This window comes from Schistocerca cancellata, chromosome 7, assembly GCF_023864275.1.
Source record: "Schistocerca cancellata isolate TAMUIC-IGC-003103 chromosome 7, iqSchCanc2.1, whole genome shotgun sequence".
Taxonomy (NCBI): Eukaryota; Metazoa; Arthropoda; class Insecta; order Orthoptera; family Acrididae; genus Schistocerca; species Schistocerca cancellata.
Genome location: NC_064632.1, coordinates 533,771,123 through 533,843,211, shown reverse-complemented (window position 1 = coordinate 533,843,211; position 72,089 = coordinate 533,771,123).

Here is a 72,089-nt window from a genome sequence, read left to right as displayed (position 1 = left end):
TTTCATCGTCAATGCGATGGTCGAAGGGTTACAGTAAACCTGCTGTGGTGCATCGGAGTCTAGCACTGTCCCCCCAGGGAAGACCTGAAGTACATACTCTTCAAAACGGTACTCCTGTAGACAGAAATCGGCATTGTGAATTTTGTATTGAATCCCGATGCAATTTCTGTGATTCAACGTCAATTTGATGGTCCAAAGGTTACAGTAAACCTGCTGTGGTGCATCGGAGTCTAACAGTGGGCCCCCAGGGAAGAGCCAAAAAACAGACTCCCCGAAACGTTACTCTCATCAATATAAATCGGCATTGCGAATTTTGTATTGAATCAAGATGCAATTTCTGTGTTTCATCGTCAATGTCATGGTTGAAGGAAAACAGTAACCCTGCTGTGGTGCATCGGAGTCTAACACTGAGCCTCCAGGGAAGAGCCAAAGAACAGACTCCCCGAAACGTTACTCTCGTCAATATAAGTCTGCATTGCAAATTTTGTATTGAATGCAGATGCAATTTCTGTGTTTCATCGTCAATGTGATGGTCGAAGGGTTACAGTAAACCTGCTGTGGTGCATCGGAGTCTAACACTGGGCCCCCAGGGAAGAGCCAAAGTACATACTCTTCAAAACGGTACTCCTGTGGACAGAAACTGGCATTGTGAAATTTGTATTGAATCCCTAAGCAAATTTCTGTGTTTCATCGTCAATTTGATGGTCCAAGGGTTACAGTAAACCTGCTGTGTTGCATCGGACTCTAACACTGCCCTTCCAGGAAAGAGCCAAAGAACAGACTTCCCGAAACGTTACTCTCGTCAGTATAAACCGGCATTGTGAATTTTGTATTGAATCAAGATGCAATTTCTGTGTTTCATCGTCAATGTGTTGGTCGAAGAGATAGAGTAAACCTGCTGTGGTGCATCGGAGACTAACACTGGGCCCCCAGGGAAGAGACAAAGTACATAAATCTTCGAAACGGTACTTCTATGGACAGAAATCGGCATTACGTATTTTTTATTGAATCCGGATGCAATTTCTGTGTTCCATCGTCAATGTGATGGTCGAAGGGTTACAGTAAACCTGCAGTGATGCATCGGAATCCAACTCTGGGCCCCCAGGGAAGAGCCAAAGTACATACTCTTCGAAACCTTACTCCTGTGGACAGAAACCGGCGTTGCGAATTTTGTATTGAATCCGGATGCAATTTCTGTGTTTCATCGTCGGCGTGATGGTCGAAGGGATACAGTACACCTTCTGTGGTGCATCGGAGTCAAACACTGAGCCACCAGGGGAGAGCCAAAGTACATACTCTTCGAAACGGTACTCATGTGGACCGAAATCGGCATTGTGAATTTTGTATTGAATCCGGATGCAATTTCTGTGTTTCATTGTCAATGTGATAGTCGAAGGGATACAGTATACCTGCTGTGGTGCATCGGAGTCTAACACTTGGACCCAGGGAGAGCCAAAGTATATACTCTTTTCAACGGTACTCCTGTGGACAAAAATCGACATTGTGCATTTCGTATTGATTCCCAATGCAATTTCCGTGTTTCATCGTCAATGTCGTGGTCGAAGGGTAACAGTAAACCTGCTGTAGTGCATCGGAGTCTAACAGTGAGCCCCAGGGAAGAGCCAAAAAACAGACTCCCCGAAACGTTACTCTCGTCAATATAAATCGGCATTGCAAATTTTGTATTGAATCCGGAAGCAATTTCTGTGTTTCGTCGTCAATGTGATGATCGAAGGGTAACAGTAATCCTGCTGTGGTGCATCGGTGTCTAAATCCGGGACCCCAGGGAAGAACCAAAATACATACTCTTCGAAACGGTACTCCTGTGGACAGAAATCGGCATTCTGAAGAATTTTCTATTGATTCCCGATGCAATTTCTGTGTTTCATCGTCAATGTGATGGTCAAAGGGTTAGAGTAAACCTGCTGTGGTGCATCGGAGTCTAACACTAGGCCCCCAGGGAAGAGACAAAGTACATAATCTTCGAAACGGTACTTCTGTGGACAGAATTCGGCATTACGTATTTTTTATTGAATCCGGATGCAATTTCTGTGTTCCATCGTCAATGTGATGGTCGAAGGGTTACAGTAAACCTGCAGTGATGCATCGTAATCCAACTCTGGGCCCCCAGGGAAGAGCCAAAGTACATACTCTTCGAAACGGTACTCCTGTGGACCGAAATCGGCATTGTGAATTTTGTATTGAATCCGGATGCAATTTCTGTGTTTCATTGTCAATGTGATAGTCGAATGGATACAGTAAACCTGCTGTGGTGCATCGGAGTCTAACACTGGGACCCAGGGAGAGCCAAAGTAGATACTCTTTTCAACGGTACACCTGTGGACAGAAATCGACATTGTGAATTTCGTATTGATTCCCAATGCAATTTCCGTGTTTCATCGTCAATTCGATGGTCGAAGGGATACAGTAAACCTGCTGTGGTGCATCGCAGTCTAACACTGACCCCCAGGGAAGAGCCAAAAGACAAACTCTCGGAAATGTTACTTTCGTCAATATAAATCAGCATTGCGAATTTTGTATTGAATTCAGATGCAATTTCTGTGTTTCATCGTCAATGTGATGGTCGAAGGGTTACAGTAAACCTGCTGTGGTGCATCGAAGTCTAACACTGACCCCCACGGAAGAGCCAAAAGACAGACTCCCGGAAATGTTACTCCCGTCAATATCAATCGGCATTGCGAATTTTGTATTGAATCCGCATGCCATTACTGTGTTTCATTGTCAATGTGATTGTCGAAGGGTAACAGTAAACCTGCTGTACAGCATCGGTGTCTAACACTGGGCCCCCATGGAAGAGCCAGAATACATACTCTTCGAAACGATACTCCTGTTGACAGAAATCGGCATTGTGAATTTTGTATTTACTCCGGATGTAATTTCTGCGTTTCATCGTCAATGTGATGGTCGAAGGGATACTGTAAACCTGCTGTGGTGCATCGGAGTCTAACACTGAGTCCCTAGGGAAGAGCCAAAAAACAGATTCTACGAAACTTTACTCTCGTCAATATAAATCGGCATTGCGAATTTTGTATTGAATCCGGATGCAATTGCTGTGTTTCATCGTCAATGAGATGGTCGAGGGGTAACAGTAAACCTGCTGTGGTGCATCGGAGTCTAACACTGAGCCCCAGTTAAGATCCAAAAAACAAACACCCCGAAACGTTACTCTCGTCAAAATACATCGGCATTGCGAATTTTAAACTGAAACCGGACGCAATCTCTGTGTTTCATCGTCATTGTGATGGTCGAGGGGTAACAGTAAACATGCTGTGGTGCATCGGAGTCTAACACTGGACCCCCAGGGAAGAGCCAAAGTACATACTCTTCGAAACGGTACTCCTGTGGAACGAAATCGGCACTGTGAATTTTGTATTGATTCCCGAAGCTATTTCTGTGTTCCATCGTCAATGTGATGGTCGAAGGGTTACAGTAAACCTGCTTGGTGCATCGGAGTCTAACACTTTGACCCAGGAAAGGGCCAAAGTATATACTCTTTGAAACGGTACTCCTGTGGACAGAAATCGACATTGTGAATTGTGATGATTCCCGAAGCAATTTCTGTGTTCCATCGTCAATGTGATGGTCGAAGGGTTACAGTAAACCTGCTGTGGTGCATCGAAGTCTAACATTGAGCCCCCAGGGAAGAGCCAAAGAACAGACTCCACAAAACGTTACTCTCGTCAATATAGATCAGCGTTGCGAATTATGTAATGAATCCGGGTGCAATTTCTGTGTTTCAACGTCAATCTGATGGTCGAAGGGATACTGTAAACCTGCTGTGGTGCATCGGAGTCTAACACTGAGTCCCTAGGGAAGAGCCAAAAAACAGACTCCCCGAAACTTTACTCTCGTCAATATAAATCGGCATTGCGAATTTTGTATTGAATCCGGATGCAATTGCTGTGTTTCATCGTCAATGTGATGGTCGAGGGGTAACAGTAAACCTGCTGTGGTGCATCGGAGTCTACCACTGGGCCCCCAGGGAAGAGTCAAAGTACATACTCTTCGAAACGGTACTCCTGTGGACATAATTTGGCATTGTGAATTTTGTATTGATTCCCCATGCAATTTCTGTGTTTCATCGTCAATGTGATGGCGGAAGGGTTACAGAAAACCTGCTGTTGTGCATCGGAGTCTAACACTGGACCCCAGGGAAGAGCCAAAGTACATACTCTTCGAAACGGTACTCCTGTGGACAGAAATCGGCATTACGAATTTTTAATTGAATCCGGATGCAGTTTCTGTGTTACATCGTCAATCTGATGGTCGAAGGGTTACAGTAAATCAGCTGTCGTGCATAGGAGTCTAACACTGAGCCCCCAGGGGAGATCCTAAAAACAGCCCCCAGGAAAGATCCAAAAAATAGACTCCCCGAAACTTTACTCTCGTCAATATTAATCGGCATTGCGAATTTTGTATTGAATCGGGATGCAATTTCTGTGTTTCATCGTCAAAGTGATGGTCGAAGGGTAACAGTAAACCTGCTGTGGTTCATCGGAGTCTAACACTGGGCCCACAAGGAAGAGCCAAGGTACATACTCTTCGAATCGGTACTCCTGTGGACAGAAATCGGCATTGTGAATTATTTATTGATTCCCGATGCAATTTCTGTGTTTCATCGTCAATGTGATGGTCGAAGTGTTACAGTAAACATGCTGTATTGTATGCGATTCTAACACTGAGCCCCCAGGGAAGATCCAAAAAACAAACTTCCCGAAACGTTACTCTCGTCAATATTAATCGGCATTGCGAATTTTGTATTGAATCCGCATGCAATTACTGTGTTTAATTGTCAATGTGATTGTCGAAGGGTAACAGTAAACCTGCTGTGGTGCATCGGAGTCTAACACTAGGCCCCCATGGAAGAGCCAAAATACATACTCTTCGAAACGGTACTGCTGTTGACAGAAATCAGCATTGTGAATTTTGTAATTACTCCGGATGTAATTTCTGCGTTTCATCGTCAATGTGATGGTCGAAGGGATACTGTAAACCTGCTGTGGTGCATCGGAGTCTTAACACTGAGTCTTTAGGGAAGAGCCAAAAAACAGACTCCCCGAAACTTTAATCTCGTCAATATAAATCGGCATTGCGAATTTTGTATTGAATCCGGATGCAATTGCTGTGTTTCATCGTCAATGTGATGGTCGAGGGGTAACAGTAAACCTGCTGTGGTGCATCGGAGTCTACCACTGGGCCCCCAGGGAAGAGTCAAAGTACATACTCTTCGAAACGGTACTCCTGTGGACATAATTTGGCATTGTGAATTTTGTATTGATTCCCCATGCAATTTCTGTGTTTCATCGTCAATGTGATGGCGGAAGGGTTACAGAAAACCTGCTGTTGTGCATCGGAGTCTGACACTGGACCCCAGGGAAGAGCCAAAGTACATACTCTTCGAAACGGTACTCCTGTGGACAGAAATCGGCATTACGAATTTTTAATTGAATCCGGATGCAGTTTCTGTGTTACATCGTCAATCTGATGGTCGAAGGGTTACAGTAAATCAGCTGTCGTGCATAGGAGTCTAACACTGAGCCCCCAGGGGAGATCCTAAAAACAGCCCCCAGGAAAGATCCAAAAAATAGACTCCCCGAAACTTTACTCTCGTCAATATTAATCGGCATTGCGAATTTTGTATTGAATCGGGATGCAATTTCTGTGTTTCATCGTCAAAGTGATGGTCGAAGGGTAACAGTAAACCTGCTGTGGTTCATCGGAGTCTAACACTGGGCCCACAAGGAAGAGCCAAGGTACATACTCTTCGAATCGGTACTCCTGTGGACAGAAATCGGCATTGTGAATTATTTATTGATTCCCGATGCAATTTCTGTGTTTCATCGTCAATGTGATGGTCGAAGTGTTACAGTAAACATGCTGTATTGTATGCGATTCTAACACTGAGCCCCCAGGGAAGATCCAAAAAACAAACTTCCCGAAACGTTACTCTCGTCAATATTAATCGGCATTGCGAATTTTGTATTGAATCCGCATGCAATTACTGTGTTTAATTGTCAATGTGATTGTCGAAGGGTAACAGTAAACCTGCTGTGGTGCATCGGAGTCTAACACTAGGCCCCCATGGAAGAGCCAAAATACATACTCTTCGAAACGGTACTGCTGTTGACAGAAATCAGCATTGTGAATTTTGTAATTACTCCGGATGTAATTTCTGCGTTTCATCGTCAATGTGATGGTCGAAGGGATACTGTAAACCTGCTGTGGTGCATCGGAGTCTTAACACTGAGTCCCTAGGAAAGAGCCAAAAAACAGACTCCCCGAAACTTTAATCTCGTCAATATAAATCGGCATTGCGAATTTTGTATTGAATCCGGATGCAATTGCTGTGTTTCATCGTCAATGTGATGGTCGAGGGGTAACAGTAAACCTTCTGTGGTGCATCGGAGTCTAACACTGGGCCCCCAGGGATGAGTCAAAGTACATACTCTTCGAAACGGTACTCCTGTGGACAGAATTTGGCATTGTGAATTTTGTACTGATTCCCCATGCAATTTCTGTGTTTCATCGTAAATGTGATGGCCGAAGGGTTACAGAAAACCTGCTGTTGTGCATCGGAGTCTAACACTGGACCCCCTGGGAAGAGCCAAAGTACATACTCTTCGAAACGGTACTCCTGTGGACAGAAATCGGCATTAGGAATTTTGAATTGAATCCGGATGCAGTTTCTGTGTTACATCGTCAATCTGATGGTCGAAGGGTTACAGTAAAACAGCTGTCGTGCATAGGAGTCTAACACTGAGCCCCCAGGAAAGATCCAAAAAAGAGACTCCCCGAAATTTTACTATCGTCAATATAAATCGGCATTGCGAATTTTGTATTGAATCGGGATGCAATTTCTGTGTTTCATCGTCAAAGTGATGGTCGAAGGGTAACAGTAAACCTGCTGTTGTGCATCGGAGTCTAACACTGGGCCCCCAGGGAAGAGCCATAATACATACTCTTCGAAACGGTACTCCTGTTGACAGAAATAGGCATTGTGAATTTTTTATTTAATCCGGATGTAATTTCTGTGTTTCATCGTCAATGTGATGGTCGAAGGGATACTGTAAACCTGCTGTGGTGCATCGGAGTCTAACACCGAGTCCGTAGGGAAGAGCAGAAGACAGACTACCCCAAACGTTACTCTCATCAATATAAATCGGCATTGCGAATTTTGTATTGAATCTGGATGCAATTGCTGTGTTTCATCGTCAATGTGATGGTCGAGGGGTAACAGTAAACATGCTGTGGTGCATCGGAGTCTAACACTGGACCCCAGGGAAGAGTCAAAGTTCATACTCTTCGAAACAGTACTCCTGTGGACAGATTTCGGCATTGTGAATTTTGTATTGATTCTCGATGTAATTTCTGTGTTTCATCGTCAATGTGATGGCCGAAGGGTTACAGGACACCTGCTGTTGTGCATCGGAGTCTAACACTGGACCCCCAGGGAAGAGCCAAAGTACATACTCTTCGAAACGGTACTCCTGTGGACAGAAATCGGCATTACGAATTTTGTATTGAATCCGGAGGCAATTTCTGTGTTACATCGTCAATTTGATGGTCGAAGGGTTACAGTAATACAGCTGTCTTGCATAGGAGTCTAACACTGAGCCCCCAGGGAAGAGCCAAAGTACATACTATCCGAAACGGTACTCCTGTGGAGCGAAATCATCATTGTGAATTTTGTATTGATTCCCGAAGCTATTTCTGTGTTCTATCGTCAATCTGATGGTCAAAGGGTTACATTAAACCTGCTTGGTGCATCGGACTCTAACACTAGGACCCAGGGAAGGCCAAAGTATATACACTTTGAAACGGTACTCCTGTGGACAGAAAGCGACATTGTGAATTTTGTATTGATTCCAGAAGCAATTTCTGAGTTCCATCGTCAATGTGATGGTCGAAGGGTTACAGTAAACCTAATGTGGTGCATCGGAGTCTAACACTGAGCCCCCAGAGAAGAGGCAAAGAACAGACTCCCCAGAACGTTACTCTCTTCAATAAAGATCAGCGTTGCGAATTTTGTATTGAATCCGGATGCAATTGCTGTGTTTCATCGCCAATGTGATGGTCGAGGGGTAACAGTAAACATGCTGTGGAGCATCGGAGTCTAACACTGGGCCCCAGGGAAGAGTCAAAGTACATACGCTTCGAAACGGAACTCCTGTGGACAGATTTCGGCATTGTGAATTTTGTATTGATTCCCGATGCAATTTCTGTGTTCCATCGTCAATGTGATGGCCGAAGGGTTACAGTAATACAGCTGTCGTGCATAGGAGTCTAACACTGAGCCCCCAGGGAAGAGCCAAAGTACATACTCATCGAAACGGTACTCCTGTGGACCGAAATCGGCATTGTGAAATTTGTATTGATTCCTGGAGATATTTCTGTGTTCCATCGTCAATGTGATGGTCGAAGTGTTACAGTAAAAAAGCTGTCGTGCATCGCAGTCTAACACTGAGCCCCCAGGGAAGATCCAAAAAACAGACTCCCCGAATCGTTACTCTCGTCAATATAGACGGCATTGCGAATTTTGTATTGAATCTGGATGCAATTTCTGTGTTTCATTGTCAATGTGATGGTCGAAGGGTTACATTAAACCTGGTGTGGTGCATCGCAGTCTAACACTGGGACCCAGGAAAGGGCCAAAGTATATACTCTTTGAAACGTTACTCCTGTGGACAGAAATCGACATTGTGAATTTTGTATTGATTCCCGAAGCAATTTCTGTGTTCCATCGTCAATGTGATGGTCGAAGGGTTACAGTAAACCTGCTGTGGTGCATCGGAGTCGAACATTGAGACCCCAGGGAAGATCCAAAAAACAAACTTCCCAAAACGTTACTCTCGTCAATATAAATTGGCATTGCGAATTTTGTATTGAATCCGCATGAAATTACTGTATTTCATTGTCAATGTGATTGTCAAAGGGTAACAGTAAACCTGCTGTGGTGCATCGGAGTCTAACACTGGGCCCCCATGGAAGAGCCAAAATACATACTCTTCGAAACGGTACTCCTGTTGACAGAAATCGGCATTGAGAAAATTGTATTGAATCTGGATGCAAATTCTGTGTGACATCGCCAATGTGATGGTCGAAGGGTTACATTAAACCTGGTGTGGTGCATCGCAGTCTAACACTGGGACCCAGGAAAGGGCAAAAGTATATACTCTTTGAAACGGTACTCCTGTTGACAGAAATCGGCATTGTGAATTTTGTATTTACTCCGGATGTAATTTCTGCGTTTCATCGTCAATGTGATGGTCGAAGGGATACTGTAAACCTGCTGTGGTGCATCGGAGTCTAACACTGAGTCCCTAGGGAAGAGCCAAAAAACAGACTCCCCGAAACATTACTCTCGTCAATATAAATCGGCATTGCGAATTTTGTATTGAATCCGGATGCAATTGCTGTGTTTCATCGTCAATGTGATGGTCGAGGGGTAACAGTAAACCTGCTGTGGTGCATCGGAGTCTAACACTGGGCCCCCAGGGAAGAGTCAAAGTACATACTCTTCGAAACGGTACTCCTGTGGACAGAATTTGGCATTGTGAATTTTGTATTGATTCCCCATGCAATTTCTGTGTTTCATCGTCAATGTGATGGCGGAAGGGTTACAGAAAACCTGCTGTTGTGCATCGGAGTCTAACACTGGAACCCCAGGGAAGAGCCAAAGTACATACTCTTCGAAACGGTACTCCTGTGGACAGAAATCGGCATTACGAATTTTGAATTGAATCCGGATGCAGTTTCTGTGTTACATCGTCAATCTGATGGTCGAAGGGTTACAGTAAAACAGCTGTCGTGCATAGGAGTCTAACACTGAGCCCCCAGGGAAGATCCAAAGAACAGACTCCCCGAAACTTTACTCTCGTGAATATAAATCGGCATTGCGAATTTTGTATTGAATCGGGATGCAATTTCTGTGTTTCATCGTCAAAGTGATGGTCGAAGGGTAACAGTAAACCTGCTGTGGTGCATCGGAGTCTAACACTGGGCCACCAGGGAAGAGCCATAATACATACTCTTCGAAACGGTACTCCTGTTGACAGAAATCGGCATTGTGAATTTTTTATTTAATCCGGATTTAATTTCTGTGTTCATCGTCAATGTGATGGTCGAAGGGATACTGTAAACCTGCTGTGGTGCATCGGAGTCTAACACTGAGTCCCTAGGGAAGAGCAAAAGACAGACTCCCCGAAACGTTACTCTCGTCAATATAAATCGGCATTGCGAATTTTGTATTGAATCTGGATGCAAGTGCTGTGTTTCATCGTCAATGTGATGGTCGAGGGGTAACAGTAAACATGCTGTGGTGCATCGGAGTCTAACACTGAGCCCCCAGGGAAGAGTCAAAGTACATACTCTTCGAAACGGTACTCCTGTGGACAGATTTCGGCATTGTGAATTTTGTATTGATTCCCGATGCAATTTCTGTGTTTCTTCGTCAATGTGATGGCCGAAGGGTTACAGGACACCTGCTGTTGTGCATCGGAGTCTAACACTGGACCCCCAGGGAAGAGCCAAAGTACATACTCTTCGAAACGGTACTCCTGTGGGCAGAAATCGGCATTACGAATTTTGTATTGAATCCGGAGGCAATTTCAGTGTTACATCGTCAATGTGATGGTCGAAGGGTTACATTAATACAGCTGTCTGGCATAGAAGTCTAACACTGAGCCCCCAGGGAAGAGCCAAAGTACATACTCTCCGAAACGGTACTCCTGTGGAACGAAATTGGCATTGTGAATTTTGTATTGATTCCCGAAGCTATTTCTGTGTTCCATCGTCAATCTGATGGTCAAAGGGTTACATTAAACCTGCTTGGTGCATCGGACTCTAACACTAGGACCCAGGGAAGGGCCAAAGTATATACACTTTGAAACGGTACTCCTGTGGACGGAAATCGACATTGTGAATTTTGTATTGATTCCAGAAGCAATTTCTGTGTTCCATCGTCAATGTGATGGTCGAAGGGTTACAGTAAACCGGCTTGGTGCATCGGAGTCTAACACTTGGCCCCCTGCGAAGAGCCAAAAAAAGTCTCACTGAAACGTTACTCTCGGCAATATAAATCTGCATTGCGAATATTGTATTGAATCCGGATGCAATTTCTGTGTTTCATAGTCAAAGTGATGAACGAAGGATAACATTAAACCTGCTGTGGTTCATCGGAGTCTCACACTGGGCCCCCAGGGAAGAGCCAAGGTACATACTCATCGAAACGGTACTCCTGTGGACCGAAATCGCCATTGTGGATTTTGTATTGATTCCCGAAGCAATTTCTGTGTTCCATCGTCAATGTGATGGTCGAAGGGTTACAGTAAACCTACTTGGTGCATCGGAGTCTACAACTGGGCCCCCAGGGTAGAGCCAAAATAAGACTCACCGAAACGTTACTCTCGTCAATATAAATCGGCATTGCCAAAATGGTATTGAATCCGGATGCAATTTCTGTGTTTCATAGTCAAAGTGATGGTCGAAGGGTAAGAGTAAACCTGCTGTGGTTCATCGTAGTCTAACACTGGGCCCCCAGGAAAGAGCCAAGGTACACACTCTTCGAATCGGTACTCCTGTGGACAGAAATCGAAATTGTGAATTTCGTATTCAATCCGGATGCAATTTCTGTGTTTCATCATCAATGTGATGGTCGAAGCGTTACAGTAAACATGCTGTGGTGCATCGGATTGTAAGACAGAGCCCCCAGGGAAGATCCAACATACAGACTCCACGACACGTTACTCTCGTCTATATAAATCGGCATTGCGAATCTCTGTTCTGATTCCCGATGCAATTTCTGTGTTTCATCGTCAATGTGATGGTCGAAGGGTTACAGTAAACCGGCTGTGGCGCATCGGAGTCTAACACTGGGCCTCCAGGGAAGAACCAAATTACATACTCTTCGAAACGGTACTCTTGTGGACAGAAATCGTCATTGTGAATTTTGTATTGATTCCCGATGCAATTTCTGTGTTTCATCGTCAAAGTGATGGTCAAAGTGTTACTGTAAACCAGTTGTGGTGCATCGAAATCTAACACTGGGCCCCCAGGGAAGAGCCAAAATACATACTCTTCGAAACGGTACTCCTGTGGAGAGAAACCAGCATTGTGAATTTTGTATTGAATCCCGATGCAAATTCTGTGTTTCATCATCAATTTGATGGTCCAAGGGTTGCAGTAAACCTGCTGTGGCGCATCGGAGTCTAACACTGGGCCCCCAGAGGAGACCCAAAATACATACTCTTCGAATCGGTACTCCTGTGGACAGAAATCGGCATTGTGAATTTTGTATTGATTCCCGATGCAATTTCTGTGGTTCATCGTCAATGTGATGGTCGAAGGGTTACTGTAAACCTCCTGTGGTGCATCGGAGTCTAACACTTTGCCCCCAGAGAAGAGCCAAAAAATAGTCTCCCCGAAACGTTACTCTTGTCAATATAAATCGGCATTGTGAATTGTGTATTGAATCTGGATGTAATTTCTGTGTTTCATCGTAAATGTGATGGTCGAAGGGTTACAGTAAACCTGCTGTGGTGCATCGGAGTCTAATTCTGAGCCCACAGGGAACACCCAAATAACAGACTACCCGACACGTTACTCCCGTCAATATAAATCGGCATTGCGAATCTCTGTACTGATTCCCGATGCAATTTCTGTGTTTCATCGTCAATGTGATGGTCGAAGGGTTACAGTAAACCGGCTGTGGCGCATCGGAGTCTAACACTGGGCCCCCAGGGAAGAGTCAAAGTACATACGCTTTGAAACGGTACTCCTGTGGACAGATTTCGGCATTGTGAATTTTGTATTGATTCCCGATGCAATTTCAGTGTTTCGTCGTCAATGTGATGGCCGAAGGGTTACAGTAATGCAGCTGTCGTGCATAGGAGTCTAACACTGAGCCCCCAGGGAAGAGCCAAAGTACATACTCATCGAAACGGTACTCCTGTGGACCGAAATCGGCACTGTGAATTTTGTATTGATTCCTGAAGCTATTTCTGTGTTCCATCATCAATGTGATGGTCGAAGGGTTACAGTAAACCTGCTTGGTGCATCGGAGTCTAACACTGGGCCCCCAGGGAAGAGCCAAAATAAGACTCACCGAAACGTTACTCTCGTCAATATAAATCGGCATTGCGAATATTGTATTGAATCCGGATGCAATTTCTGTGTTTCATAGTCAAAGTGATGGTCGAAGGGTAACAGTAAACCTGCTGTGGTTCATCGCAGTCTAACACTGGGCCCCCAGGGAAGAGCCAAAGTACACACTCTTCGAATCGGTACTCCTGTGGACATAAATCGGAGTTGTGAATTATGTATTGAATCCGGATGCAATTTCTGTGTTTCATCGTCAATTTGATGGTCGAAGGGATACAGTAACCCTACTGTGGTGCATCGGAGTCCATCCCTGAGCCACCAGGGAAGAGCCAAAGAATATACTCCCCGAAACGTTACTCTCCTCAATATAAATCGGCATTGCGAATTTTGTTTTGAATCCGCATGCAATTACTGTATTTCATTAACAATGTCATTGTCGAAGGGTAACAGTAAACCTGATGTGGTGCATCGGAGTCTAACTCTGGGCCCCCAGGGAAGAGCCAAAATGCATACTCTTCGAAACGGTACTCATGTTGACGGAATTGGCGTTGTTAATTTTGTATTGATTCCTGACGCAATTTCTGTGCTTCATCGTCTATGTGATTGTCGAAGGGATACAGTAATTCTGCTTGAGCATCTGAGTCGATCACTGAGCCCCCAGGGAAAAGCCAAAGTACATACTCTTCGAAACGATACTCCTGTGGACCGAAATCAGCTTTGTGAATTTTGTATTGAATCCGGATGCAATTTCTGTGTTTCATCGTCAATTTGATGGTTGCAGGGATACAGTAAACCTGCTGTGGTGCATCGGAGACTAACACTGAGCCCCCAGGGAAGGTAAAAATAATTGACTCCCCGAAACGTTACTCTCGTCAATATGGATCGCCATTGCGAATGTTGTATTCAATCCCTGGGCCCCCAGGGAAGAGCCAAAGAACAGACTCTACGAAACGTTACTCTCGTCAATATAAATCGGCATTGTGAATTTTGTATTGAATCAAGATGCAATTTCTGTGTTTCATCGTCAATTTGATGGTCCAAGGGTTACAGTAAACCTGCTGTGGTGCATCGGAGTCTAACACTGGGCCCCCAGGGAAGAGCCAATGTACATACTCTTCGAAACGGTACTCCTGTGGACAGATTTCGGCATTGTGAATTTTGTATTGATTCCCGATGCAATTTCTGTGTTTCTTCGTCAATGTGATGGCCGAAGGGTTACAGGACACCTGCTGTTGTGCATCGGAGTCTAACACTGGACCCCCAGGGAAGAGCCAAAGTACATACTCTTCGAAACGGTACTCCTGTGGGCAGAAATCGGCATTACGAATTTTGTATTGAATCCGGAGGCAATTTCAGTGTTACATCGTCAATGTGATGGTCGAAGGGTTACATTAATACAGCTGTCTGGCATAGAAGTCTAACACTGAGCCCCCAGGGAAGAGCCAAAGTACATACTCTCCGAAACGGTACTCCTGTGGAACGAAATTGGCATTGTGAATTTTGTATTGATTCCCGAAGCTATTTCTGTGTTCCATCGTCAATCTGATGGTCAAAGGGTTACATTAAACCTGCTTGGTGCATCGGACTCTAACACTAGGACCCAGGGAAGGGCCAAAGTATATACACTTTGAAACGGTACTCCTGTGGACGGAAATCGACATTGTGAATTTTGTATTGATTCCAGAAGCAATTTCTGTGTTCCATCGTCAATGTGATGGTCGAAGGGTTACAGTAAACCGGCTTGGTGCATCGGAGTCTAACACTTGGCCCCCCGCGAAGAGCCAAAAAAAGTCTCACTGAAACGTTACTCTCGGCAATATAAATCTGCATTGCGAATATTGTATTGAATCCGGATGCAATTTCTGTGTTTCATAGTCAAAGTGATGAACGAAGGATAACATTAAACCTGCTGTGGTTCATCGGAGTCTCACACTGGGCCCCCAGGGAAGAGCCAAGGTACATACTCTTCGAATCGGTACTCCTGTGGACATAAATCGGCATTGTGAATTTTGTATTGAATCTGGATGCAATTACTGTGTTTCATCGTCAATGTGATGGTCGAGGGGTAACAGTAAACATGCTGTGGTGCATCGGAGTCTAACACTGGGCCCCAGGGAAGAGCCAAAGTACATACTCATCGAAACGGTACTCCTGTGGACCGAAATCGGCATTGTGGATTTTGTATTGATTCCTGGAGCTATTTCTGTGTTCCATCGTCAATGTGATGGTCGAAGGGTTACAGTAAATCTTCTTGGTGCATCGGAGTCTAACACTGGGACCCAGGGAAGGGCCAAAGTATATACTCTTTGAAACGGTACTCCTGTGGACAGGAATCGACATTGTGAATTTTGTATTGATTCCCGAAGCAATTTCTGTGTTCCATCGTCAATGTGATGGTCGAAGGGTTACAGTAAACCTACTTGGTGCATCGGAGTCTAACACTGGGCCCCCAGGGTAGAGCCAAAATAAGACTAACCGAAACGTTACTCTCGTCAATATAAATCGGCATTGCCAAAATGGTATTGAATCCGGATGCAATTTCTGTGTTTCATAGTCAAAGTGATGGTCGAAGGGTAAGAGTAAAAATGCTGTGGTTCATCGTAGTCTAACACTGGGCCCCCAGGAAAGAGCCAAGGTACACACTCTTCGAATCGGTACTCCTGTGGACAGAAATCGAAATTGTGAATTTCGTATTCAATCCGGATGCAATTTCTGTGTTTCATCATCAATGTGATGGTCGAAGCGTTACAGTAAACATGCTGTGGTGCATCGGATTGTAAGACAGAGCCCCCAGGGAAGATCCAACATACAGACTCCACGACACGTTACTCTCGTCTATATAAATCGGCATTGCGAATCTCTGTTCTGATTCCCGATGCAATTTCTGTGTTTCATCGTCAATGTGATGGTCGAAGGGTTACAGTAAACCGGCTGTGGCGCATCGGAGTCTAACACTGGGCCTCCAGGGAAGAACCAAATTACATACTCTTCGAAACGGTACTCTTGTGGACAGAAATCGTCATTGTGAATTTTGTATTGATTCCCGATGCAATTTCTGTGTTTCATCGTCAAAGTGATTGTCAAAGTGTTACTGTAAACCAGTTGTGGTGCATCGAAATCTAACACTGGGCCCCCAGGGAAGAGCCAAAATACATACTCTTCGAAACGGTACTCCTGTGGAGAGAAACCAGCATTGTGAATTTTGTATTGAATCCCGATGCAATTTCTGTGTTTCATCATCAATTTGATGGTCCAAGGGTTGCAGTAAACCTGCTGTGGCGCATCGGAGTCTAACACTGGGCCCCCAGAGGAGACCCAAAATACATACTCTTCGAATCGGTACTCCTGTGGACAGAAATCGGCATTGTGAATTTTGTATTGATTCCCGATGCAATTTCTGTGGTTCATCGTCAATGTGATGGTCGAAGGGTTACTGTAAACCTCCTGTGGTGCATCGGAGTCTAACACTTTGCCCCCAGAGAAGAGCCAAAAAATAGCCTCCCCGAAACGTTACTCTTGTCAATATAAATCGGCATTGTGAATTGTGTATTGAATCTGGATGTAATTTCTGTGTTTCATCGTAAATGTGATGGTCGAAGGGTTACAGTAAACCTGCTGTGGTGCATCGGAGTCTAATTCTGAGCCCACAGGGAACAGCCAAATAACAGACTACCCGACACGTTACTCCCGTCAATATAAATCGGCATTGCGAATCTCTGTACTGATTCCCGATGCAATTTCTGTGTTTCATCGTCAATGTGATGGTCGAAGGGTTACAGTAAACCGGCTGTGGCGCATCGGAGTCTAACACTGGGCCCCCAGGGAAGAGTCAAAGTACATACGCTTTGAAACGGTACTCCTGTGGACAGATTTCGGCATTGTGAATTTTGTATTGATTCCCGATGCAATTTCAGTGTTTCGTCGTCAATGTGATGGCCGAAGGGTTACAGTAATGCAGCTGTCGTGCATAGGAGTCTAACACTGAGCCCCCAGGGAAGAGCCAAAGTACATACTCATCGAAACGGTACTCCTGTGGACCGAAATCGGCATTGTGAATTTTGTATTGATTCCTGAAGCTATTTCTGTGTTCCATCATCAATGTGATGGTCGAAGGGTTACAGTAAACCTGCTTGGTGCATCGGAGTCTAACACTGGGCCCCCAGGGAAGAGCCAAAATAAGACTCACCGAAACGTTACTCTCGTCAATATAAATCGGCATTGCGAATATTGTATTGAATCCGGATGCAATTTCTGTGTTTCATAGTCAAAGTGATGGTCGAAGGGTAACAGTAAACCTGCTGTGGTTCATCGCAGTCTAACACTGGGCCCCCAGGGAAGAGCCAAAGTACACACTCTTCGAATCGGTACTCCTGTGGACATAAATCGGAGTTGTGAATTATGTATTGAATCCGGATGCAATTTCTGTGTTTCATCGTCAATTTGATGGTCGAAGGGATACAGTAACCCTACTGTGGTGCATCGGAGTCCATCCCTGTGCCACCAGGGAAGAGCCAAAGAATATACTCCCCGAAACGTTACTCTCCTCAATATAAATCGGCATTGCGAATTTTGTTTTGAATCCGCATGCAATTACTGTATTTCATTAACAATGTCATTGTCGAAGGGTAACAGTAAACCTGCTGTGGTGCATCGGAGACTAACACTGAGCCCCCAGGGAAGGTAAAAATAATTGACTCCCCGAAACGTTACTCTCGTCAATATAGATCGCCATTGCGAATGTTGTATTCAATCCCTGGGCCCCCAGGGAAGAGCCAAAGAACAGACTCTACGAAATGTTACTCTCGTCAATATAAATCGGCATTGTGAATTTTGTATTGAATCAAGATGCAATTTCTGTGTTTCATCGTCAATTTGATGGTCCAAGGGTTACAGTAAACCTGCTGTGGTGCATCGGAGTCTAACACTGGGCCCCCAGGGAAGAGCCAAAGTACATACTCTTCGAAACGGTACTCCTGTTGACAGAAATCGGCATTGTTAATTTTGTATTGAATCCGGACGCAATATCTGTATTTCATCGTCAATGTGATGGTCGAAGGGATACAATAAACCTGCTTGGTTCATCGGTGTCTAACACTGAGCCCCCAGGGAAGAGCCAAAATACATACTCTTCAAACCGGTACTCCTGTGGAGAGAAACCGACCTTGGGAACGTTGTATTGAATCCCGATGCAATTTAGTGTTTCATCATCAATTTGATGGTCCAAGGGATACAGTAAACCTGCTGTGGTGCATCGGAGTCTAACACTGGGCCCCAAAGGAGAGACAAGAAACAGACTCTACGAAACGTTACTCTCGTCAATATAAATCGGCATTGCGGATTTTGTATTGAATCCCGATGCAATTTCTGTGTTTCATCGTCAATGTGATGGTCGAAGGGTTACAGTAAACCTTCTGTGGTGCATCGGAGTCTACCATTGTCCCCCAGGGAAGACCCAAAGTACATACTCTTCAAAACGGTACTCCTGTAGACAGAAACCGGCATTGTGAATTTTGTATTGAATCCCGATGCAATTTCTGTGATTCATCGTCAATTTGATGGTCCAAGCGTTACAGTAAACCTGCTGTGGTGCATCGGAGTCTAACACTGGGCCCCAAAGGAGAGACAAGAAACAGACTCTACGAAACGTTACTCCCGTCAATATAAATCTGCATTGCAAATTTTGTATTGATTCCGGATGCAATTTCTGTGTTTCATCGTCAGTGTGATGGTCGAAGGGATACAGTAAACCTCCTGTGGTGCATCCGAGTCAAACACTGGGCCCCAGGGAAGAGCCAAGATACATACTCTCCAAATCGGTACTCCTGTGGACAGAAATCGGCATTGTGAATTTTGTATTTATTCCCGATGCAATTTCTGTGTTTCATCATCAATTTGTTGGTCCAAGGGTTACAGTAAACCTGCTGTGGTGCATCGGACTCTAACACTGGGCCCCCAGGGAAGAACCAAATTTTATACTCTTCGAAACGGTACTCCTGTGGACAGAAATCGGCATTGTGAAATTTAAATTGAATCCCGATGCAATTTCTGTATTTCTTCGTCAATTTGATGGTCCATGGGTTACAGTAAACCTGCTGTGGTACATCGGAGTCTAACACTGGTCCCCCAGGGAACAGCCAAAAAACAGACTACCTGAAACTTTACTCTCTTCAATATAAATCGGCATTGTGGATTTTGTATTGAATCCCGATGCAATATCTGAGTTTCATCGTCAATGTGATGGTCGAAGGGTTACAGTAAACCAGCTGTGGTGCTTCGGAGTCTAACACTGGGCCCCCAGGGAAGAGCCAAAGTACATACACTTCGAAACGGTACTCCTGTTGACAGAAATCGGCATTGTGAATTTTGTATTTAATCCCGATCCAATATCTCTGTTTCATCGTCAATTTGATGGTCCAACGGTTACTGTAAACCTGCTGTGGTGCATCGGAGTCTAACACTGAGCCCCCATGGAAGAGCCAAAAAACAGACTCCCCGAAACGTTACACTTGTCAATATAAATCGGCATTACGAATTTTGTATTCAATCCGGATGCAATTTCTGTGTTTCATCGTCAAACTGATGGTCGAAGGATTACTGTAAACCTGATGTGGTGCATCGGAGTTTAACACTGGGCCCCCAGGGAAGTGCCAAGGTACATACTCTTCGAAACGGTACTCCTGTGGACACAAATCGGCTTTGTGAATTTTGTATTGAATCAAATGCAATTTCCGTGTTTCATCGTCAATGTGATGGTCCAAGTATTACAGTAAACCTGCTGTGGTGCATCGGAGTCTAACACCAGGTCCCCAGGGAAGAGCCGAAGTACATTATCTTCGAAACGGTACTCCTGTGGACAGAAATAGGCATTGTGAATTTTGTATTGAATCCCGATGCAGTATCTGTATTTCATCGTCAATCTGATGGTCTAAGGGTTACAGTAAACCTGCTGTGGTGCATCGGAGTCTAACACTGGGACCCAGGGAAGAGCCAAAAAACAGACTCTCCGAAACGTTTATCTCGTCAATATATATCGGCATTGTGAATTTTGTATTGAATCCCGATGCAATTTCAGGGTTTCATCATGAATTTGATATTCCAAGGGTTACAGTAAACCTGCTGTGGTGCATCGGAGTCTAACACTGGCCCCCAGGATAGAGCCAAAAGACAGACTCCCCGAAACGTTACTCTCGTCAGTATAAATCGGCATTGCGGATTTTGTATTGAATCCCGATGCAATTTCTATGTTTCATCGTCAATGTGACGGTCGAAGGGTTTCAGTAAACCTGCTGTGGTGCATCGGAGTCTAGCACTGCACCCCCAGGGAACAGCCAAAGTACATACTCTTGGGAACGGTACTCCTGTGGACTGAAATCGGCATTGTGAGTTTTGTATTGAATCCCGATGCAATTTCTGTGTTTCATCGTCAATTTGATGGTCCAAGGGTTAGAGTAAACCTGCTGTGGTGCATCGGTGTCTAACACTGGGCCCCAAGGGAAGAGCCATAGGACAGACTCACCGAAACGTTACTATCGTCAATTTAAATCGGCATTGTGAGTTTTGTATTGAATCCCGATGCAATTTCTGTGTTTCATCGTCAATTTCATGGTCCTAGGGTTACAGTAAACTTGCTGTGGTGAATCGGAGACTAACACTGGGCCTCCAGGGAAGAGCTAAAAAACAGACTCTCCGAAACGTTACTCTCGTCAATATAAATCGCCATTGTGAATTTTGTATTGAATCATGATGCAATTTCTGTGTTTCATCGTCAATGTGATGGTCGAAGGGTTACAGTAAACCAGCTGTGGTGCATCGGAGTCTAACACTGGGCCCCCAGGGAAGAGCCAAAGTACATACTCTTCGAAACGGTACACTGGTGGAAACAAATCGTCATTTTGAATTTTGTATTGATTCCCGATTCAATTTCTGTGTTTCATCATCAAAGTGATGGTCGAAGGATTACTGTAAACCTGCTGTGGTGCATCGGAGTCTAACACCGGGCCCCCAGGGAAGAGCCAAGGTACATACTATTCGAAACGGTACTCCTGTGGACAGAAATCGACATAGTGTATTTTGTATTAAAACCGGATGCAATTTCAGTGTTTCCTCGGCAATTTGTTGGTCCAAGGGATACAGTAAACCTCCTGTGTTGCATCGGAGTCTAACACTGTTCCCCCAGGGAACAGCCAAAAAACCGACTCTACGAAACGTTACTCTCGTCAATATAAAATGGCATTGCAGATTTTGTATTGAATCCCGATGCAATTTCTGTGTTTCATCGTCAATTTGATGGTCTAACGGTTACAGTAAACCTGCTGTGGTGCATCGGAGTCTAACACTGAGCCCCCAGGGAAGAGCCTAAAGACAGACTCCCCGAAACGTTACACTCGTCAATATAAATCGGCATTGCGTAATTTGAATTGAAGCCGGATGCAATTTCTGTGTTTCATCGTCAATGTGATGCTCGAGGGGTAACAGTAAACCTGCTGTGGTGCATAGGAGTCTAACACTGGGCCCCCAGGGAAGAGCCAAGATACATACTCTTCGAAACGGTACTCCTGTTGACAGAAATCGGCATTGTGAATTTTGTATTGAATCCGGATGCCATTTCCGTGTTTCATCGTCAATGTGATGGTCGAAGCGATACAGTAAACTTGCTGTGGTGCATCGGAGTCTAGCACTGACCCCCAGGGAGAAGCCAAAAAACAGACTCCCCGAAACGTTACTCTCGTCAATATAAATCGGCATTGCTAATTTTGTATTGAATCCGGATGCAATTTCGGTGTTTCATCGTCAATGTGATGGTCGAAGGGTTACAGTAAACCTGCTGCCATGCATCGGAGTCTAACCGTGAACCCCCAAGGATGAGAAAAAGAACAGGCTCCCTGAAACGTAACTCTCGTCAATATAAATCGGCATTGCGAATTTTGTATTGAATCCGGATGCAATTTTTGTGTTGCATCGTCAATGTGATTGTTAAAGAGTAACAGTAAAACTGCTGGGGTGCATCGGAGTCTAACAGTGAGCCCCCAGGGAGTACCCAAAAAACAAACTCCCCGAAACGTAACTCTCGTCAATATAAATCGGCATTGCGAATTTTGTATTCAATCCGGATGCAATTTCTGTGTTTCATCGTCAGTGTGATGGTCGAAGAGTTACAGTAAACCTGCTGTGATCTGTGGTCCATCGGAGTCTGACACTGGGCCCCCAGGGAAGAGCCAAAGTACATACTCTAAGAAACGGTACTCCTATTGACAGAAATCGGCATTGTGAATTTTGTATTGAATCCCGATGCAATTTCTGTGTTTCATCATCAATTTGAAGGTCCAAGGGTTACAGTAAACCTGCTGTGGTGCATCGGAGTCTAACACTGGCCCCCAGGAAAGTGCCAAATAACAGACTCCCCGAAACGTTACACTCGTCAATGTAAATCGGGATTGTGAATTTTGTATTGAATCAAGATGCAATTTCCGTGTTTCATCGTCAATGTGATGGTCGAAGGGATACAGTAAACCTGCTGTGGTGCATCGGAGTCTAATACTGAGCCCCCAGGGAAGAGCCAAAATACATACTCTTCTAAACGGTACTCCTGTGGACAGAAATCGGCATTGTGAATTTTGGATTGAATCCCAATGCAATTTCTGTGTTTCATCGTCAATTTTATGGTCCAAGGGTAACAGTAAACCTGCTGTGGTGCATCGGAGTCTAACTCTGAGCCCCAGGGAAGAGCCAAGATACATACTTTTCGAAACGGTACTCCTGTTGACAGAACTCGGCATTGTGAATTTTGTATTGAATCAAATGCAATTTCCGTGTTTCATCGTCAAAGTGATGGTCGAAGGATTACAGTAAACCTGCTGTGGTGCATCGGAGTCTAACACTGTGCCCCCAGGGAAGAGCCATGGTACATACTCTTTGAAACGGTACTGCTGTGGACAGATATCAGCATTGTGTATTTTGTATTGAATCCGGATGCAATTTGAGTGTTTTATCGGCAATTTGTTGGTCCAAGGGTTACAGTAAACCTCCTGTGTTGCATCGGAGTCTTACACTGTTCCCCCAGGGAACAGCCAAAGAACAGGCTCCCCGATACTTTACTCTCGTCAATATAAATCGGCATTGCGGATTTTGTATTGAATCCCGATGCAATTTCTGTGTTTCATCGTCAATGCGATGGTCGAAGGGTTACAGTAATCCTGCTGTGGTGCATCGGAGTCTAACACTGGGCCCCCAGGGAAGAGCCAAAGTACATACTCTTCGAAACGGTACTCCTGTGGACAGAAATCGGCATTGTGAATTTTGTATTGAATCCCGATGCAATTTCTCTGTTTCATCGTCAATTTGAAGGTCTAACGGTTACAGTAAACCTGCTGTGGTGCATCGGAGTCTAACACTGAGCCCCCAGGGAAGAGCCAAAAAATAGACTCCCCGAAACGTTAATCTCGTCAATATAAATCGGCATTGCGTATTTTGTATTGAATCCGGATGCAATTTCTGTTTTTCATCGTCAATGTGATGGTCGAAGAGTAACAGTAAACCTGCTGTGGTGCATCGGAGTCTAACACTGGGCCCCCAGGGAACAGCCAAAGAACATCCTCTTCGAAACGGTACGCCTGTGGACAGAAATCGGCATTGTGAATTTTGTATTGAATCCCGATGCAATCTCTCTGTTTCATTGTCATTTTGATGGACCAAGGGTTACAGTAAACCTGCTGTGGTGCATCCGAGTCTAACACTGAGCCCCCAGGGATGAGCCAAAAAACAGGCTCCCCGAAACCTAACTCTCGTCAATATAGATCGGCATTGCGAATTTTGTATTGAATCCGAATGCAATTTCAGGGTTTGATCGTCAATGTGGTGGTCGAAGGGTAACAGTAAACCTGCTGTGGTGCATCGGTATCTAACACTGGGCCCCCAGGCAAGAGCCAAGTTACATACTCTTCGAAACGGAACTCCAGTTGACAGAAATCGGCATTGTGAATTTTGTATTGAATCCGGATGCAATTTTTGTGTTGCATCGTCAATGTGATTGTAAAATGGTAACAGTAAACCTGCTGGGGTGCATCGGAGTCCAACACTGAGCCCCCAGGGAATAGCCAAAAAACAGACTCCACGACACGTTACTCTCGTCAAAATAAATCGGCATTGGGAATTTTGTATTGAATCCGGATGCAATTTTCGTGTTTCATCGTCAATGTGATGGTCGAAGGGATACAGTAAACTTGCTGTGGTGCATCGGAGTCTAGCACTGACCCCCAGGGATGAGCCAAAAAACAGACTCCCCGAAACGTTACTCTCGTCAATATAAATCGGCATTGCGAATTTTTTATTGAATCCGGATGCAAGTTCTGTGTTTCATCGTTAGTGAGATGGTCGAAGAGTTACAGTAAACCTGCTGTGGGCTGTGGTGCATCGGAGTCTGACACTGGGCCCCCAGGGAAGAGCCAAAGTACATACTCTAAGAAACGGTACTCCTATTGACAGAAATCGGCATTGTGAATTTTGTATTGAATCCCGATGCAATTTCTGTGTTTCATCATCAATTTGAAGGTCCAAGAGTTACAGTAAACCTGCTGTGGTGCATCGCAGTCTAACACTGGCCCCCAGGAAAGAGCCAAATAACAGACTCCCCGAAACGTTACACTCGTCAATATAAATCGATATTGTGAATTTTGTATTGAATCAAGATGCAATTTCCGTGTTTCATCGTCAATGTGATGGTCGAAGGGATACAGTAAACCTGCTGTGGTGCATTGGAGTCTAATACTGAGCCCCCAGGGAAGAGCCAAAATACATACTCTTCGAAACGGTACTCCTGTGGACAGAAATCGGCATTGTGAATTTTGGACTGAATCCCAATGAAATTTCTGTGTTTCATCGTCAATGTGATGGTCGAAGGGTTACAGTAAACCTGCTGTGGTGCATCGGAGTCTAACCGTGAGCCCCCAAGGATGAGCCAAAAAACAGGCTCCCTGAAACGTAACTCTCGTCAATATAAATCGGCATTGCGAATTTTGTATTGAATCCGGATTCAATTTCTGTGTTTCATCGTCAATGTGATGGTCGAAGGGTTACAGTAAACCTGCTGTGTTGCATCGGAGTCTAACCGTGAGCCCCCAAGGATGAGCCAAAAAACAGGCTCCCTGAAACGTAACTCTCGTCAATATAAATCGGCATTGCGAATTTTGTATTGAATCCGGATGCAATTTTTGTGTTGCATCGTCAATGTGATTGTTAAAGGGTAACAGTAAACCTGCTGGGGTGCATCGGAGTCTAACACTGAGCCCCCAGGGAGTACCCAAAAAACAGACTCCCCGAAACGTAACTCTCGTCAATATAAATCGGCATTGCGAATTTTGTATCCAATCCGGATACAATATCTGTGTTTCATCGTCAGTGAGATGGTCGAAGAGTTACAGTTAACCTGCTGTGGGCTGTGGTGCATCGGAGTCTGACACTGGGCCCCCAGGGAAGAGCCAAAGTACATACTCTAAGAAACGGTACTCCTATTGACAGAAATCGGCATTGTGAATTTTGTATTGAATCCCGATGCAATTTCTGTGTTTCATCATCAATTTGAAGGTCCAAGGGTTACAGTAAACCTGCTGTGGTGCATCGCAGTCTAACACTGGACCCCAGGAAACAGCCAAATAACAGACTCCCCGAAACGTTACACTCGTCAATATCATACGGGATTGTGAATTTTGTATTGAATCAAGATGCAATTTCCGTGTTTCATCGTCAATGTGTTGGTCGAAGGCATACAGTAAACCTGCTGTGGTGCATTGGAGTCTAATACTGAGCCCCTAGGGAAGAGCCAAAATACATACTCTTCGAAACGGTACTCCTGTGGACAGAAATCGGCATTGTGAATTTTGGACTGAATTCCAATGCAATTTCTGTGTTTCATCGTCAATTTTATGGTGCATCGGAGTCTAACTCTGAGCCCCAGGGAAGAGCCAAGATACATACTTTTCGAAACGGTACTCCTGTTGACAGAACTCGGCATTGTGAATTTTGTATTGAATCAAATGCAATTTCCGTGTTTCATCGTCAAAGTGATGGTCGAAGGATTACAGTAAACCTGCTGTGGTGCATCGGAGTCTAACACTGTGCCCCCAGGGAAGAGCCATGGTACATACTCTTTGAAACGGTACTGCTGTGGACAGATATCAGCATTGTGTATTTTGTATTGAATCCGGATGCAATTTGAGTGTTTTATCGGCAATTTGTTGGTCCAAGGGTTACAGTAAACCTCCTGTGTTGCATCGGAGTCTTACACTGTTCCCCCAGGGAACAGCCAAAGAACAGGCTCCCCGATACTTTACTCTCGTCAATATAAATCGGCATTGCGGATTTTGTATTGAATCCCGATGCAATTTCTGTGTTTCATCGTCAATGTGATGGTCGAAGGGTTACAGTAAACCTGCTGTGTTGCATCGGAGTCTAACCGTGAGCCCCCAAGGATGAGCCAAAAAACAGGCTCCCTGAAACGTAACTCTCGTCAATATAAATCGGCATTGCGAATTTTGTATTGAATCCGGATGCAATTTTTGTGTTGCATCGTCAATGTGATTGTTAAAGGGTAACAGTAAACCTGCTGGGGTGCATCGGAGTCTAACACTGAGCCCCCAGGGAGTACCCAAAAAACAGACTCCCCGAAACGTAACTCTCGTCAATATAAATCGGCATTGCGAATTTTGTATCCAATCCGGATACAATATCTGTGTTTCATCGTCAGTGAGATGGTCGAAGAGTTACAGTTAACCTGCTGTGGGCTGTGGTGCATCGGAGTCTGACACTGGGCCCCCAGGGAAGAGCCAAAGTACATACTCTAAGAAACGGTACTCCTATTGACAGAAATCGGCATTGTGAATTTTGTATTGAATCCCGATGCAATTTCTGTGTTTCATCATCAATTTGAAGGTCCAAGGGTTACAGTAAACCTGCTGTGGTGCATCGCAGTCTAACACTGGACCCCAGGAAAGAGCCAAATAACAGACTCCCCGAAACGTTACACTCGTCAATATAATACGGGATTGTGAATTTTGTATTGAATCAAGATGCAATTTCCGTGTTTCATCGTCAATGTGATGGTCGAAGGCATACAGTAAACCTGCTGTGGTGCATTGGAGTCTAATACTGAGCCCCTAGGGAAGAGCCAAAATACATACTCTTCGAAACGGTACTCCTGTGGACAGAAATCGGCATTGTGAATTTTGGACTGAATTCCAATGCAATTTCTGTGTTTCATCGTCAATTTTATGGTCCAAGGGTAACAGTAAACCTGCTGTGGTGCATCGGAGTCTAACACTGGGCCCCCAGGGAAGAGCCAAGATACATACTTTTCGAAACGGTACTGCTGTTGACAGAACTCGGCATTGTGAATTTTGTATTGAATCAAATGCAATTTCCTTGCTTCATCGGCAAAGTGATGGTCGAAGGATTACTGTAAACCTGCTTTGGTGCATCGGAGTCTAACGCTGGGCCCCCAGGGAAGAGCCATGATACATACTCTTTGAAACGGTACTCCTGTGGACAGAAATCGGCATTGTGAATTTTGTATTGAATCCGGATGCAATTTGAGTGTTTTATCGGCAATTTGTTGGTCCAAGGGTTACAGTAAACCTCCTGTGCTGCATCGGAGTCTAACACTGTTCCCCCAGGGGACAGCCAAAAAACAGGCTCCCCGATACTTTACTCTCGTCAATATAAATCGGCATTGCGGATTTTGTATTGAATCCCGATGCAATTTCTGTGTTTCATCGTCAATGCGATGGTCGAAGGGTTACAGTAAACCTGCTGTGGTGCATCGGAGTCTAACACTGGGCCCCCAGGGAAGAGCCAAAGTACATACTCTTCGAAACGGTACTCCTGTGGACAGATATCGGCATTGTGAATTTTGTATTGAATCCCGATGCAATTTCTCTGTTTCATCGGCAATTTGAAGGTCCAACGGTTACAGTAAACCTGCTGTGGTGCATGGGAGCCTAACACTGAGCCCCCAGGGAAGAGCCAAAAAACAGACTCCCCGAAACGTTAATCTCGGCAATATAAATCGGCATTGCGTATTTTGTATTGAATCCGGATGCAATTTCTGTTTTTCATCGTCAATGTGATGGTCGAAGAGTAACAGTAAACCTGCTGTGGTGCATCGGAGTCTAACACTGGGCCCCCAGGGAACAGCCAAAGTACATACTCTTCGAAACGGAACTCCAGTTGACAGAAATCGGCATTGTGAATTTTGTATTGAATCCGGATGCAATTTTTGTGTTGCATCGTCAATGTGATTGTAAAAGGGTAACAGTAACCCTGCTGGGGTGCATCGGAGTCCAACACTGAGCCCCCAGGGAATAGCCAAAAAACGGACTCCACGACCCGTTACTCTCGTCAAAATAAATCGGCATTGCGAATTTTGTATTGATTCCGGATGCAATTTCTGTTTCATCGTCAATGTGATGGTCGAAGTTTTATAGTAAACCTGCTGTGGTGCATCGGAATCTAAGACTGAGCCCCCAGGGAAGATCCAACAAACTGACTCCTCGACACGTTACTCTCGTCAATATGAATCGGCATTGCGAATGTTGTATTGATTCCCGATGCAATTTCTGTGTTTCATCGTCAATGTGATGGTTGAAGCGTTACAGTAAACCTGCTGTGGTGCATCGGAGACTCACACTGAGCCCCCAGGGAAGAGCCAAAGAACAGACTCCCCGAAACGTTACACTAGTCAATATAAATCGGCATTGCGAATTTTGTATTGAATCCGGATGCAATTTCAGTGTTTCATCGTCAATGTGATGGTCGAAGCCTTACTGTACACCTACTGTGGTGCATCGGAGTCTAAGACAGAGCCCCCAGGGGTGATCCAACAAAAAGTCTCCCCGACACGTTTCTCTCGTCAATATAAATCGGCATTGCAAATTTTGTATTGTATCCGGATGCAATTTCTGGGTTTCATCGTCAATGTGATACTCGATGGTAACAGTAAACCTGCTGTGGTGCATCGGAGTCTAACATTGGGCCCCCAGGGAACAGCCAAGGTATATACTCTTCGAAACGGTACTCCTGTGGACAGTAATCGGCATTGTGAATTTTGTATTGATTCCCGATTCAAATTCTGTGTCTCATCGTCAATGTGATGGTCGAAGAGTTACACTTAACCAGCTGTGGTGCATCGGAGTCTAACACTGAGCCTCCAGGGAAGAGCCAAAAAACAGACTCCCCGACACGCTACTCCTGTCAATATAAATCGCCATTGCCAACTTTTTATTGAATCCGAAAGCCATATCTGTGTTTCATCGTCAATGTGATGGTCGAAGCGTTACAATAAACCTGCTGTGGTGCATCGGAATCTAAGACTGAGCCCCCAGGGAAGATCCAACAAACAGACTCCTCGACACGTTACTCTCGTCAATATATGTCGGCATTGCGAATTTTGTATTGATTCCCGATGCAATTTCTGTGTTTCATCGTCAAAGTGATCGTCGAAGGGTTACAGTAAACCTGCTGTGGTGCATCGGAGTTTAACACTGGGCCCCCAGGGAAGAGCCAAAGTACATACTCTTCGGAACGGTACTTCTGTAAACAGAAATCGGCATTGTCAATTTAGTTTTGATTCCCGATGCAATTTCTGTGTTTCATCGTCGAAGTGATGGTCGAAGGGTTACAGTAAACCTGCTGTGGTGCATCGGAGTCTAACACTGAGACCCCCAGGGAAAAGCCAAAAAACAGACTCTCCGAAACGTTACTCTCGTCAATATAAATCGGCATTGCGAATTTTGTATTGATTCCGCATGCAATCTCTGTGTTTCATCGTCAATGTGATGGTCGAAGGGTTACAGAAAACCTGCTGTGGTGCATCGGAGTCTAACACTGAGCCTCCAGGGAAGATCCAACAAACAGACTTCACGACACGTTACTCGCGTCAATATAAATCAGCATTGCGAATTTTTATTGATTCCCGATGCAATATCTGTGTTTCATCGTCAATGTGATGGTCGAAGGGTTACAGTAAACCTGCTGTGGCGCATCGAAGTCTAATACTGGGCCCCCAGGGAAGAGCCAAAGTACATATTCTTCGAAACGGTACTGTTGTGGACAGAAATCGTTTTTGTGGATTTTATAATGAATCCCGATGCAATTTCTGTGTTTCATCGTCAATGTGATGGTCGATGGGTAACAGTAAACCTGCCGTAGTGCATCGGAGTCCAACACTGAGCCCCCAGGGAAGAGCCAAAATACAGACTCCCCGAAACGTTACTTACGTCAATATAAATCGGCATTGTGAATTTTGTAATGAATCCCGATGCAATTTCTGTGTTTCATCGTCAATGTGATGGTCGAAGGGTAACAGTAAACCTGCCGTAGTGCATCCGAGTCTAACACTGAGCCCCCAGGGAAGAGCCAAAAAACAGACTCCCCTAAACGTTACTCTCGTCAATATAAATCAGAATTGCGAATTTTGAATTCAATCCGGATGCAATTTCTGTGTTTCATCGTCATTGTGATGGTCGAAGGCATACAGTAATCCTGCTGTGGTGCATCGGAGTCTAACTCTGGGCCCCCAGGGAAGAGCCAACGAACAGACTCCCCCTCGTCAATATAAACCGGCATTGCGAATTTTGTATTGAATGCGGATGCAATATCTGTGTTTAAGCGTCATTGTGATGGTCGAAGGGATACAGTAATCCTCCTGCGGTCCATCGGAGTCTAACAGTGGGCCCCCAGGGAAGAGCCATAGTACATACTCTTCTAAACGGTACTCCTGTGGACAGAAATCAGAATTGTGAATTTTGTGTTGATTCCCGATACAATTTCTGTGTTTCATCGTGAATGTGATGGTTGATGGGAGACAGAAAACCTGCTGTGGTGCATCGTAGACTAACACTGAGCCCCCAGGGAAGAGCCAAGGTACATACTCTGCGAAACTGTACTTTTGTGGACAGAAATCGGCATTGTGAATTTTGTATTGAATCCCGATGCAATTTCTGTGTTTCATCGTCAATATGATGGTCGAGGGTTAACAGTATACCTGCCGTGGTGCATCGGAGTCCAACACTGACCCCCCAGGGAAAAGCCAAAAAACAGGCTCCCCGAAACGTTACTCGCGCCAATATAAATCGGCATTGCAAATGTTGTATTGAATTAGGATGCAATTTCTGTGTTTCATCGTCAATGTGATGGTCGAAGGGTAACAGTAAACCTGCCGTGGTGCATCGGAGTCTAACACTGAGCCCCCAGGGAAGAGCCAAATAAGAGACTCCCCGAAACGTCACTCTCGTCAGTATAAATCGGCATTGCGAAATTTGTATTGAATCCGGATTCAATATCTGTATTCCATCGTCAATGTGATAGACAAAGGTTTACAGTAAACCTTCTGAGGTGCATCAGAGTCTAACACTGGGCCCCCAGGGAACAGCCAAAGAACATACTCTTCGAAACGGTACGCCTGTGGACAGAAATCGGCATTGTGAATTTTGTATTGAATCCGTATGCAATTTCTGTGTTTCATCGTGAATGTGACGGTCGAAGGGATACAGTAAACCTGCTGTGGTGAATCGGAGTCTAACACTGAGCCCCCAGGGAAGAGCCAAAAAACGGACTCCCCGAAACGTTAATCTCGTCAATATAAATCGGCATTGCGTATTTTGTATTGAATCCGGATGCAATTTCTGTTTTTCATCGTCAATGTGATGGTCGAAGGGTAACAGTAAACCTGCTGTGGTGCATCGGAGTCTAACACTGGGCCCCCAGGGAACAGCCAAAGAACATACTCTTCGAAACGGTACGCCTGTGGACAGAAATCGGCATTGTGAATTTTCTATTGAATCCCGATGCAATCTCTCTGTTTCATTGTCAATTTGATGGACCAAGGGTTACAGTGAACCTGCTGTGGTGCATCTGAGTCTAACACTGAGCCCCCAGGGATGAGCCAAAAGACAGGCTCCCAGAAACGTAACTCTCGTCAATATAGATCGGCATTGCGAATTTTGTATTGAATCCGGATGCAATTTCAGGGTTTGATCGTCAATGTGGTGGTCGAAGGGTAACAGTAAACCTGCTGTGGTGCATCGGTATCTAACACTGGGCCCCCCGGCAAGAGCCAAGTTACATACTCTTCGAAACGGAACTTTAGTTGACAGAAATCGGCATTGTGAATTTTGTATTGAATCCGGATGCAATTTTTGTGTTGCATCGTCAATGTGATTGTAAAAGGGTAACAGTAAAGCTGCTGGGGTGCATCGGAATCCAACACTGGGCCCCCAGGGAAGAGCCAAGATACATACTCTTCGAAACGGTACTCCTGTTGACAGAAATCGGCATTGTGAATTTTGTGTTGAATCCGGATGCAATTTCCGTGTTTCCGATGCAATCTCTCTGTTTCATTGTCAATTTGATGGACCAAGGGTTACAGTAAACCTGCTGTGGTGCATCCGAGTCTAACACTGAGCCCCCAGGGATGAGCCAAAAGACAGGCTCCCAGAAACGTAACTCTCGTCAATATAGATCGGCATTGCGAATTTTGTATTGAATCCGGATGCAATATCAGGGTTTGATCGTCAATGTGGTGGTCGAAGGGTAACAGTAAACCTGCTGTGGTGCATCGGTATCTAACACTGGGCCCCCCGGCAAGAGCCAAGTTACATACTCTTCGAAACGGAACTTTAGTTGACAGAAATCGGCATTGTGAATTTTGTATTGAATCCGGATGCAATTTTTGTGTTGCATCGTCAATGTGATTGTAAAAGGGTAACAGTAAAGCTGCTGGGGTGCATCGGAATCCAACACTGGGCCCCCAGGGAAGAGCCAAGATACATACTCTTCGAAACGGTACTCCTGTTGACAGAAATCGGCATTGTGAATTTTGTGTTGAATCCGGATGCAATTTCCGTGTTTCATGGTCAATGTGATGGTCGAAGGGATACAGTAAACGTGCTGTGGTGCATCGGAGTCTAGCACTGACCCCCAGGGAAGAGCCAAAAAACAGACTCCCCGAAACGTTAATCTCGTCAATATAAATCGGCATTGCGTATTTTGTATTGAATCCGGATGCAATTTCTGTTTTTCATCGTCAATGTGATGGTCGAAGGGTAACAGTAAACCTGCTGTGGTGCATCGGAGTCTAACACTGGGCCCCCAGGGTACAGCCAAAGAACATACTCTTCGAAACGGTACGCCTGTGGACAGAAATCGGCATTGTGAATTTTGTATTGAATCCCGATGCAATTTCTCTGTTTCATCGTCAATTTGAAGGTCTAACGGTTACAGTAAACCTGCTGTGGTGCATCGGAGTCTAACACTGAGCCCCCAGGGAAGAGCCAAAAAACAGACTCCCCGAAACGTAACTCTCGTCAGTATAGATCGGCATTGCGAATTTTGTATTGAATCCGGATGCAATTTCAGGGTTTGATCGTCAATGTGGTGGTCGAAGGGTAACAGTAAACCTGCTGTGGTGCATCGGTATCTAACACTGGGCCCCCAGGCAAGAGCCAAGTTACATAATCTTCGAAACGGAACTCCAGTTGACAGAAAACGGCATTGTGAATTTTGTATTGAATCCGGATGCAATTTTTGTGTTGCATCGTCAATGTGACTGTAAACGGGTAACAGTAAACCTGCTGGGGTGAATCGGAGTCCAACACTGAGCCCCCAGGGAGTACCCAAAAAACAGACTCCCCGAAACGTTACTCTCGTCAAAATAAATCGGCATTGTGAATTTTGTATTGAATCCGGATGCTATTTCCGCGTTTCATCGTCAATGTGATGGTCGGAGGGATACAGTAAACTTGCTGTGGTGCATCGGAGTCTAGCACTGACCCCCAGGGAAGAGCCAAAAAACAGACTCCCCGAAACGTAACTCACGTCAATATAAATCGGCATTGCGAATCTTGTATTCAATCCGGATGCAATTTCTGTGTTTCATCGTCAATGTGATGGTCGAAGGGTTACTGTAAACCTGCTGTGGTGCATCGGAGTCTAACCGTGAGCCCCCAAGGATGAGCCAAAAAACAGGCTCCCTGAAACGTAACTCTCGTCAATATAAATCGCCATTGCGAATTTTGTATTGAATCCGGATGCAATTTTTGTGTTGCATCGTCAATGTGATTGTTAAGGGGTAACAGTAAACCTGCTGGGGTGCATCGGAGTCTAACACTGAGCCCCCAGGGAGTACCCAAAAAACATACTCCCCGAAACGTAACTCTCGTCAATATAAATCGGCATTGCGAATTTTGTATTCAATCCGGATGCAATTTCTGTGTTTCATCGTCAGTGAGATGGTCGAAGAGTTACAGTAAACCTGCTGTGGGCTGTGGTGCATCGGAGTCTGACACTGGGCCCCCAGGGAAGAGCCAAGATACATACTTTTCGAAACGGTACTCCTGTTGACAGAACTCGGCATTGTGAATTTTGTATTGAATCAAATGCAATTTCCGTGTTTCATCGTCGAAGTGATGGTCGAAGGATTACTGTAAACCTGCTGTGGTGCATCGGAGTCTAACACTGGGCCCCCAGGGAAGAGCCATGGTACATACTCTTTGAAACGGTATTGCTGTGGACAGAAATCAGCATTGTGTATTTTGTATTGAATCCGGATGCAATTTGAGTGTTTTATCGGCAATTTGTCGGTCCAAGGGTTACAGTAAACCTCCTGTGTTACATCGGAGTCTAACACTGTTCCCCCAGGGAACAGCCAAAAAACAGGCTCCCCGATACTTTACTCTCGTCAATATAAATCGGCATTGCGGATTTTGTATTGAATCCCGATGCAATATCTGTGTTTCATCGTCAATGCGATGGTCGAAGGGTTACAGTAAACCTGCTGTGGTGCATCGGAGTCTAACACTGGGACCCCAGGGAACAGCCAAAGAACATACTCTTCGAAACGGTACGCCTGTGGACAGAAATCGGCATTGTGAATTTTGTATTGAATCCCGCTGCTATCTCTCTGTTTCATTGTCAATTTGATGGACCAAGGGTTACAGTAAACCTGCTGTGGTGCATCCGAGTCTAACACTGAGCCCCCAGGGATGAGCCAAAAAACAGGCTCCCCGAAACGTAACTCTCGTCAATATAGATCGGCATTGCGAATTTTGTATTGAATCCGGATGCAATTTCAGGGTTTGATCGTCAATGTGGTGGTCGAAGGGTAACAGTAAACCTGCTGTGGTGCATCGGTATCTAACACTGGGCCCCCAGGCAAGAGCCAAGTTACATACTCTTCGAAACGGAACTCCAGTTGACAGAAATCGGCATTGTGAATTTTGTATTGAATCCGGATGCAATTTTTGTGTTGCATCGTCAATGTGATTGTAAAAGGGTAACAGTAAAGCTGCTGGGGTGCGTCGGAGTCCAAGACTGAGCCCCCAGGGAATAGCCAAAGCACAGACTCCACGACTCGTTACTCTCGTCAAAATAAATCGGCATTGCGAATTTTGTATTGAATCCGGATGCAATTTCTGTGTTTCATCGTCAATGTGATGGTCGAAGCGTTACAGTAAACCTGCTGTGGTGCATCGGAATCTAAGACTGAGCCCCCAGGGAAGATCCAACAAACAGACTCCTCGACACGTTACTCTCGTCAATATAAATCGGCATTGCGAATGTTGTATTGATTCCCGATGCAATTTCTGTGTTTCATCGTCAAAATAAGAGAGAATATTGAAGTAGGAATAAAACTTAACGGAATGAAAATAGATATGTTGCGATATGCAGATGATATCGCCATAATTACAGAAAGGAAAGAAGATTTAGAAGCCGCACTCAATGAAATGGAAAACACCTTAAAAGAACAGTATGGAATGAAAATAAATAAGAAAAAGACTAAAGTGATGGTGAGTGGCGCCCTGAACTACAATGAACCCATACGAATAACAATAAAGGGAGAGAAACTAGGGCAGGTTACAGAATTTAACTACTTAGGTAGCAAAATAACAGCAGATGGAAGGAGCAAAAGTGACATTAAAAACAGAATACAACTTGCCAAAATAGCATTCAATGGAAAAAGAAACTTACTGACGAGTAGAAATGTTAGTTTAGACGTAAGAAAGAGAGTCATGAAAACCTATGTGTGGAGTACAGCCCTTTACGGATGTGAAACTTGGACTTGTGGAAAAGAAGAAAAGAGAAGATTAGAGGCATTCGAAATGTGGTGCTACCGGAGAATGGAAAAAATCAGCTGGCGAGACAAGGCTACAAACGAAGATGTCCTCAGAAGAGTGAAAGAAAACAGATCTCTTTGGCGAAATATACAGAAAAGAAGAATAACCTTCATAGGTCACATTTTACGGCATAACAATTTCATTAAGAGAATATTAGAAGGAATCATTGAAGGAAGAACTCGCCGAGGACGACCTAGATTAACCTACATTCAACAAGTAATAAATGACATCGGGTGCCAGACCTATGCAGATATGAAGAAGAAAGTTGACAAAAGAACGGAATGGCGTGCTGCTGCCAACCAACCTGTGGGTTGATAACCGAAGAGAGAGATCGTCAATGTGATGGTCGAAGCGTTACTGTAAACCTGCTGTGGTGCATCGGAGACTAACACTGAGCCCCCAGGGAAGAGCCAAATAACAGACTCCCCGAAACGTTACACTAGTCAATATAAATCGGCATTGCGAATTTTGTATTGATTCCCGATGCAATTTCTGTGTTTCATCGTCAAAGTGATGGTCGAAGGGTTACAGTAAACCTGCTGTGGTGCAACGGAGTCTAACACTGGGCCCCCAGGGAAGAGCCAAAAAAAAAGCTCCCCAAAACATAACACTCGTCAATATAAATCGGCATTGCGAATTTTGTATTGAATCCGAATGCAATATCAGTGTTTCATCGTCAATGTGATGGTCGAAGCGTTACTGTAAACCTTCTGTGGTGCATCGGAGTCTAAGACAGAGCCCCCAGGGATGATCCAACAAACAGTGTCCCCGACACGTTTCTCTCGTCAATATAAATCGGCATTGCAAATTTTGTATTGTATCCGGATGCAATTTCTGGGTTTCATCGTCAATGTGATACTCGATGGTAACAGTAAACCTGCTGTGGTGCATCGAAGTCTAACATTGGGCCCCCAGGGAAGAGCCAAGGTATATACTCTTCGAAACGGTACTCCTGTGGACAGTAATCGGCATTGTGAATTTTGTATTGATTCCCCATTCAAATTCTGTGTCTCATCGTCAATGTGATGGTCGAAGTGTTACAGTTAACCAGCTGTGGTGCATCGGAGTCGAACACTGAGCCCCCAGGGAAGAGCCAAAAAACAGACTCCCCGACACATTACTCCCGTCAATATAAATCGCCATTGCGAATTTTTTATTGAATCCGAATGCCATATCTGTGTTTCATCGTCAATGTGATGGTCGAAGCGTTACAATAAACCTTCTGTGGTGCATCGGAATCTAAGACAGAGCCCCCAGGGAAGATCCAACAAACAGACTCCTCGACACGTTACTCTCGTCAATATAAGTCGGCATTGCGAATTTTGTAATGACTCCCGATGCAATTTCTGTGTTTCATCGTCAATGTGATGGTCCAAGCGTTACAGTAAACCTGCTGTGGTGCATCGGAGACTAACACTGAGCCCACAGGGAAGAGCCAAAGAGCAGACTCCCCGAAACGTTACACTAGTCAATATAAATCAGCATTGCGAATTTTGTATTGATTCCCGATGCAATTTCTGTGTTTCATCGTCAAAGTGATGGTCGAAGGGTTACAGTAAACCAGCTGTGGTGCAACGGAGTCTAACTCTGGGCCCCCAGGGAAGAGCCAAAAAAAAACTCCCCAAAACATTACACTCGTCAATATAAATCGGCATTGCGAATTTTGTATTGAATCCGAATGCAATTTCAGTGTTTCATCGTCAATGTGATGGTCGAAGCGTTACTGTAAACCTTCTGTGGTGCATCGGAGTCTAAGACAGATCCTCCAGGGATGATCCAACAAACAGTCTCCCCGACACGTTTCTCTCGTCAATATAAATCGGCATTGCAAATTTTGTATTGTATCCGGATGCAATTTCTGGGATTCATCGTCAATGTGATACTCGATGGTAACAGTAAACCTGCTGTGGTGCATCGGAGTCTAACATTGGGCCCCCAGGGAAGAGCCAAGGTATATACTCTTCGAAACGGTACTCCTGTGGACAGTAATCGGCATTGTGAATTTTGTATTGATTCCCGATTCAAATTCTGTGTCTCATCGTCAATGTAATGGTCGAAGTGTTACAGTTAACCAGCTGTGGTGCATCGGAGTCTAACACTGAGCCCCCAGGGAAGAGCCAAAAAACAGACTCCCCGACACGTTACTCCCGTCAATATAAATCACCATTGCGAATTTTTTATTGATTCCGAATGCCATATCTGTGTTTCATCGTCAATGTGATGGTCGAAGCGTTACAATAAACCTGCTGTGGTGCATCGGAATCTAAGACTGAGCCCCCAGGGAAGATCCAACAAAGAGACTCCTCGACACGTTAATCTCGTCAATATAAATCGGCATTGCGTATTTTGTATTGAATCCGGATGCAATTTCTGTTTTCCATCGTCAATGTGACGGTCGAAGGGTAACAGTAAACCTGCTGTGGTGCATCGTAGTCTAACACTGGGCCCCCAGGGAACAGCCAAAGAACATACTCTTCGAAACGGTACGCCTGTGGACAGAAATCGGCATTGTGAATTTTGTATTGAATCCCGATGCAATCTCTCTGTTTCATTGTCAATTTGATGGACCAAGGGTTACAGTAAACCTGCTGTGGTGCATCCGAGTCTAACACTGAGCCCCCAGGGATGAGCCAAAAGACAGGCTCCCAGAAACGTAACTCTCGTCAATATAGATCGGCATTGCGAATTTTGTATTGAATCCGGATGCAATTTCAGGGTTTGATCGTCAATGTGGTGGTCGAAGGGTAACAGTAAACCGGCTGTGGTGCATCGGTATCTAACACTGGGCCCCCCGGCAAGAGCCAAGTTACATACTCTACGAAACGGAACTCCAGTTGACAGAAATCGGCATTGTGAATTTTGTATTGAATCCGGATGCAATTTTTGTGTTGCATCGTCAATGTGATTGTAAAAGGGTAACAGTAAACCTGCTGGGGTGCATCGGAATCAAACACTGGGCCCCCAGGGAAGAGCCAAGATACATACTCTTCGAAACGGTACTCCTGTTGACAGAAATCGGCATTGTGAATTTTGTGTTGAATCCGGATGCAATTTCCGTGTTTCATCGTCAATGTGATGGTCGAAGGGATACAGTAAACGTGCTGTGGTGCATCGGAGTCTAGCACTGACCCCCAGGGAAGAGCCAAAAAACAGACTCCCCGAAACGTTAATCTCGTCAATATAAATCGGCATTGCGTATTTTGTATTGAATCCGGATGCAATTTCTGTTTTTCATCGTCAATGTGATGGTCGAAGGGTAACAGTAAACCTGCTGTGGTGCATCGGAGTCTAACACTGGGCCCCCAGGGAACAGCCAAAGAACATACTCTTCGAAACGGTACGCCTGTGGACAGAAATCGGCATTGTGAATTTTGTATTGAATCCCGATGCAATTTCTCTGTTTCATCGTCAATTTGAAGGTCTAACGGTTACAGTAAACCTGCTGTGGTGCATCGGAGTCTAACACTGAGCCCCCAGGGAAGAGCCAAAAAACAGATTCCCCGAAACGTAACTCTCGTCACTATAGATCGGCATTGCGAATTTTGTATTGAATCCGGATGCAATTTCAGGGTTTGATCGTCAATGTGGTGGTCGAAGGGTAACAGTAAACCTGCTGTGGTGCATCGGTATCTAACACTGGGCCCCCAGGCAAGAGCCAAGTTACATACTCTTCGAAACGGAACTCCAGTTGACAGAAATCGGCATTGTGAATTTTGTATTGAATCCGGATGCAATTTTTGTGTTGCATCGTCAATGTGATTGTAAAAGGGTAACAGTAAAGCTGCTGGGGTGCGTCGAAGTCCAAGACTGAGCCCCCAGGGAATAGCCAAAGAACAGACTCCACGACACGTTACTCTCGTCAAAATAAATCGGCATTGCGAGTTTTGTATTGAATCCGGATGCAATTTCCGTGTTTCATCGTCAATGTGATGGTTGAAGCGTTACAGTAAACCTGCTGTGGTGCATCGGAATCTAAGACTGAGCCCCCAGGGTCGATCCAACAAACAGACTCCTCGACACGTTACTCTCGTCAATATGAAATGGCATTGCGAATGTTGTATTGATTCCCGATGCAATTTCTGTGTTTCGTCGTCAATGTGATGGTCGAAGCGTTACAGTAAACCTGCTGTGGTGCATCGGAGACTAACACTGGGCCCCCAGGGAAGAGCCAAAAAAAAATGCTCCCCAAAACATTACACTCGTCAATATAAATCGGCATTGCGAATTTTGTATTGAATCCGAATGCAATTTCAGTGTTTCATCGTCAATGTGATGGTCGAAGCGTTACTGTAAACCTTCTGTGGTGCATCGGAGTCTAAGACAGAGCCCCCAGGGATGATCCAACAAACAGTCTCCCCGACACGTTTCTCTCGTCAATATAAATCGGCATTGCAAATTTTGTATTGTATCCGGATGCAATTTCTGGGTTTCATCGTCAATGTGATACTCGATGGTAACAGTAAACCTGCTGTGGTGCATCGGACTCTAACATTGGGCCCCCAGGGAAGAGCCAAGGTATATACTCTTCGAAACGTTACTCCTGTGGACAGTAATCGGCATTGTGAATTTTGTATTGATTCCCGATTCAAATTCTGTGTCTCATCGTCAATGTGATGGTCGAAGTGTTACAGTTAACCAGCTGTGGTGCATCGGAGTCTAACACTGAGCCCCCAGGGAAGAGCCAAAAAACAGACTCCCCGACACGTTACTCCCGTCAATATAAATCGCCATTGCGAATTTTTTATTGAATCCGAATGCCAAATCTGTGTTTCATCGTCAATGTGATGGTCGACGCGTTACAATAAACCTGCTGTGGTGCATCGGAATCTAAGACAGAGCCCCCAGGGAAGATCCAACAAACAGACTCCTCGACACGTTACTCTCGTCAATATAAGTCGGCATTGCGAATTTTGTATTGACTCCCGATGCAATTTCTGTGTTTCATCGTCAATGTGATGGTCGAAGCGTTACAGTTAACCTGCTGTGGTGCATCGGAGACTAACACTGAGCCCCAGGGAAGAGCCAAAAAACAGACTCCCCGAAACGTTACACTAGTCAATATAAATCGGCATTGCGAATTTTGTATTGATTCCCGATGCAATTTCTGTGTTTCATCGTCAAAGTGATGGTCGAAGGGTTACAGTAAACCTGCTGTGGTGCAACGGAGTCTAACACTGGGCCCCGAGGGAAGATCCAAAAAAAAAGCTCCCCAAAACATTACACTCGTCAATATAAATCGGCATTGCGAATTTTGTATTGAATCCGAATGCAATATCAGTGTTTCATCGTCAATGTGATGGTCGAAGCGTTACTGTAAACCTTCTGTGGTGCATCGGAGTCTAAGACAGAGCCTCCAGGGATGATCCAACAAACTGTCTCCCAGACACGTTTCTCTCGTCAATATAAATCGGCATTGCAAATTTTGTATTGTATCCGGATGCAATTTCTGGGATTCATCGTCAATGTGATACTCGATGGTAACAGTAAACCTGCTGTGGTGCATCGGAGTCTAACATTGGGCCCCCAGGGAAGAGCCAAGGTATATACTCTTCGAAACGGTACTCCTGTGGACAGTAATCGGCATTGTGAATTTTGTATTGATTCCCGATTCAAATTCTGTGTCTCATCGTCAACGTGATGGTCGAAGTGTTACAGTTAACCAGCTGTGGTGCATCGGAGTCTAACACTGAGCCCCCAGGGAAGAGCCAAAAAGCAGACTCCCCGACACGTTACTCCCGTCAATATAAATCGCCATTGCGAATTTTTTATTGAATCCGAATGCCATATCTGTGTTTCATCGTCAATGTGATGGTCGAAGCGTTACAATAAACCTGCTGTGGTGCATCGGAATCGAAGACTGAGCCCCCAGGGAAGATCCAACAAACAGACTCCTCGACACGTTACTCTCGTCAATATAAGTCGGCATTGCGAATTTTGTATTGACTCCCGATGCAATTTCTGTGTTTCATCGTCAAAGTGATGGACGAAGGGTTACAGTAAACCTGCTGTGGTGCAACGGAGTCTAACACTGGGCTCCCAGGGAAGAGCCAAAAAACAGACTCCCAGAAACAATACACTCGTCAATATAAATCGGCATTGCGAATTTTGTATTGAATCCGGATTCGATATCTGTGTTCCATCGTCAAAGTGATAGACAAAGGTTTACAGTAAACCTTCTGTGGTGCATCAGAGTCTAACACTGGACCCACAGGGAAGAGCCAAAAAACAGACTCCCCGAAACGTTACTTACGGCAATATAAATCGGCATTGCAAATTTTGTATTGAATCCGGATGCAATTTCAGTGTTTCATCGTCAATGTCATGGTCTAAGGGTTACAGTAAACCTGCTGTGGTGCATCGGAGTTTAGCACTGGGCCCCCAGGGAAGAGCCAAAGTACATACTCTTCGAAACGGTACTTCTGTAAACAGATATCGGCATTGTCAATTTAGTTTTGATTCCCGATGCAATTTCTGTGTTTCATCGTCAATGTGATTGTCGAAGCGTTACAGTAAACCCGCTGCGGTTCATCGTAGTCTAAGACTGAGCCCCCAGGGATCATCCAACAAACAGATTGCCCGACACGTTACTCTCGTCAATATAAATCGGCATTGCGAATTGTGTATTGAATCCGGATGCAATTTCTGTGTTTCATCATCAATGTGATAGGCGAAGGGTAACAGTAAACCTGCTGTGGTGCATCGGAGTCTAACACTGGGACCCCAGGGAAGAGCCAAGGTACATTCTCTTCGAAACGGTACTCCTGTGGACAGATATCGGCATTATAAATCTTGTATTGATTCCCGATGCAATTTCTGTGCTCCTTCGTCAATGTGATGGTCGAAGGGTTACAGTAAACCTGCTGTGGCGCATCGGAGTCTAACACTGGGCCCCCAGGGAAGAGCCAAAGTACATATTCTTCGAAACGGTACTGTTGTGGACAGAAATCGTCATTGTGAATTTTGTATTGATTCCCGAAGTAAGTTCTGTGTTTCATCGTCAGAGTGATGGTCGAAGGGTTACAGTAAACCTGCTGTGGTGCATCGGAGTCTAACACTGAGCCCCCAGGGAAGAGCCAAAAAACAGACTCCCCGAAACGTTACTTACGTCAATATAAATCGGCATTGTGAATTTTGTAATGAATCCCGATGCAATTTCTGTGTTTCATCGACAATGTGATGGTCGAAGGGTAACAGTAAACCTGCCGTAGTGTATCCGAGTCTAACACTGAGCCCCCAGGGAAGAGCCAAAAAACAGACTCCCCTAAACGTTATTCTCGTCAATATAATTCAGAATTGTGAATTTTGAATTCAATCCGGAGGGAATTTCTGTGTTTAATCGTCATTGTGATGGTCGAAGGCATACAGTAATCCTGCTGTGGTGCATCGGAGTCTAACTCTGGGCCCCCAGGGAAGAGCCAACGAACAGACTCCCCCTCGTCAATATAAACCGGCATTGCGAATTTTGTATTGAATGCGGATGCAATATCTGTGTTTCATCGTCATTGTGATGGTCGAAGGGATACAGTAATCCTCCTGCGGTGCATCGGAGTCTAACAGTGGGCCCCCAGGGAAGAGCCAAAGTACATACTCTTCTAAACGGTACTCCTGTGGACAGAAATCGGAATTGTGAATTTTGTGTTAATTCCCGATGCAATTTCTGTGTTTCATCGTGAATGTGATGGTTGATGGGATACAGAAAACCTGCTGTGGTGCATCGTAGACTAACACTGAGCCCCCAGGGACGAGCCAAGGTACATACTCTGCGAAACTGTACTTTTGTGGACAGATATCGGCATTGTGAATTTTGTATTGAATCCCGATGCAATTTCTGTGTTTCATCGTCAATATGATGGTCGAGGGGTAACAGTATACCTGCCGTGGTGCATCGGAGTCCGACACTGATCCCCCAGGGAAAAGCCAAAAAACAGGCTCCCCGAAACGTTACTCTCGCCAATATAAATAAATGTTGTATTGAATTAGGATGCAATTTCTGTGTTTCATCGTCAATGTGATGGTCGAAGGGTAATAGTAAACCTGCTGTGGTGCATCGGAGTCTAACATTGGCCCCTCAGGGAAGAGCCAAAGTTCATACTCTCCGAAACGGTACTCCTGTGGACAGAAATCGGCATTGTCAACTTTGTATTGATTCCCGATGTAATTTCTGTGTTTCATCGTCAATGTGATGGTCAAAGGGTAACAGTAAACCTGGCGTGGTGCATCGGAGTCTAACACTGAGCCCCCAGGGGAGAGCCAAAAACCAGACTCCCCGAAACGTTACCGACGTCGATATAAACCGGCATTGCGATTTTTGTATTGAATTCGGATGCAATATCTGTGTTTCATCGTCATTGTGATGGTCGAAGGGATACAGTAATCCTGCTGTGGTGCATCGGAGTCTAACACTGGGCCCCCAGGGAAGAGCGAAAGAACAGACTCCCCGAAACGTTACCCTCGTCAATATAAATCGGCATTGCGAATTTTGTATTGAATCCGGATTCCATATCTGTGTTCCATCGTCAAAGTGATAGACAAAGGTTTACAGTAAACCTTCTGTGGTACATCAGAGTCTAACACTGGGCCCACAGGGAAGAGCTACATACTCTTCTAAACGGTACTTCTATGGACAGAAATCGGCATTGTAAATTTTGTATTGAATCCGTATGCAATTTCTGTGTTTCATCGTGAATGTGACGGTCGAAGGGATACAGTAAACCTGCTGTGGTGCATCGGAGTCTAACACTGAGCCCCCAGGGAAGAGCCAAAAAACAGACTCCCCGAAACGTTAATCTCGTCAATATAAATCGGCATTGCGTATTTTGTATTGAATCCGGATGCAATATCTGTTTTTCATCGTCAATGTGATGGTCGAAGGGTAACAGTAAACCTGCTGTGGTGCATCGGAGTCTATTACTGGGCCCCCAGGGAACAGCCAATGAACATACTCTTCGAAACGGTACGCCTGTGGACAGAAATCGGCATTGTGAATTTTGTATTGAATCCCGATGCAATCTCTCTGTTTCATTGTCAATTTGATGGACCAAGGGTTACAGTAAACCTGCTGTGGTGCATCCGAGTCTAACACTGAGCCCCCAGGGATGAGCCAAAGAACAGGCTCCCCGAAACGTAACTCTCGTCAATATAGATCGGAATTGCGAATTTTATATTGAATCCAGATGCAATTTCAGGCTTTGATCGTCAATGTTGTGGACGAAGGGTAACAGTAAACCTGCTGTGGTGCATCGGTAACTAACACTGGGCCCCCAGGCAAGAGCCAAGTTACATACTCTTCGACAGAAGACAGAAATCGGCATTGTGAATTTTGTATTGAATCCGGATGCAATTTTTGTGTTGCATCGTCAATGTGATTGTAAAAAGGTAACAGTAAACCTGCTGGGGTGCATCGGAGTCCAACACTGAGCCACCAGGGAATAGCCAAAAAACAGACTCCACGACACGTTACTCTCGTCAAAATAAATCGGCATTGTGAATTTTGTATTGAATCCGGATGCAATTTCCATGTTTCATCGTCAATGTGATGGTCGAAGGGATACAGTAAACTTGCTGTGGTGCATCGGAGTCTAGCACTGACACCCAGGAAAGAGCCAAAAAACAGACTCCCCGAAACGTTACTCTCGTCAATATAAATCGGGATTGTGAATTTTGTATTGAATCAAGATGCAATTTCCGTGTTTCATCGTCAATGTGATGGTCGAAGGGTTACAGTAAACCTGCTGTGGTGCATCGGAGTCTAACCGTGAGCCCCCAAGGATGAGCCAAAAAACAGGCTCCCTGAAACGTAACTCTCGTCAATATAAATCGGCATTGCAAATTTTGTATTGAATCCGGATGCAATTTCTGTTTTTCATCGTCAATGTGATGGTCGAAGGGTAACAATAAACCTGCTGTGGTGCATCGGAGTCTAACACTGGGCCCCCAGGGAACAGCCAAAGAACATACTCTTCGAAACGGTACGCCTGTGGACAGAAATCGGCATTGTGAATTTTGTATTGAATCCCGATGCAATCTCTCTGTTTCATTGTCAATTTGATGGACCAAGGGTTACAGTAAACCTGCTGTGGTGCATCCGAGTCTAACACTGAGCCCCCAGGGATGAGCCAAAAAACAGGTTCCCCGAAACGTAACCCTCGTCAATATAGATCGGCATTGCGAATTTTGTATTGAATCCGGATGCAATTTCAGGGTTTGATCGTCAACTTGGTGGTCGAAGGGTAACAGTAAACCTGCTGTGGTGCATCGGTATCTAACACTGGGCCCTCAGGCAAGAGCCAAGTTACATACTCTTCGAAACGGAACTCCAGTTGACAGAAATCGGCATTGTGAATTTTGTATTGAATCCGGATGCAATTTTTGTGCTGCATCGTCAATGTGATTGTAAAAGGGTACCAGTAAACCTGCTGGGGTGCGTCGGAGTCCAACACTGAGCCCCCAGGGAATAGCCAAAAAACAGACTCCACGACACGTTACTCTCGTCAAAATAAATCGGCATTGCGAATTTTGTATTGAATCCGGATGCAATTTCTGTGTTTCATCGTCAATGTGATGGTCGAAGCGTTACAGTAAACCTGCTGTGGTGCATCGGAGTCTAACACTGAGCCCCCAGGGAAGATCCAACAAACAGACTCCACGACACGTTACTCGCGTCAATATAAATCGGCATTGCGAATTGTTATTGATTCCCGATGCAATATCTGTGTTTCATCGTCAATGTGATGGTCGAAGGGTTACAGTAAACCTGCTGTGGCGCATCGGAGTCTAATACTGGGCCCCCGGGGAAGAGCAAAAGTACATATTCTTCGAAACGGTACTGTTGTGGACAGAAATCGTTATTGTGAATTTTATAATGAATCCCGATGCAATTTCTGTGTTTCATCGTGAATGTGATGGTTGATGGGATACAGAAAACCTGCTGTGGTGCATCGTAGACTAACACTGAGCCCCCAGGGAAGAGCCAAGGTACATACTCTGCGAAACTGTACTTTTGTGGACAGAAATCGGCATTGTGAATTTTGTATTGAATCCCGATGCAATTTCTGTGTTTCATCGTCAATATGATGGTCGAGGGGTAACAGTAAACCTGCCGTGGTGCATCGGAGTCCGACACTGATCCCCCAGGGAAAAGCCAAAAAACAGGCTCCCCGAAACGTTACTCTCGCCAATATAAATCGGCATTGCAAATGTTGTATTGAATTAGGATGCAATTTCTGTGTTTCATCGTCAATGTGATGGTCGAAGGGTAATAGTACACCTGCTGTGGTGCATCGGAGTCTAACATTGGCCCCTCAGGGAAGAGCCAAAGTTCATACTCTCCGAAACGGTACTCCTGTGGACAGAAATCGGCATTGTCAACTTTGTATTGATTCCCGATGCAATTTCTGTGTTTCATCGTCAATGTGATGGTCAAAGGGTAACAGTAAACCTGCCGTGGTGCATCGGAGTCTAACACTGAGCCCCCAGGGTAGAGCCAAATAAGAGACTCCCCGAAACGTCACTCTCGTCAGTATAAATTGGCATTGCGAATTTTGTATTGAATCCGGATGCAATTTCTGTGTTTCATCGTCAATGTGATGGTCGAAGGGTTACAGTAAACCTGCCGTGGTGCATCGGAGTCTAACATTGAGCCCCCAGGGAAGAGCCAAAGAACAGACTCCCCGAAACGTTACTCACGTCAATATAAATCGGCATTGCAAAATTTGTATTGAATCGGGATGCAATTTCTGTGTTTCATCGTCAATGTGATGGTCGAAGGGTAACAGTAACCCTGCCGTGGTGCATCGGAGTCTAACACTGAGCCCCCAGGGGAGAGCCAAAAACCAGACTCCCCGAAACGTTACCCACGTCGATATAAATCGGCATTGCGATTTTTGTATTGAATTCGGATGCAATATCTGTGTTTCATCGTCATTGTGATGGTCGAAGGGATACAGTAATCCTGCTGTGGTGCATCGGAGTCTAACACTGGGCCCCCAGGGAAGAGCGAAAGAACAGACTCCCCGAAACGTTACCCTCGTCAATATAAATCGGCATTGCGAATATTGTATTGAATCCGGATTCAATATCTGTGTTCCATCGTCAAAGTGATAGACAAAGGTTTACAGTAAACATTCTGTGGTGCATCAGAGTCTAACACTGGGCCCACAGGGAAGAGCTACATACTCTTCTAAACGGTACTTCTATGGACAGAAATCGGCATTGTAAATTTTGTATTGAATCCGTATGCAATTTCTGTGTTTCATCGTGAATGTGACGGTCGAAGGGATACAGTAAACCTGCTGTGGTGCATCGGAGTCTAACACTGAGCCCCCAGGGAAGATCCAACAAACAGACTCCACGTCACGTTACTCGCGTCAATGTAAATCGGCATTGCGAATTTTTTATGATTCCCGATGCAATATCTGTGTTTCATCGTCAATGTGATGGTCGAAGGGTTACAGTAAACCTGCTGTGGCGCATCGGAGTCTAATACTGGGCCCCCAGGGAAGAGCCAAAGTACATATTCTTCGAAACGGTACTGTTGTGGACAGAAATCGTTATTGTGAATTTTGTAATGAATCCCGATGCAATGTCTGTGTTTCATCGTCAATGTGATGGTCGATGGGTAACAGTAAACCTGCTGTGGTGCATCGGAGTCCAACACTGAGCCCCCAGGGAACAGCCAAAAAACAGACTCCCCGAAACGTTACTTACGTCAATACAAATCGGCATTGTGAATTTAGTAATGAATCCCGATGCAATTTCTATGTTTCATTGTCAATGTGATGGTCGAAGGGTATCAGTAAACCTGCCGTAGTTCATCCGAGTCTAACACTGAGCCCCCAGGGAAGAGCCAAAAAACAGACCGCCCTAAACGTTACTCTCGTCAATATAAATCAGAATTGCGAATTTTGAATTCAATCCGGATGCAATTTCTGTGTTTCATCGTCATTGTGATGGTCGAAGGCATACAGTAATCCTGCTGTGGTGCATCGGAGTCTAACAATGGGCCCAAAGGGAAGAGCCAACGAACAGACTCCCCGAAACGTTACCCTCGTCAATATAAACAGGCATTGCGAATTTTGTATTGAATGCGGATGCAATATCTGTGTTTCATCGTCATTGTGATGGTCGAAGGGATACAGTAATCCTCCTGCGGTGCATCGGAGTCTAACAGTGGGCCCCCAGGGAAGAGCCAAATTACATACTCTTCTAAACGGTACTCCTGTGGACAGAAATCGGAATTGTGAATTCTGTGTTGATTCCCGATGCAATTTCTTTGTTTCATCGTGAATGTGATGGTTGATGGGATACAGAAAACCCGCTGTGGTGCATCGTAGACTAACACTGAGCCCCCAGGGAAGAGCCAAGGTACATACTCTGCGAAACTGTACTTTTGTGGACCGAAATTCGCATTGTGAATTTTGTATTGATTCCCGATGCAATTTCTGTGTTTCATCGTCAATGTGATGGTCGAGGGGTAACAGTATCCCTGCCGTGGTGCATCGGAGTCCAACACTGATCCCCCAGGGAAAAGCCAAAAAACAGGCTCCCCGAAACGTTATTCTCGCCAATATAAATCGGCATTGCAAATGTTGTATTGAATTAGGATGCAATTTCTGTGTTTCATCGTCAATGTGATGTTCGAAGGGTATTAGTAAACCTGCTGTGGTGCATCGGAGTCTAACATTGGCCCCTCAGGGAAGAGCCAAATTTCATACTCTCCGAAACGGTACTCCTGTGGACAGAAATCGGCATTGTCAACTTTGTATTGATTCCCGATGCAATTTCTGTGTTTCATCGTCAATGTGATGGTCGAAGGGTAACAGTAAACCTGCCGTGGTGCATCGGAGTCTAACACTGAGCCCCCAGGGAAGAGCCAAAAACCAGACTCCCCGAAACGTTACCCACGTCAATATAAATCGGCATTGCGAATTTTGTATTGAATGCGGATGCAATATCTGTGTTTCATCGTCATTGTGATGGTCGAAGGGATACAGTAATCCTGCTGTGGTGCATCGGAGTCTAACACTGGGCCCCCAGGGAAGAGTGAAAGAACAGACTCCCCGAAACGTTACCCTCGTCAATATAAATCGGCATTGCGAATTTTGTATTGAATCCGGATTCAATATCTGTATTCCATCGTCAATGTGATAGACAAAGGTTTACAGTAAACCTTCTGTGGTGCATCAGAGTCTAACACTGGGCCCACAGGGAAGAGCTACATACTCTTCTAAACTGTACTTCTATGGACAGAAATCGGCATTGTAAATTTTGTATTGAATCCGTATGCAATTTCTGTGTTTCATCGTGAATGTGACGGTCGAAGGGATACAGTAAACCTGCTGTGGTGCACCGGAGTCTAACACTGAGCCCCCAGGGAAGAGCCAAATAACAGACTCCCCGAAACGTTACTCTCGCCAATATAAATCAGCACTGCAAATTTTGTATTGAATCCGGATGCAATTTCTGTGTTTCATCGTCAATGTGATGGTCGAAGGGTAATAGTAAACCTGCTGTGGGGCATCGGAGTCTAACATTGGCCCCCCAGGGAAGAGCCAAAGTACATACTCTCCGATACGGTACTCCTGTGGACAGAAAGAGGCATTGTGAATATTGTATTGATTCCCGATGCAATTTCTGTGTTTCATCGTCAGTGTGATGGTCGAAGGGTTACAGTAAACCTGCTGTGGTGCATCGGAGTCTAACACTGGGCCCCCAGGGAAGAGCCAATGTACATACTCTTCGAAACTGTACTTTTGTGGACAGAAATCGGCATTGTGAATTTTGTATTGAATCCCGATCCAATTTCTGTGTTTCATCGTCAATGTGATGGTCGAGGGGTAACAGTAAACCTGCCGTGGTGCATCGGAGTCCAACACTGATCCCCCAGGGAAAAGCCAAAAAACAGGGTCCCCGAAACGTTACTCTTGCCAATATAATTCGGCATTGCAAATTTTGTATTGAATTAGGATGCAATTTCTGTGTTTCATCGTCAATGTGTTGGTCGAAGGGTAATAGTAAACCTGCTGTGGTGCATCGGAGTCTAACATTGGCCCCCCAGAGAAGAGCCAAAGTACATACTCTCCGAAACGGTACTCCTGTGGACAGAAATAGGCATTGTGAATTTTGTATTGATTCCCGATGCAATTTCTGTGTTTCATCGACAATGTGATGGTCGAAGGGTAACAGTAAACATGCCGTGGTGCATCGAAGTCTAACACTGAGCCAACAGCGAAGAGGCAAAAAACAGACCCCCCCCCCCCCCCAAACGTTACTATCGTCAATATAAATCGGCATTGCGTATTTTGTATTGAATCCGGATGCAATTTCTGTGTTTCATCGTCAATTTGATGGTCCCAAGGATACAGTAAACCTGCTATGGTTTATCGGAGTCTAACACTGGGCTCCCAGGGTAGTGCCAAAAAACAGACTCCCCGAAACGTTACTCTCGTCAATATAAATCGGCATTGCGAATTTTGTATTGAATCCGGATGTCATTTCCGTGTTTCATCGTCAATGTGATGGTCGAAGGGTAACAGTAAACCTTGCTGTAGTGCATCGGTGTCTAACATTGGGCCCCCAGGGAAGAGCCAAATTACATACTCTTCGAAACGGTACTCCTGTGGACAGAAATCGGCATTGTGAATTTTGTATTGATTCCCGATGCAATTTATGTGTTTCATCGTCAATGTGATGGTCGAAGGGTAACAGTAAACCTGCCGTGGTGCATCGGAGAGTAACACTGGGCCCCCAGGGAATATCCAAAAAACAGACCCCCCGAAACGCTACTCTCGTCAAAATAAATCGGCATTGCAAATTTTGTATTGAATCCGGATGCTATTTCTGTTTTCATCGCCAATGTGATGGTCGAAGGGTTACATTAAACCTGGTGTGGTGCATCGGAGTCTAACACTGGGTCCACAGGGAGGAACCAAAGTACATACTCTTCAAAACGGTACTTCTATGGACAGAAATCGGCATTGTGAATTTTGTATTGAATCCGGATGCAATTTCTGTGTTTCATCGTCAATGTGATGGTCGAAGGGATACAGTAAACCTGCAGTGGTGCATCGGAGGTAAACACTGGGACCCTAGGGAAGAGCCAATGTACATATTCTTCGAAACGGTACGTCTGTGGACAGAAATCGGCATTGTGAGTTTTGTGTTGATTCCCGATGCAATTTCTGTGTTTCATCGTCAATGTGATGGTCGAAGGGTAACAGTAAACCTGCCGTGGTGCATCGGAGTCTAACACTGAGCCCCCAGGGAAGAGCCAAAGAAAAGACTCCCCGAAACGTTACTCTCGTCAATATAAATCGGCATTGCGAATTATGTATTGAGTCCGAATGCAAATTCTGTTTTTCATCGTCAATGTGATGCTCGAAGGGTTGCGGTAAACCTGCTGTGGTGCATCGGAGTCTAACGCTGGGCCCCCAGGGAAGAGACAAAGTACATATTCTTCTAAACGGTACTCCTGTGGACAGAAATCGGCATTGTGAATTTTGTATTGATTCCCGATGCAATTTCTGTGTTTCATCGTCAATGTGAAGGTCGAAGGGTAACAGTAAACCTGCCGCGGTGCATCGGAGTCTAACACTGAGCCCCCAGGGAAGAGCCAAAGAAAAAGGCTCCCCGAAACGATACTCTCGTCAATATAAATCGGCATTGCGAATTTTGTATTGAATCCGGATTCAATATCTGTATTCCATCGTCAATGTGATAGACAAAGGTTTAAAGTAAACCTTCTGTGGTGCATCAGAGTCTAACACTGGGCCCACAGGGAAGAGCTATATACTCTTCTAAACGGTACTTCTATGGACAGAAATCGGCATTGTAAATTTTGTGTTGAATCCGTATGCAATTTCTGTGTTTCATCGTGAATGTGACGGTCGAAGGGATACAGTGAACCTGCTGTGGTGCACCGGAGTCTAACACTGAGCCCCCAGGGAAGAGCCAAATAACAGACTCCCCGAAACGTTACTCTCGCCAATATAAATCAGCACTGCAAATTTTGTATTGAATCCGGATGCAATTTCTGTGTTTCATCGTCAATGTGATGGTCGAAGGGTAACAGTAAACCTGCTGTGGTGCACCGGAGTCTAACACTGAGCCCCCAGGGAAGAGCCAAAGAAAAAGGCTCCCCGAAACGTTACTCTCGTCAATATAAATCGGCATTGCGAATTTTGTATTGAGTCCGAATGTAATTTCTGTGTTTCATCGTCCATGTGATGGTCGAAGGGTAACAGTAAACCTGCCGTGGTGCATCGGAGTCTGCCACTGAGCCCCCAGGGAAGAGCCAAAAAAAAGACTCCTTGAAACGTTACTCTCGTCAATATAAATCGGCATTGCGAAATTGTATTGAATCCGAATGCAAATTCTGTGTTTCATCGTCAATGTGATGCTCGAAGGGTTGCGGTAAACCTGCCGTGGTGCATCGGAGTCTAACACTGGGCCCCCAGGGAAGAGCCAAAGTACATATTCTTCTAAACGGTACTCCTGTGGACAGAAATCGGCATAGTGAATTTTGTATTGATTCCCGATGCAATTTCTGTGTTTCATCGTCAATGTGATGGTCGAAGGGTAACAGTAAACCTGCCGTGGTGCATCGGAGTCTAACACTGAGCCCCCAGGGAAGAGCCAAAAAAAAAGGCTCCCCGAAACGTTACTCTCGTCAATATAAATCGGCATTGCGAATTTTGTATTGAATCCGAATGTAATTTCTGTGTTTCATCGTCAATGTTATGGTCGAAGGGTAACAGTAAACCTGCCGTGGTGCATCGGAGTCTGCCACTGAGCCCCCAGGGAAGAGCCAAAGAAAAAGACTCCCCGAAACGTTACTCTCGTCAATATAAATCGGCATTGCGAATTTTGTATTGAATCCGAATGCAATATCTGTGTTTCATCGTCAATATGATGCTCGAAGGGTTACATTAAACCATGTGTGGTGCATCGGAGTCTAACACAGGGGCCCCCAGGGAAGAGCCAAAGTACATATTCTTCGAAACGGTACGTCTGTGGGCAGAATTCGGCATTGTGAATTTTGTATTGATTCCCGATGCAATTTCTGTGTTTCATCGTCAATGTGATGGTCGAAGGGTAACAGTAAAACTGCCGTGGTGCATCGGAGTCTAACACTGAGCCCCCAGGGAAGAGCCAAAAAAAAGACTCCCCGAAACGTTACTCTCGTCAATATAAATCGGCATTGCGAATTTTGTATTGAATCCGAATGCAAATTCTGTGTTTCATCGTCAATGTGATGCTCGAAGGGTTGCAGTAAACCTGCTGTGGTGCATCGGAGTCTAACACTGGGCCCCCAGGGAAGAGCCAAAATACATATTCTTCTAAACGGTACTCCTGTGGACAGAAATCGGCATTGTGAATTTTGTATTGATTCCCGATGCAATTTCTGTGTTTCATCGTCAATGTGATGGTCTAAGGGTAACAGTAAACCTGCCATGGTGCATCGGAGTCTAACATGAAGCCCCCAGGGCAGAGCCAAAAAAAAAGGCTCCCCGAAACGTTACTCTCGTCAATATAAATCGGCATTGCGAATTTTGTATTGAATCCGAATGTAATTTCTGTGTTTCATCGTCAATGTGATGGTCGAAGGGTAACAGTAAACCTGCCGTGGTGCATCGGAGTCTCCCACTGAGCCCCCAGGGATGAGCCAAAGAAAAAGACTCCCCGAAACGTTACTCTCGTCAATATAAATCGGCATTGCGAATTTTGTATTGAATCCGAATGCAATTTCTGTGTTTCATCGTCAATGTGATGTTCGAAGGGTTACATTAAACCATGTGTGGTGCATCGGAGTCTAACACTGGGCCCCCAGGGAAGAGCCAAAGTACATATTCTACGAAACGGTACGTCTGTGGGCAGAAATCGGCATTGTGAATTTTGTGTTGATTCCCGATGCAATTTCTGTGTTTCATCGTCAATGTGATGGTCGAAGGGTACCAGTAAACCTGCCGTGGTGCATCGGAGTCTAACACTGAGCCCCCAGGGAAGAGCCAAATAAAAGACTCCATGAAACGTTACTCTCGTCAATATAAATCGGCATTACGAATTTTGTATTGAATCCGGATGCAATTTCTGTGTTTCATCGTCAATGTGATGGTCGAAGGGATACAGTAAACCTGCAGTGGTGCATCGGAGGTTAACACTGGGCCCCCAGGGAAGAGCCAAAGTACATATTCTTCGAAACGGTACGTCTGTGGACAGAAATCGGCATTGTGAGTTTTGTATTGATTCCCGATGCAATTTCTGTGTTTCATCGTCAATGTGATGGTCGAAGGGTAACAGAAACCTGCCGTGGTGCATCGGAGTCTAACACTGATCCCCCAGGGAAGAGCCAAAGAAAAAGACTCCCCGAAACGTTACTCTCGTCAATATAAATCGGCATTGCGAATTTTGTATTGAATCCGAATGCAATTTCTGTGTTTCATCGTCAATGTGATGCTCGAAGGGTTACATTAAACCATGTGTGGTGCTTCGGAGTCTAACACTGGGCCCCCAGGGAAGAGCCAAATTACATATTCTTCGAAACGGTACGTCTGTGGGCAGAAACCGGCATTGTGAATTTTGTATTGATTCCCGATGCAATTTCTGTGTTTCATCGTCAATGTGATGGTCGAAGGGTAACAGTAAACCTGCCGTGGTGCATCGGAGTGTAACACTAACCCCCCATGGTAGAGCCAAAAAACAGACTCCCTGAAACTTTACTTTCGACAATATAAAACGGCATTTCGAATTTTGTATTGAATCCGGATGAAATTTCTGTGTTTCATCGTCAATGTGATGGTCGAAGGGATACAGTAAACCTGCAGTGGTGCATCGGAGGTTAACACTGGGACCCCAGGGAAGAGCCAAAGTACTTATTCTTCGAAGCGGTACGTCTGTGGGCAGAAATCGGCATTGTGAATTTTGTATTGATTCCCGATGCAACTTCTGTGTTTCATCGACAATGTGATGGTCGAAGGGTAACAGTAAACCTGAAGTGGTGTATCGGAGGTAAGCACTGGGACCCTATTGAAGAGCCAATGTACATATTCTTCGAAACGGTACGTCTGTGGTCAGAAATCGGCATTGTGAGTTTTGTATTGATTCCCGATGCAATTTCTGTGTTTCATCGTCAATGTGATGGTCGAAGGGTAGCAGTAAACCTGCCGTGTTGCATCGGAGTCTAACACTGAGCCCCCAGGGAAGAGCCAAAGAAAAGACTCCCCGAAACGTTACTCTCGTCAATATAAATCGGCATTGCGAATTTTGTATTGAGTCCGAATGCAAATTCTGTTTTTCATCGTCAACGTGATGCTCGAGGGGTTGCAGTAAACCTGCTGTGGTGCATCGGAGTCTAACGCTGGGCCCCCAGGGAAGAGACAAAAGTACATATTCTTCTAAACGGTACTCCTGTGGACAGAAATCGGCATTGTGAATTTTGTATTGATTCCCGATGCAATTTCTGTGTTTCATCGTCAATGTGATGGTCGAAGGGTAACAGTAAACCTGCCGCGGTGCATCGGAGTCTAACACTGAGCCCCCAGGGAAGAGCCAAAGAAAAACGCTCCCCGAAACGTTACTCTCGTCAATATAAATCGGCATTGCGAATTTTGTATTGAATCCGGATGCAATTTCTGTGTTTCATCGTCAATGTGATGGTCGAGGGGTAATAGTAAACCTGCTGTGGGGCATCGGAGTCTAACATTGGCCCCCCAGGGAAGAGCCAAAGTACATACTCTCCGATACGGTACTCCTGTGGACAGAAAGAGGCATTGTGAATATTGTATTGATTCCCGATGCAATTTCTGTGTTTAATCGTCAGTGTGATGGTCGAAGGGTTACAGTAAACCTGCTGTGGTGCATCGGAGTCTAACACTGGGCCCCCAGGGAAGAGCCAATGTACATACTCTTCGAAACTGTACTTTTGTGGACAGAAATCGGCATTGTGAATTTTGTATTGAATCCCGATCCAATTTCTGTGTTTCATCGTCAATGTGATGGTCGAGGGGTAACAGTAAACCTGCCGTGGTGCATCGGAGTCCAACACTGATCCCCCAGGGAAAAGCCAAAAAACAGGGTCCCCGAAACGTTACTCTTGCCAATATAAATCGGCATTGCAAATTTTGTATTGAATTAGGATGCAATTTCTGTGTTTCATCGTCAATGTGATGGTCGAAGGGTTATAGTAAACCTGCTGTGGTGCATCGGAGTCTAACATTGGCCCCCCAGAGAAGAGCCAAAGTACATACTCTCCGAAACGGTACTCCTGTGGACAGAAATAGGCATTGTGAATTTTGTATTGATTCCCGATGCAATTTCTGTGTTTCATCGACAATGTGATGGTCGAAGGGTAACAGTAAACATGCCGTGGTGCATCGAAGTCTAACACTGAGCCAACAGCGAAGAGGCAAAAAACAGACCCCCCCCCCCCCCCCAAACGATACTCTCGTCAATATAAATCGGCATTGCGTATTTTGTATTGAATCCGGATGCAATTTCTGTGTTTCATCGTCAATTTGATGGTCCCAAGGATACAGTAAACCTGCTATAGTTTATCGGAGTCTAACACTGGGCTCCCAGGGTAGTGCCAAAAAACAGACTCCCCGAAACGTTACTCTCGTCAATATAAATCGGCATTGCGAATTTTGTATTGAATCCGGATGTCATTTCCGAGTTTCATCGTCAATGTGATGGTCGAAGGGTAACAGTAAACCTTGCTGTAGTGCATCGGTGTCTAACATTGGGCCCCCAGGGAAGAGCCAAATTACATACTCTTCGAAACGGTACTCCTGTGGACAGAAATCGGCATTGTGAATTTTGTATTGATTCCCGATGCAATTTATGTGTTTCATCGTCAATGTGATGGTCGAAGGGTAACAGTAAACCTCCCGTGGTGCGTCGGAGAGTAACACTGGGCCCCCAGGGAATATCCAAAAAACAGACCCCCCGAAACGCTACTCTCGTCAAAATAAATCGGCATTGCAAATTTTGTATTGAATCCGGATGCTATTTCTGTTTTCATCGCCAATGTGATGGTCGAAGGGTTACATTAAACCTGGTGTGGTGCATCGGAGTCTAACACTGGGTCCACAGGGAGGAACCAAAGTACATACTCTTCAAAACGGTACTTATATGGACAGAAATCGGCATTGTGAATTTTGTATTGAATCCGGATGCAATTTCTGTGTTTCATCGTCAATGTGATGGTCGAAGGGATACAGTAAACCTGCAGTGGTGCATCGGAGGTAAACACTGGGACCCTAGGGAAGAGCCAATGTACATATTCTTCGAAACGGTACGTCTGTGGGCAGAAATCGGCATTGTGAGTTTTGTATTGATTCCCGATGCAATTTCTGTGTTTCATCGTCAATGTGATGGTCGAAGGGTAACAGTAAACCTGCCGTGGTGCATCGGAGTCTAACACTGAGCCCCCAGGGAAGAGCCAAAGAAAAGACTCCCCGAAACGTTACTCTCGTCAATATAAATCGGCATTGCGAATTTTGTATTGAGTCCGAATGCAAATTCTGTTTTTCATCGTCAATGTGATGCTCGAAGGGTTGCGGTAAACCTGCTGTGGTGCATCGGAGTCTAACGCTTGGCCCCCAGGGAAGAGACAAAGTACATATTCTTCTAAACGGTACTCCTGTGGACAGAAATCGGCATTGTGAATTTTGTATTGATTCCCGATGCAATTTCTGTGTTTCATCGTCAATGTGATGGTCGAAGGGTAACAGTAAACCTGCCACGGTGCATCGGAGTCTAACACTGAGCCCCCAGGGAAGAGCCAAAGAAAAAGGCTCCCCGAAACGTTACTCTCGTCAATATAAATCGGCATTGCGAATTTTGTATTGAATCCGAATGTAATTTCTGTGTCTCATCGTCCATGTGATGGTCGAAGGGTAACAGTAAACCTGCCGTGGTGCATCGGAGTCTGCCACTGAGCCCCCAGGGAAGGGCCAAAAAAAAGACTCCTTGAAACGTTACTCTCGTCAATATAAATCGGCATTGCGAATTTTGTATTGAATCCGAATGCAAATTCTGTGTTTCATCGTCAATGTGATGCTCGAAGGGTTGCGGTAAACCTGCCGTGGTGCATCGGAGTCTAACACTGGGCCCCCAGGGAAGAGCCAAAGTACATATTCTTCTAAACGGTACTCCTGTGGACAGAAATCGGCATAGTGAATTTTGTATTGATTCCCGATGCAATTTCTGTGTTTCATCGTCAATGTGATGGTCGAAGGGTAACAGTAAACCTCCCGTGGGGCATCGGAATCTAACACTGAGCCCCCAGGGAAGAGCCAAACAAAAAAAGGCTCCCCGAAACGTTACTCTCGTCAATATAAATCGGCATTGCGAATTTTGTATTGATTCCGAATGTAATTTCTGTGTTTCATCGTCAATGTTATGGTCGAAGGGTAACAGTAAACCTGCCGTGGTGCATCGGAGTCTGCCACTGAGCCCCCAGGGAAGAGCCAAAGAAAAAGACTCCCCGAAACGTTACTCTCGTCAATATAAATCGGCATTGCGAATTTTGTATTGAATCCGAATGCAATTTCTGTGTTTCATCGTCAATGTGATGCTCGAAGGGTTACATTAAACCATGTGTGGTGCATCGGAGTCTAACACAGGGGCCCCCAGGGAAGAGCCAAAGTACATATTCTTCGAAACGGTACGTCTGTGGGCAGAAATCGGCATTGTGAATTTTGTATTGATTCCCGATGCAATTTCTGTGTTTCATCGTCAAGGTGATGGTCGAAGGGTAACAGTAAAACTGCCGTGGTGCATCGGAGTCTAACACTGAGCCCCCAGGGAAGAGCCAAAAAAAGACTCCCCGAAACGTTACTCTCGTCAATATAAATCGGAATTGCGAATTTTGTATTGAATCCGAATGCAAATTCTGTGTTTCATCGTCAATGTGATGCTCGAAGGGTTGCAGTAAACCTGCTGTGGTGCATCGGAGTCTAACACTGGGCCCCCAGGGAAGAGCCAAAGTACATATTCTTCTAAACGGTACTCCTGTGGACAGAAATCGGCATTGTGAATTTTGTATTGATTCCCGATGCAATTTCTGTGTTTCATCGTCAATGTGATGGTCGAAGGGTAACAGTAAACCTGCCATGGTGCATCGGAGTCTAACATGAAGCCCCCAGGGCAGAGCCAAAAAGAAAGGCTCTCCGAAACGTTACTCTCGTCAATATAAATCGGCATTGCGAATTTTGTATTGAATCCGAATGTAATTTCTGTGTTTCATCGTCAATGTGATGGTCGAAGGGTAACAGTAAACCTGCCGCGGTGCATCGGAGTCTGCCACTGAGCCCCCAGGGATGAGCCAAAGAAAAAGACTCCCCGAAACGTTACTCTCGTCAATATAAATCGGCATTGCGAATTTTGTATTGAATCCGAATGCAATTTCTGTGTTTCATCGTCAATGTGATGTTCGAAGGGTTACATTAAACCATGTGTGGTGCATCGGAGTCTAACACTGGGCCCCCAGGGAAGAGCCAAAGTACATATTCTTCGAAACGGTACGTCTGTGGGCAGAAATCGGCATTGTGTATTTTGTGTTGATTCCCGATGCAATTTCTGTGTTTCATCGTCAATGTGATGGTCGAAGGGTACCAGTAAACCTGCCGTGGTGCATCGGAGTCTAACACTGAGCCCCCAAGGAAGAGCCAAATAAAAGACTCCATGAAACGTTACTCTCGTCAATATAAATCGGCATTACGAATTTTGTATTGAATCCGGATGCAATTTCTGTGTTTCATCGTCAATGTGATGGTCGAAGGGATACAGTAAACCTGCAGTGGTGCATCGGAGGTTAACACTGGGACCCCAGGGAAGAGCCAAAGTACATATTCTTCGAAACGGTACGTCTGTGGACAGAAATCGGCATTGTGAGTTTTGTATTGATTCCCGATGCAATTTCTGTGTTTCATCGTCAATGTGATGGTCGAAGGGTAACAGAAACCTGCCGTGGTGCATCGGAGTCTAACACTGATCCCCCAGGGAAGAGCCAAAAAAAAGACTCCCCGAAACGTTACTCTCGTCAATATAAATCGGCATTGCGAATTTTGTATTGAATCCGAATGCAATTTCTGTGTTTCATCGTCAATGTGATGCTCGAAGGGTTACATTAAACCATGTGTGGTGCGTCGGAGTCTAACACTTGGCCCCTAGGGAAGAGCCAAATTACATGTTCTTTGAAACGGTACGTCTGTGGGCAGAAATCGGCATTGTGAATTTTGTATTGATTCCCGATGCAATTTCTGTGTTTCATCGTCAATGTGATGGTCGAAGGGTAACAGTAAACCTGCCGTGGTGCATCGGAGTCTAACACTGAGCCCCCAGGGAAGAGCCAAAAAAAAGACTCCATGAAACGTTACTCTCGTCAATATAAATCGGCATTACGAATTTTGTATTGAATCCGAATGCAAATTCTGTGTTTCATCGTCAATGTGATTCTCGAAGGGTTGCGGTAAACCTGCTGTGGTGCATCGGAGTCTAACACTGGCCCCCAGGGAAGAGCCAAAGTACATATTCTTCTAAACGGTACTCCTGTGGACACAAATCGGCATTGTGAATTTTGTATTGATTCCCGATGCAATTTCTGTGTTTCATCGTCAATGTGATGGTCGATGGGTAACAGTAAACCTGCCGTGGTGCATCGGAGTGTAACACTAACCCCCCATGGTAGAGCCAAAAAACAGACTCTCTGAAACTTTACTTTCGACAATATAAAACGGCATTGCGAATTTTGTATTGAATCCGGATGCAATTTCTGTGTTTCATCGTCAATGTGATGGTCGAAGGGATACAGTAAACCTGCAGTGGTGCATCGGAGGTTAACACTGGGACCCCAGGGAAGAGCCAAAGTACTTATTCTTCGAAGCGGTACGTCTGTGGGCAGAAATCGGCATTGTGAATTTTGTATTGATTCCCGATGCAACTTCTGTGTTTCATCGTCAATGTGATGGTCGAAGGGTAACAGTAAACCTGAAGTGGTGCATCGGAGTCTAACACTGAGCCCTTAGGGAAGACCCAAAAAAAAAAAAAGACTCCCCGAAACATTACTCTCGTCAATATAAATCGGCATTGCGAATTTTGTATTGAATCCGGATGCAATTTCTGTGTTTCATCGTCATTGTGATAGTCGAAGGGTAACAGTAAACCTGCTGTGGTGCATCGGAGTATAACACTGGGCCCCAGAGGGACGAGCCAAAGTACATACTCTTCGAAACGGTACTCCTGTTGACAGAAATCGGCATTGAGAAAATTGTATTGAATCTGGATGCAAATTCTGTGTGACATCGCCAATGTGATGGTCGAAGGGTTACATTACACCTGGTGTGGTGCATCGGAGTCTAACAGTGGGTCCACAGGGAAGAACCAAAGTACATTCTCTTCAAAACGGTACTCCTGTGGACAGAAATCGGCATTGTGAATTTTGTATTGATTCCAGATGCATTTTCTGTCTTTCATCGTCAATGTGATGGTCGAGGGGTAACAGTAAACTTGCCGTGGTGCATCGGAGTCTAACACTGAGTCCCCACGGAAGAGCCAAAGAAAAAGACTCCCCAAAACGTTACTCTCGTCAATATAAATCGGCATTGCGAATTTTGTATTGAATGAAGATGCAATATCTGTGTTTCATCGTCAATGTGATGGTCGATGGTTTACAGTAAAATGCTGTGGTGCATTGGAGTCTAAACCTGGGCCCCCAGGGAAGAGCCAAAGTTCATACTCTTCGAAACGGTACTTCTGTGGACAGAATCCGGCATTGTGAATTTTGTATTGAATCCGGATGCTATTTCTGTGTTTCATCGTCAATGTGATGGTCGAAGGGATACAGTAAACCTGCTGTGGTGCATCGGTGTCTAACACTGAGCCCCCAGGTAAGAGCCAAAAAACAGATTCCCCGAAACGTTAATCTCGTCAATATAAATCGGCATTGCAAATTTTGTATTGAATGCCGATGCAATATCTGCGTTTCATCGTCAATGTGATGGTCGATGGTTTACAGTAAAATGCTGTGGTGCATCGGAGGCTAACACTGGGCCCCCAGGGAAGAGCCAAAGTACACACTCTTCTAAACGGTACTCCTGTGGACAGAAATCTGCGTTGTGAATTTTGTATTCAATCCGGATGCCATTTCTGTGTTTCATCGTCAATGTGATGGTCGATGGGATACAGTAAACCTGCTGTGGTGCATCGGAGTCTACCACTGAACCCCCAGGTAAGAGCCAAAAAACAGGCTCCCCGAAACGTTACACTCGTCAGTATAAATCGGCATTGCGAATTTCGTATTGAATCCGGATGCAATTTCTGTGTTTCATCGTCAATGTGATGGTTGAAGGGTTACAGTTAACCTGCTGTGGTGCATCGGAGTCTAACACTGGGCCCCCAGGGAAGAGCCAAAGTACATACTCTTCGAAACGGTACTCCTGTGGACAGAAATAGGCATTGTGAATTTTGTATTGATTCCCGATGCATTCTCTGGGTTTCATCAACAATGTGATGGTCAAAGGGTAACAGTAAACCTGCCGTGGTGCATCGGAGTCTAACACTGAGCCCCCAGGGAAGAGCCAAAAAAAAGACTCCCTGAAACGTTACTCTCGTCAATATAAATCGGCATTGCGAATTTTGTATTGAATCTGGATGCAATTTCTGTGTTTCATCGTCAATGTGATATTCGAAGGTTTACAGTAAAACTGCTGTGGTGCATCGGAGGCTTATACTGGGCCCCCAGGGAATAGCCAAAGTACACACTCTTCTAAACGGTACTTCTGTGGACAGAAATCTGCATTGTGAATTTTGTATTGAATCCGGATGCTATTTCTGTGTTTCATCGTCAAAGTGATGGTCGAAGGGATACAGTAAACCTGCTGTGGTGCATCGGAGACTAACACTGAGCCCCCAGGGAAGAACCAAACGGTACTCCTGTGGACAGAAATCGGCATTGTGAATTTTCTATTGATTCCCGATGCAATTTCTGTGTTTCATCGTCAATGTGATGGTCGAAGGGTAACAGTAAACCTGGTGTGTTGCATCGGAGTCTAACACTGGGTCCACAGGGAAGAACCAAAGTACATACTCTTCAAAACGGTACTTCTATGGACAAGAATCGGCATTGCGAATTTTGTATTGATTCCCGATGCAATTTCTGTGTTTCATCGTGAATGTGATGGTCGAAGGGATACAGTAAACCAGCTGTGGTGCATCGGAGCCTAACACTGAGCCCCCAGGGAAGAACCAAACGGTACTCCTGTGGACAGAAGTCGGCATTGTGAATTTTCTATTGATTCCCGATGCAATTTCTGTGTTTCATCGTCAATGTGATGGTCGAAGGGTAACAGTAAACTTGCCGTGGTGCATCGGAGGCTAATACTGAGCCCCCAGGTAAGAGCCAAAAAACAGACTCCCCGAAACGTTACCCTCGTCAATATATATCGGCATTGCGAATTTTGTATTGAATGAAGATGCAATATCTGTGTTTCATCATCAATGTGATGGTCGATGGTTTACAGTAAAATGCTGTGGTGCATTGGAGTCTAAACCTGGGCCCCCAGGGAAGAGCCAAAGTTCATACTCTTCGAAACAGTACTTCTGTGGACAGAAACCGGCATTGTGAATTTTGTATTGAATCCGGATGCTATTTCTGTGTTTCATCGTCAATGTGATGGTCGAAGGGATACAGTAAACCTGCTGTGGTGCATCGGAGTCTAACACTGAGCCCCCAGGTAAGAGCCAAAAAACAGATTCCCCGAAACGTTAATCTCGTCAATATAAATCGGCATTGCAAATTTTGTATTGAATGCCGATGCAATATCTGCGTTTCATCGTCAATGTGATGGTCGATGGTTTACAGTAAAATGCTGTGGTGCATCGGAGGCTAACACTGGGCCCCCAGGGAAGTGCCAAAGTACACACTCTTCTAAACGGTACTCCTGTGGACAGAAATCTGCGTTGTGAATTTTGTATTGAATCCGGATGCTATTTCTGTGTTTCATCGTCAATGTGATGGTCGATGGGATACAGTAAACCTGCTGTGGTGCATCGGAGTCTACCACTGAGCCCCCAGGTAAGAGCCAAAAAACAGGCTCCCGAAACGTTACTCTCGTCAGTGTAAATCGGCATTGCGAATTTTGTATTGAATCCGGATGCAATTTCTGTGTTTCATCGTCAATGTGATGGTCGAAGGGTTACAGTAAACCTGCTGTGGTGCATCGGAGTCTAACACTGGGCCCCCAGGGAAGAGCCAAAGTACATACTCTTCGAAACGGTACTCCTGTGGACAGAAATAGGCATTGTGAATTTTGTATTGATTCCCGATGCATTTTCTGTGTTTCATCATCAATGTGATGGTCGAAGGGTACCAGTAGACCTGCCGTGGTGAATCCGGATGCAATTTCTGTGTTTCATCGTCAATGTGATGGTTGAAGGGTTACAGTTAACCTGCTGTGGTGCATCGGAGTCTAACACTGTGTTTCATCGTGAATGTGATGGTCGATGGGATACAGTAAACCTGCTGTGGTGCATCGGAGTCTACCACTGAACCCCCAGGTAAGAGCCAAAAAACAGGCTCCCCGAAACGTTACACTCGTCAGTATAAATCGGCATTGCGAATTTTGTATTGAATCCGGATGCAATTTCTGTGTTTCATCGGCAATGTGATGGTTGAAGGGTTACAGTTAACCTGCTGTGGTGCATCGGAGTCTAACACTGGGCCCCCAGGGAAGAGCCAAAGTACATACTCTTCGAAACGGTACTCCTGTGGACAGAAATAGGCATTGTGAATTTTGTATTGATTCCCGATGCATTTTCTGGGTTTCATCAACAATGTGATGGTCAAAGGGTAACAGTAAACCTGCCGTGGCGCATCGGAGTCTAACACTGAGCCCCCAGGGAAGAGCCAAAAAAAAGGCTCCCTGAAACGTTACTCTCGTCAATATAAATCGGCATTGCGAATTTTGTATTGAATCTGGATGCAATTTCTGTGTTTCATCGTCAATGTGATATTCGAAGGTTTACAGTAAAACTGCTGTGGTGCATCGGAGGCTTATACTGGGCCCCCAGGGAATAGCCAAAGTACACACTCTTCTAAACGGTACTTCTGTGGACAGAAATCTGCATTGTGAATTTTGTATTGAATCCGGATGCTATTTCTGTGTTTCATCGTCAAAGTGATGGTCGAAGGGATACAGTAAACCTGCTGTGGTGCATCGGAGACTAACACTGAGCCCCCAGGGAAGAACCAAACGGTACTCCTGTGGACAGAAATCGGCATTGTGAATTTTCTATTGATTCCCGATGCAATTTCTGTGTTTCATCGTCAATGTGATGGTCGAAGGGTAACAGTAAACCTGGTGTGTTGCATCGGAGTCTAACACTGGGTCCACAGGGAAGAACCAAAGTACATACTCTTCAAAACGGTACTTCTATGGACAAGAATCGGCATTGCGAATTTTGTATTGATTCCCGATGCAATTTCTGTGTTTCATCGTGAATGTGATGGTCGAAGGGATACAGTAAACCAGCTGTGGTGCATCGGAGCCTAACACTGAGCCCCCAGGGAAGAACCAAACGGTACTCCTGTGGACAGAAGTCGGCATTGTGAATTTTCTATTGATTCCCGATGCAATTTCTGTGTTTCATCGTCAATGTGATGGTCGAAGGGTAACAGTAAACTTGCCGTGGTGCATCGGAGGCTAATACTGAGCCCCCAGGTAAGAGCCAAAAAACAGACTCCCCGAAACGTTACTCTCGTCAATATAAATCGGCATTGCGAATTTTGTATTGAATGAAGATGCAATATCTGTGTTTCATCATCAATGTGATGGTCGATGGTTTACAGTAAAATGCTGTGGTGCATTGGAGTCTAAACCTGGGCCCCCAGGGAAGAGCCAAAGTTCATACTCTTCGAAACGGTACTTCTGTGGACAGAAACCGGCATTGTGAATTTTGTATTGAATCCGGATGCTATTTCTGTGTTTCATCGTCAATGTGATGGTCGAAGGGATACAGTAAACCTGCTGTGGTGCATCGGAGTCTAACACTGAGCCCCCAGGTAAGAGCCAAAAAACAGATTCCCCGAAACGTTAATCTCGTCAATATAAATCGGCATTGCAAATTTTGTATTGAATGCCGATGCAATATCTGCGTTTCATCGTCAATGTGATGGTCGATGGTTTACAGTAAAATGCTGTGGTGCATCGGAGGCTAACACTGGGCCCCCAGGGAAGTGCCAAAGTACACACTCTTCTAAACGGTACTCCTGTGGACAGAAATCTGCGTTGTGAATTTTGTATTGAATCCGGATGCTATTTCTGTGTTTCATCGTCAATGTGATGGTCGATGGGATACAGTAAACCCTCTGTGGTGCATCGGAGTCTACCACTGAGCCCCCAGGTAAGAGCCAGAAAACAGGCTCCCGAAACGTTACTCTCGTCAGTGTAAATCGGCATTGCGAATTTTGTATTGAATCCGGATGCAATTTCTGTGTTTCATCGTCAATGTGATGGTCGAAGGGTTACAGTAAACCTGCTGTGGTGCATCGGAGTCTAACACTGGGCCCCCAGGGAAGAGCCAAAGTACATACTCTTCGAAACGGTACTCCTGTGGACAGAAATAGGCATTGTGAATTTTGTATTGATTCCCGATGCATTTTCTGTGTTTCATCATCAATGTGATGGTCGAAGGGTACCAGTAGACCTGCCGTGGTGCATCGAAGTCTAACACTGAGCCAACAGGGAAGAGCCAACAAACAGACTCCCCGAAATGTTACTCTCGTCAATATAAATCGGCATTGCGAATTTTTTATTGAAACCGAATGCAATTTCTGTGTTTCATCGTCAATGTGATGCTCGAAAGGTTGCGGTGAACCTGCTGTGGTGCATCGGAGTCTAACACTGGGCCCACAGGGAAGAGCCAAAGTACATACTCTTCTAAACGGTACTCCTGTGGACAGAAATCGGCATTGTGAATTTTGTATTGATTCCCGATGCAATTTCTGTGTTTCATCGTCAATGTGATGTTCGAAGGGTAACAGTAAACCTGCCGTGGTGCATCGGAGTCTAACACTGAGCCCCCAGGGAAGAGCCAAAAAAAAGACTCCCCGAAACGTTACTCTCGTCAATATAAATCGGCATTGCGAATTTTGTATTGAATCCGGATGCAATTTCTGTGTTTCATCGTCAATGTGATATTCGAAGGTTTACAGTAAAACTGCTGTGGTGCACCGGAGGCTTATACTGGGCCCCCAGGGAATAGCCAAAGTACACACTCTTCTAAACGGTACTCCTGTGGACAGAAATCTGCATTGTGAATTTTGTATTGAATCCGGATGCTATTTCTGTGTTTCATCGTCAATGTGATGGTCGAAGGGATACAGTAAACCTGCTGTGGTGCATCGGAGTCTAACACTGAGCCCCCAGGTAAGAGCCAAAAAACAGACTCCCCGAAACGTTACTCTCGTCAATATAAATCGGCATTGCGAATTTTGTATTGAATCCGGATACAATTTCTGTGTTTTATCGTCAATGTGATACTGGCGCAAATATTTCAGTGATAAGTGGGCAATTTTTCAATAGGGTTATACAAGTCCACAGATTACCGGTGCTGTCAGAGAGCAACTGCAAAGTTATAGGCGCTTTGGGACACTGACGGTGAAGTTCCGAACACAGATAGAACTTTCCTTCGGAAATGATGGCCTCAAGTGCACATTGCTAGTTATGGAAAACCTGTCTTTACGAATAATTTTAGGCTTCGAATTTCTACTGGATAGAGAAGCAATAATAAGTCTCGCCCGAGGAATCTGCGAACTGAAGTACCAGGAGCGAAAGGTAACCAAAAGTTAAATCGAGAAACCGAGGCTAACCTTCAGCTGACTGGACCTGTAAATGTAGCGGTTAGCGGACAAACATTGCTTACATAAGAGTGTGATCACCCGAAAGACTGGCATACTAGTCAGAAGGATGATGTTCACAACAATGCGAGTGACATATCTGCCATGAGAGTGAAGGATGCTTCATACATTGACAAAATCCAAGCTAGGCAATTAGTAAACCTGTTGTGTAACTATCAAAAAGTATTCATAGATCGCCCAGGTGCTATAAAAGGCTATATTTATTATATGAAAGTGTACGCACACGATGCCTATTGTAAAGCCTCGTATTCGGTCTCTTGAACGAAGAAGAATGAGGTAATGAGAGAGATAACTAGTATTGCTTAGAACGCATCCTAAGCCATCACTAATTAAGAAGAAAAATAATAAAAAGTGCCATCTACAATCTGAAGGGTCGTTCACGATAGCTTCAATTCCTCATTACTGTTGCTATTTACTGCAAGATACCAGTACTGAAAGTATTAAATTGTCATAGGGGTCTTAAGAAATACACTCCTGGAAATGGAAAAAAGAACACATTGACACCGGTGTGTCAGACCCACCATACTTGCTCCGGACACTGCGAGAGGGCTGTACAAGCAATGATCACACGCACGGCACAGCGGACACACCAGGAACCGCGGTGTTGGCCGTCGAATGGCTCTAGCTGCGCAGCATTTGTGCACCGCCGCCGTCAGTGTCAGCCAGTTTGCCGTGGCATACGGAGCTCCATCGCAGTCTTTAACACTGGTAGCATGCCGCGACAGCGTGGACGTGAACCGTATGTGCAGTTGACGGACTTTGAGCGAGGGCGTATAGTGGGCATGCGGGAGGCCGGGTGGACGTACCGCCGAACTGCTCAACACGTGGGGCGTGAGGTCTCCACAGTACATCGATGTTGTCGCCAGTGGTCGGCGGAAGGTGCACGTGCCCGTCGACCTGGGACCGGACCGCAGCGACGCACGGATGCACGCCAAGACCGTCGGATCCTACGCAGTGCCGTAGGGGACCGCACCGCCACTTCCCAGCAAATTAGGGACACTGTTGCTCCTGGGGTATCGGCGAGGACCATTCGCAACCGTCTCCATGAAGCTGGGCTACGGTCTCGCACACCGTTAGGCCGTCTTCCGCTCACGCCCCAACATCGTGCAGCCCGCCTCCGGTGGTGTCGCGACAGGCGTGAATGGAGGGACGAATGGAGACGTGTCGTCTTCAGCGATGAGAGTCGCTTCTGCCTTGGTGCCAATGATGGTCGTATGCGTGTTTGGCGCCGTGCAGGTGAGCGCCACAATCAGGACTGCATACGACCGAGGCACACAGGGCCAACACCCGGCATCATGGTGTGGGGAGCGATCTCCTACACTGGCCGTACACCACTGGTGATCGTCGAGGGGACACTGAATAGTGCACGGTACATCCAAACCGTCATCGAACCCATCGTTCTACCATTCCTAGACCGGCAAGGGAACTTGCTGTTCCAACAGGACAATTCACGTCCGCATGTATCCCGTGCCACCCAACGTGCTCTAGAAGGTGTAAGTCAACTACCCTGGCCAGCAAGATCTCCGGATCTGTCCCCCATTGAGCATGTTTGGGACTGGATGAAGCGTCGTCTCACGCGGTCTGCACGTCCAGCACGAACGCTGGTCCAACTGAGGCGCCAGGTGGAAATGGCATGGCAAGCCGTTCCACAGGACTACATCCAGCATCTCTACGATCGTCTCCATGGGAGAATAGCAGCCTGCATTGCTGCGAAAGGTGGATATACACTGTACTAGTGCCGACATTGTGCATGCTCTGTTGCCTGTGTCTATGTGCCTGTGGTTCTGTCAGTGTGATCATGTGATGTATCTGACCCCAGGAATGTGTCAATAAAGTTTCCCCTCCCTGGGACAATGAATTCACGGTGTTCTTATTTCAATTTCCAGGAGTGTATTTGCACTAAGAACCTCAGTTCATTGATTGCAAGTAACAAAATATATTCGGTGCCAAACACCATTGTAAAATATGTAAATAATATTTATAGAGTAGTTTTACTGTAAATTCTTTTACTCATGTTTCATAGTTTATAGAGGATTATTTCAGGTCATGTGTAACCAGATGATATGTTTAACTGTAACTGCAATTCCTGATCAAATCTTAATTGTCATAAGGGAACAATTAAAGAATTTAAAGCCTTGGAGTTTCAATACCGAAAGTTCATTCACAAAAATTTTTAAACAGTTAGAATAGACGTTTTAATATAATATGATTTTCTGATTTTTCCTACCTAGGTTATATTGGAGTAAATATGTATATACGTTAAGTATATCGTGCATCTATGAATATGGATCAGTCATGAATGTACTTTACCTTGATTTATGTAGTGCACACTGTAAGTAGGCTGTTTATGTTTTCTTACCGGCAACGTTACAAAGGGCTCTGTATGAAAATCACTGGCTGTGCTGTGTGCAGTCTGTGGCTAGTTTGCATTGTTGTCTGCCATTGTAGTGTTGGGCAGCGGCAGCTGGATGTGAACAGCGCGTAGCATTGCGCAGTTGGTGGTGAGCCGCCAGCAGTGGTGGATGTGGGGAGAGAGATGGCGGAGTTTGGAAATTTGTAAGACTGGATGTCATGAACATGTATATTATGGTTTTTCAACACTATTAAGGTAAATACATTGTTTGTTCTCTATTAAAATCTTTCATTTGCTAACTATGCCTATCAGTAGTTAGTGCCTTCCATAGTTTGAATCTTTTATTTAGCTGGCAGTAGTGGCGCTCGCTGTTTTGCAGTAGTTCGAGTAACGAAGATTTTTGGTGAGGTAAGTGATTTGTGAAAGGTATAGGTTAATGTTAGTCAGGGCTATTCTTTTGTAGGGATTTTTGAAAGTCAGATTGCGTTGCGCTAAAAATATTGTGTGTCAGGTTAAGCACAGTCTCGTATACAATTCTTCAAAA